General features: G+C 37.0%; 2 protein-coding genes across 2 annotated transcripts; both read right to left on the bottom strand.

Annotated features, from left to right (window-relative positions):
• Positions 1 to 33927: 33927 nt before the first annotated feature.
• LOC131036879 (protein MODIFYING WALL LIGNIN-2) lies at positions 33928 to 37152 on the bottom strand. Its single transcript, XM_057968885.2, has 3 exons — positions 36515 to 37152; positions 35456 to 35655; positions 33928 to 34518 (listed from the first exon to the last, which is right to left on the bottom strand). Exons 1-3 carry the CDS (start codon positions 36611 to 36613, stop codon positions 34167 to 34169), a joined length of 651 nt encoding a protein of 216 aa, XP_057824868.1. The 5' UTR covers positions 36614 to 37152; the 3' UTR covers positions 33928 to 34166.
• A 7687-nt stretch (positions 37153 to 44839) lies between these two features.
• Positions 44840 to 53976, bottom strand: LOC131036845 (transmembrane ascorbate ferrireductase 2). Its single transcript, XM_057968836.2, has 4 exons — positions 53496 to 53976; positions 46045 to 46093; positions 45627 to 45826; positions 44840 to 45217 (listed from the first exon to the last, which is right to left on the bottom strand). Exons 1-4 carry the CDS (start codon positions 53640 to 53642, stop codon positions 44915 to 44917), a joined length of 699 nt encoding a protein of 232 aa, XP_057824819.1. The 5' UTR covers positions 53643 to 53976; the 3' UTR covers positions 44840 to 44914.
• Between the last annotated feature and the right edge of the window lie 18113 nt (positions 53977 to 72089).

Here is a 72089-nt window from a genome sequence, read left to right as displayed (position 1 = left end):
GGATCTTGTAATTATGCTATAAGCATCATTTGTATCCTAGACTGTGATCCATCATGTGGCATGTGTAACTCTTCAAACTGTTTACCGGTTATGTGTTTTGTTATGTTACTAGTAGTTCTTTCTATTATTTATGGCATCTTGTTGCCAGCTACCAGTATATCTTGCATGGTTTATGTGTTAGGTTGCAAGGTCGGGCTCTCCTTCATTGGATCTCCCTGCCTTGACTGCATCAAATGGTATCAGAGTTGATTTGTGAACCTGTTGTTGGATAGAGTGTTGTTTGTGTACCGGTTGGTTGGAGAGAAAGTTGGGGCAACTTGTGGATTTGTTCAAACTGACAAACGTGAGGCAGACAAAGGTTTGCAGGTAGATCATCGATCCTGAGCTTGAGCTTGAGGTAGCTAGTGGGTGGAGACTTAAACAGATCACTGATTGAGGCAGGTTGTAATTTGGACCAATAGATCGTCGTGGAGAGGCATCTGGAAGCTGTATACAGATCATCAAACTAGATCAAGTGATAGGACTCACTTTTCAATTAACCCCAAGAGTCTAATGCAGGAGCACTGGTCTAGTTTTTACTAGTTGGGAAGCTGATGCAGGAACACCGGTCTAGTTCTTACTGGTTAAGCAATTTTCAGTAGAATTGCTTGAGAGCGTGGCATTTCTTCTAGTTTGAGTGTTTAGTGTTGTGGTTTTGGGTTTATTCACTTGTGTTTGTGATGTTTGTTGTGTTCAATTTTCATAGCATTTGGCTTTGTTTCCGGTGAGATGTGTATTTTGGTATTGACTCGGTTGATATGTTCTTACAGGCTAGCCTAATAGTGTGTTGAGCAAAGTGGGATCGGGTTGCGGTTGATCTCCGTGACTTGTGGATCATTGGAGATGTTGCTTTGGGCCTTGGCTAGTATTCCCAAAGGTTTGTGCATTGTTTTATGTTTTGTGTTTGTTCTTAGTGATTTGAGTCGACATGTTACCATTGCACGTTTCATGAACTAGTTGGTCTTTGGGCTGACTTGATTGAGTTGTAACTAATTATGGATGGTATATATGGAGGTTTGTGAATCGTTTGAGTAGATAGAAGTTAGAAGATAGAAGACAGAGTTTTCAGATCATTCGAAGATGTAGATCCGATAGGATTCAAATCCGGTTGGACTGAGACCAGAAGGTTGAGGTCCAGGTTAGGGTAGAACCGGCAGACTCTTCTCGAAAGCCGATTTGATATGAGGATGATCTGCGGATCTTGTAATTATGTTGTAAGCATCATTTGTATCCTGGACTATGATCCATCATTTGGCATGTGTAATTCTTCAAACTGATATAAGATCTATTCAAACTGTTTACGGGTTATGTGTTATGTTATGTTACCAGTTGTTCTTTTTGTTGTTTCTGGCATCTTGTTACCGATTACTAATATATCTTGCATGGTTTATGTGTTAGGATGCAAGGTTGGGCTCTCCTTCATTGGATCTCCCTGCCTTGACTGCGTCAAAAGTGGAGTTATCAGTTAGTTTGAGTATTTCATCTGTGTTTAACATTGCAGATCTTCATCAGTATCATGAACCAGAATTCAGTGAGGACAGTATTGCAGACTTGGAGAAACAGTTGCCCCAAAAGGAACTGGATCAGATTGAAGACATTTTGGACAGTAGGATTGGGCATAGTACCCAAAGTAGTCAGCATAAGGGGTATCTTGTGAAGTAGAAGGACAGACCAGTTGAAGATTCATCTTGGATTTCTCAAGCAGAGGTAGACTGCCTTGGTTTTCCTCTTGTTACCTTGTCATTCGTCCCTCATAACAAGAGTGAGTCGCCTTGCAAAAATTTTAGTTGAGTCATTTTCTCACTCTTTTTGCGGAATCTTGTTAAAAGTTCATTGGTTCAATCCCTAATCCTCTTGTAAATCATTTCTAAATCCTTAGCATTACGTTTCAATGGTCGGTTTGAACCTCATGAACCCCTCGAACCATCCTGAAAAGAGTTCATAGTGTTCATTTAGTTACCGCAGGTTCTAAGTTATGTCTAAGACATTTTCAGGCTAACATTCATATCAAGTGTTTTGCAGCAGCTCTATTTCACGGTCGCAGATGATGTTTCATATACTCTTTCTCCAGACTGTGAACCTTTTGAACCTAGTTCAAACAGTTCAGTGATGTTCAAAATGTTCGATGAAATTCAAAGGTTCAACGCGCAACCAAAATGGAAAGGCAAAGCAATCAATGAAGCATGTGGGTGCAGTTTGTGTTTTTGAACCTCGCAGGTTCAAGGTTCAAGGTTCAAGTTCAAAGTTCAAAGAGTTCAACTGTTCCCCAGGTATAGATGGTTCGACAGGGCCAAGTTCAAAAGTTGTCATGATAAGACAACTCAAATACTTCAAATGGATTTAAATCCCATATGAATTATCATTGTTCATCTTGGTTATATCGATAATTATCAAAATCTATAGAAGGTCAATTCTAATTTCAAATAAATCAGTGTGTTTGAGAGAAGAAGATGTGAAAATCACTGAGAACATTATTTTGACAAATTTGATTTTATGACAGTCATATAGACCCACACACAGTAGCACATATATTTTTACTCAGACATTTGTTTTGAAATCGCTCTGGTCAGAATGCATAAAAGTAGGTTTTGACCAACATATCCAAAATTGAGAAAGATCCAATGGTGAAAACAAAAGTTACGGCCCCTGCACCGAGACAGATTTTAACTGTCACAAATATTTTTAATCCGCCCAGCATAAAGAATATTTTCATTTTGGGATAAAATATTCAAGTGCCACATGTCTAGATATTATTATAAAATTTAGAGAATATTTCTAATGTTTATAAATATTTGATTCTATAAATAAGAGTAATGGGGAAAGTGAAAAGCATAAGTTAAAAGGTTTTTCAAGATTCAGTTATAAAACTGAATAAAGATCTCATGTAGCTATTTATTGTGAAACGATTGAAGGAGGCGGGGTTCTTCTTCTTTTCTATTCTTCCAGCAACCTGTGGGTAAGAGGGAATAGATTTTTATTTGTAAGGGAGGAGTTGAATCTTTTCTAAGCAATGTTTTGTATAGAAAATATCAATCTTTGAGTTGATTTTTAGACATGAATAGAATGCAGATGATATCTTCAATCTTTGTGTTGTTGATATTCTTCTCTTGACTGTAGCTGGACTTTGAGCTTTTGTAGTTGTTTATTAATGTCTTTTCTGCTATAATCGATTGTGTATGTGGATTTATTACAAGACTGTGTGCTTGAAAGTAAGTCATATTGGAGCAATAACATTCTCTGTTAGTTTTTAGTCCAAATGTTATCCATAAGTGCAGACAATTAAACTTTGATTTAATGGTCTTCATTTATATCTATTTTGTAAATCTTTGGCATTCATTTTCATGGCTATGGATGAATGTTATTTTCCTTTATTGCTTTATGGTTAAAAGCATATCAGCAATTTAATTCCTTGTAAATCTTCTAAGAGGGAGTTGTACCTCTCAATTCAGAGGAAGATTATCACTTCAATGATAATCTATCCAACTGTTAGTTCTTTTTGTCCTTCATTCTAGGCATTTTGAGTTTATTTGTATAGTTATTTTAGAAAAACAAATCTGTTCACTAACACCTCTAACCCCAGCAAAGTGAGAGACTCACTTTTTTTCAACAACCCTAGATGTCTGATGCAGGAGCATCCCCGATTCATAGCAATCTTGTATCAACCAAAAATATTTTCTTTATGTTTTCCTTTTTGTTTGCAGTTTCAACATTTCTTTCTATGTGTCATAGATTTGGCTCACCAGAACCTGTGGAGTTGGATTTTACTTGAAGACTTGATCATCTTCCTTATTCCTGAATCGTGGAGCATTTGGATCATTTTTCAACTAGTTATCGCTACCTATTTTCGAGACAATTTTTTGTTACCGTTTGCCTGGACCTATTTACATTGGTGATCTACCATATCCCCTTCTGTAGCTTGTGGAGCCTTGAGCGTTGATTCTGATGTTCCTTAGCGTGTGGTTGACCTTTCCCCATGATCTACACTTCATCCTTTGGATTTTTCGAAGGAATTTCTTTGGCAGAGGCCGACCTTGTTGGTTTACACGTTAGGTCTTGTTCTTTGGGTTTTTTATCGCTTTTTGAGTCGACCGGATTCTAATGGATCATATAAATTATTGTAATAGAGCATTAGAATGTAATCAAGAAGTTAGACTGAGCATAGAAGATAGATCTTAAGATTTGAGGTCCCGGTTGTGACTTGTTCTATATTTTGAGCATGTTTTAGCAGGTTTGTGAGCTGGTTTCTGTAACCCGGTTGTTACCGGTTGGTTCTAAATAGATTTCATGTTATAATTCAATTTGTTATGCATTGCCTCCATCATGTCCTTGTTTTTATGTTGTGTTTACTCTTGCTGACCAGTCTGAACTGATATTACTCTTTGAGGTCCCTCCTAGCTAGTGATTGCTTCAGGAACACCCACCTAGCTCCTCTCACATTCTTATCCACTAGTCTAAGTATTGATTCTCATGTCTTATTCTTATCAATTTGATTTAGCCCCTCTTCCATTACCTTCATCCAATATTCATCTTTGCTAGCTTCCACATAGGTCTTTGGCTCCACCTAAGATAAGAAACAATAATTTTCTTATTCATTGGTTTATGCAAGTCTTCTTGTCTAAACTCCTTTATTCTTGTCTCTAATGATCTAATCTTCTGAATAATTTTTCCGCACATACTTTGTTGGTGTCATAAGTGTTTGTTTAGGTTCTTTTTCTTCTACACTTGTCTCTTTTTTATCTTCCAAAGCAACCTTCTATTTTTGGAACAACGGGGATAACATCTATTTCAATTTCAAATTCTGACACGATCTGATTCCATTCTTCACTCACTTTCACATTTGCACTCACTGCAATCTTATTTAGCCTCTTGTTGTAGCACCAGTGTGCCTTACTCCTTATAGAGTACCCCAAAAATATCCCTTCATATGACCTTGCATCAAACATCCCTAGATCTTTCTCTTCTCTTCTTATGTAACACTTGCTTCCAAAGATTTTGAAGTACTTGACTATATGAGGTCTTTTATTCCATAGTTCATAAGGTGTCTTTGTGTGATTTACCATTAATTGTACCATGTTAAGAATGTAATAGCAATATGCACAACTTCTTTCCAATACACATTAGGTAGGTTTGCATCCTTCAACACAATTTTAACCATTTCAACAACAATCCTATTCTTTCTTGCAACAACTCCATTTTGTTGAGGAGTCTGATCATAACAATGTCTTCTAATACCATGTTTTTCATAGAATCTACCAAATTCATTTGATGTAAACTCTCCTCCTCTATCAAACCTTAAGCATTTGATCTTATCATCTACTTGATTGTCAACCATAGATTTGATTACTTCAAACTTTTCTAATGCCTTGGACTTTTCTCTTAAGAAAGTAACCCATGTCATCTAGAATAATCATCAATTAGCAACATAAAATATCTTTCACCACTCAGTCCTCTTATTCTTGTCGATCTGCATAAATCCATATGAATCAATTTCAAAAGGCTTTCAAGTTGAATACTCCTTGTTCTTGAATCTCCTCTTTATTGCTTTCCTAACTGGCATTCCTTGCACATAGTATTAGAAAGTTTGATAATCCTTAGCAAATCTCTCACAACATGAGTAAAACTAATCTTCACCATATTGTCAAAGTTGATATGTCTCATCCTTTTGTGTCACAACCAATATTCACTGCCATGTGCCAGAAAACAACTACTTCCACTATTATCCTTCACATATTAGACATTGTCATTAGTTCTTCTACCTTCTTCAACTAATCTCCCAAAACTTTTTTTTTCTTATTTCACATTTGGACCCATGAAATATGAGTTTATAACCCTTACTCCACATCAAATATTATGTCTCAAACCCTTAACATAATAAACATCACAAATATTATGTTTACCATCAATGAGAATAGTTCCTTTACCACAAATAGGTGCAGCTTCCTCACATGCAAACTTTACAAATCCACCATCATACTTCTCAAAATCAATGAACTTTCCTTTATCACTTGTCATGTGATTTGAAAATTTGAAATCAATTATCCACACTATAGGCTCTACTTTTGCATGCAATGTAGTTTTCACACTCATTAGTTTTTCATTGTTCTTCATATCTTTCGAATTGTTGAACCATTCATTATTAGCAAACTACTTAGCTTCTCCCAAAATTTTTTAGCAAACTTCAACACCATAACCTTAGGAAATATTGAATTACTTAAGCATTTGATAATTGCAACTCTGGCCTTTGCATTGTTCTCATGTGCCTTGATCACATCTAGAGTCTAAGGACCCTTTATCAGAGCAGTATAACCAGTCTTGATAATATCCCATATTCTAATCAACAAAGATTCCAAATGATATTCCATCATTTCCTTCCAATAGGAGTAATTTGTGCCATCAAACTTCGATCCTTTTTAATTAACTTCATGTGAAATTCTGAATATTCCTTAAGCGGTTAAGCTTCTCTAAAGGAACCTTGCCCTGATACCAATTGTTGAACGCACCACAAGACCAAGAGGGGGGTGAACCAAACCGGACCTCAAAATAATCTACTTCTGATCATTTAAACTTCAAATCATAATTTACTTATTACTGCAATTATGAAACATGAAAGCACAAAGCACAATAAATTCATGAACACCATATTTACGTGGAAATTTCTAAACAAGAAAAAACCACAGTGAGAATCACACTCACAATATAAATAATTGATTGCAATGTTTTAGTCTCAAGGGCAAGGAGATCATTGCACTTTATTGGACTTGCAAGACTAAGGCGCACAACCTTAGGGCAAGATACAAGGAACTTGCATTACTCAGACTCGCTATCCTAGGGCAAGATACAAGGGACTTGCATTACTAAGACTCACTATCTTAAGACTAGATACAAAGAGATGCACAAGTTGCCAAACAATACACTCACTATCTTTCGACAAGTATAGGGAATAGATGAATTGAAATGAACAAGATCTCCTGATCATGAAATTGTCTTTGAACCACTGTGTCAAGCGACCAATATTATGGCAAACACATCTAACATCAACCACTATCTCAAAACATTGTCATACAAAGTTATTCACAAACTAACTTTCGCACTTCTACTACACCAAATATTCTTGTGCATCATTCACATCCACTTCACATTAATTCATACCTCAACTCATACAAGCGCACATCTATATATACAAGATCATTCATTAAAACCCTCAACTAGGTCGGTCATAAACAAGGGTTTTGGACATGCAATTTTCTCAAGTTTCGCTACATATATTTTACAGATGACTGTGTATTAAATTATTAATCTTGTGTATCAAAAATATTTTTTACAGTAGACTAATAAACAATTAATTTTCTAAATCTTGGTCGAACATATATCTAACAATATTACATAAATTAGGCACTCGAACCAATAACACATTATGCAATTCACTCAAGGAGATAAAGAGGACCCAAACACAACACAACACATCCTTCTAAAATGATTCCAACGAACTGCACACACTAACACATCCTCCAAAGTCGGCATCAAACAAAACGTGTAAATAATCAAATAAAGTGCACTAACCAATCGACCCAAAAACATCCTCAACTGCAAAAAAACACAAGTGGATCTACACAAGCCACAATGAGACCCATACCAACATCCAAACTCAATCTCCAATGCATATCCGAACCAAAAGAGCATAATCCAAATAAGATAAACCAACTGGGTCGACCAGAAGCCAACACAATTGAGCATGTCGAACACATAGCAACATAACTTCACTTTCCAATCAAACTAGCACTATAAAACTAAACTGGAACACTACACAAACTAAAAGAACATTTACTCCAAGCCACAATACTTGAATATACATATCCGAAAATCATCAAGCGTTCTCCAGACTAGTTCTGACAACCAACCTTATTGTCAGAAACAACAACCAACTCTACCATCTGGGCAACAGAAGACATGAAAACTTGATAGTGGAATATACACAAATCATAAACATTATATCCAAAACCATAAACTATGATCTTCACAAACTGGAGGAATGCAAATCATTCTTCCACTAGGACATTAAATACTATTTCCTGCATATTGATACTTTCACTACACCAGCCTTATAAAAAATACCTCATACTTACTCAATATCACCACCAAAACACATAACAACATCTGACCATTCACTTCTCAACCATCTACAATATCTGCACCACACATAGTGACATCAATGACAATGCCAGACAAGTTGACATCAATCACAACACAACTCAACATAACTTAAGTTTCCAACAAGAATGCATGACAACCCATAAAAACATTCTTTCAATATAGATAAACAGTAAAGCTCTACTAATATTGATCCTCATAACATCATCTGGATTGCCAACTAAGAATTCATCCACTTGTATGGTGTTGGTAATTTTGGAGACATTATCATGCTTTTGTTGCACTATTTATGTAATAATTTCCCATATGTAATCAATTTGAGAATAGCAATGTTAATGAATGCAAAATACAAATTTTTGACAATTACAATGAAAATATCCATCATTATAAGCAAAATAAATAATCAAGATACCTTGAATGTAATAAATCTTTCTCCCTTACTACAATCAACCTCTTCTATTACTACTAATAGATTGTGATTTTCTTCTAAAATTGCAAGAACCAAACAAAAACTAATCTATTTATTGTGCTTCTCCTTCTACAAACAAAAATTGTTATATTCTCTTCCCCAAAATATAAATATTGTTTCTCGTAAATCAAATCGATGTTGTAATGAGATGACTGATAATCCCCCCAAAATAAATGTTTGTTAACTGTATATAGGCACATGTAAAGTGGATAGTTTTATTGGCTTTTAAAAGATGATAACTTGCCTAATGAGTACCTCCTATCCTCACACCTCCTCACACAATGCAGATATTTTAGTTTAAATCTGTTTTGTTTCTACTTTAGTTGCCACACCTATGCTAGATAATGTGCTTTTAGATTTTTTGAATAGCTTTAAAACAAGACAAAGAGGTGAATAAGATAGGCACACCTCATCTTATCTTTGCAAGTAAGATATCTCTTATGCTTTAAAAAAATGTCAACATTATTCGTGCTAAGATTATCACTTGCATTTTATTGTGTGTGTATATGTATATGCATATGCATATGTATATGTATTTATATATATGCATGTGTGTGTATGTAAATAATTACATATTTACAATTTTTCATGAAACTACATCAATAACATTTCATTTTTATGTTTATATGGGTGTCTATGTGTGTGCAAATAATTACATATTTACAAGTTATCAAAATGGTAACATGAAACTACATTGATAGCATTTCATGTATCAACTTATCAATACCTACACAAGCATTTAATGTTTAAGCATGATTATTAAATATATACTAACTTGATCTAACAAATATGTATGCTTGCATACGTTCAATGTACCTACTATGCACATATACATTAAATGTGTACACGTGCACATTAGCTACCTCATACCCATAAATGTTATATACTTATCATGTTGAGTTAGAATTAACAAGGTTATTAATCAAATGATCAATACAACGTGCATCTCAAGTAAATTCCCATACAACATAGAATACACTTTTAAATGCAACATCCACATTCAAAAATAATTATCAATTAGACTAGTATGCAACTATATGAGCTATGTGGTGTGTGTGCAGGATCCCCTCATACTACTTACAACCAAGAAGCTAGGTAGGCTCTAACTCAAATATGATCTTGCCTTCAACGGTACCTACACACACTTGGACTCACGAGTAGTAAGGAAGTTGTGTGGGAACTGGTCCATATTCAAAGGTTTCTTAATAGCACATGGATAATGAAATCACTTAAGTTATATTTCAAAAAGGGATTGCATGCAAGCTGAGGAGTGAGAGTTAGGCAAAATAAAATTAACATGACCAATTAAAACATAAAACATTAGGAAAAAGGGGTTGGTCATTACAATGATGGAACAGGCCTAAGTTGTAACTTAAGTAACCAATTGTGGGATATAACCAGTCAACAATGAATTATAACATAAGCACCATTTTGAAGCACAAGGGTTCAAGGCTTATGAAGACTAAACAAATTTTGACCCTAATAGATATGGAAACCCTAAAAAAATTGTAAAGGTATTAATAGAGTGTTGTCCTCAAATCTTTTATGTAGCCATTAAAGTGGTTCCTTATATTGTTTAACACGAGGGGGTAGTTATCTCCACTATGAGGCCAATAACTCAATTGGATGTTTTTTGAAGGTAGATGAATCCACTTCTCGTATGGGTCATTCCACGCTTGCATTTTAGTTGACAATGACATCTCCAAACCACTTTTTGGGGATGTAGTTTTGATGGTTGAGGAGCGGCCTTGATCTCGGCCATTAGACTACAAAGGGTTACCCTTTCGTTGCCATTGATTCAAGGCTAATCGCTTGGCTTTAGATTTCTTTCTCTCACATTGAAAAGGCACTACTACTTGGTGGAAGAAGGATAAGGAAGATCATTTGACCATTTAGATTCCTCCTTCCGAGGCTTGCTCTTCCTAGGATCCTAACAAGGGTCTCACTCCAGGCATGACTTTGTTGTGCCTGGAGACCCCTTATGAGCTCCCTCTTATTTTGTGCTCGAACCCCACAAAGATTCCTCCTACTTCGTGTCTGATTCAACTTGCTCCAGGTGCTTCTTAATAGCTTCTCTCTTCTCCGGAGATCATTAATTATCTTTTGCCATGTAACTCTAGTCCCCCTTTTGTTGTTGTTGTTGATCCTCCTATGGGGGGTCGCCTCTTGTTTCCCATTGTAATGGTGCCTTGGATGATAGTATTGCTTGGATTGTAGTTTGTAGGAGGAAGGGTTCCCCTTCATCCCTAACTCTGTCGGGGTTAGTCAAAGAGAATTCAAGGTCAGGTCCCTTGTAACCATCGGTTTCTTACTCCAATCAAAAGCCTTTTCTTTTTCAATCTCATGAGTAATCCCACTACTCATGAGATTCACTTATTTTCCCTTGATGGCTGCTCTATAATGGGTCTAGGCCCTTCCTATGCTTATCTAATCAAAAAAAGAACTACAAATAAGTTTTCATGCTAGGGCAAGTTGAGAATATCAAGGTGGGCTAAAATCGGCAATCTAAAAGTTAGTAAATACTGGAACTACATGTACATATTGTTGCAAATGTGAAGTTGATTGATGTATCAGTATGGTTGTCATTGATGTCAATGTATTGATTTTGTTTTCAACGTTTGGTTTCTATTCCGCATTTTTTGACTTGTTGCAGATATATTCATGATATATATTAGTATGTTGCTAGATATTACCTTGAGATTCTACTAGTGTTTTGGTGGTCCGGAAATTGTTCTCTGAAATTCTATGCAATGATGATGATGATTGTTTGGTAGAATTTGCAAAGCTCCGCATTGTTCCACATTTTCAATTCTCCTATTGTGTTTCTAGATTTATGATATTTACGTATGTCTTTGTTATTTTGATTTAGCATGTGTTGTGCTCCGGAATTGTATTTTTGCCCATATTCTTTCTTGGTATGGTTGACCTCGGATACTCTATCTTTTGGTCTGATGATTGCAACGTTTGGATGACATGTTGCATTGTGGTGTGGTCTACTTCTCGTTCCTTTCGACCACGGGAATGTTTAGTGAAACCTATTTTGAATTGTGTTTTATTATCTCCTTGGATGACTTGGAAAATCTATTTTGGGGATCAATATATATAAAGAACAATTGTAATGAAATAATATAAGAAGGTCGGGTAGAATGAAGTTGATTGTATTAATGAAAGAAGATTAAAAAGTATTTATGAAGGAAATGAAAGAGTCGAGCTATCTAAGATGCAGATTGCTTAAGGCACTTATGAAAATTTGAGAATGGAAGAAGGTGGAGTTGCAAGCTACTTTCATAAGGTCGACAGTGTTGTAAATGAGATCAGAGATCTTGGTGGTGTCTTGGATGAGAAGGATGTGATACAAAAAATCATGAGGACTTTACCAGAGAGTTACAGTGACAAGATTTCAGCCATTAAGGAAATGATGCAGGAGCATCCCCAGTTCACAGCAATCTTGCATCAACCAAAAAAATTTCCTTTTTGTTTTGTTTTCTATTTGCAGTTTCAGTTTTCCTTTGTGTGTCCCGGTTTTGGCTCACCGGATCCTGTGGAGTTGGATTCTACTTGAAGACTTGATCATCTTTCTTTCTTTCAAAGCGCGTCGCATTTGGATCACTTTTCGACAAGATATCGCTACTAGTTTCCATGACAGTTTCGGAACATTCAAAGGAGAAGAACAATCATCTATCGGATTGTTGGATTTGATTCACACAGACCTATGCGGTCCGACCAGAACAATGAGTTTACAAGGTGAGAAGTATTTCATGTTCTTAATCGATAAGCATTCTACAATGATGTGGGTTGCATTTCTAAGAGAGAAGTCAGAAGCATTAGGGAAATTCAAGATATTCAAAGCTAGAGTAGAGAATGAAGCAGATAGAAGAATTAAATGCTTGAGATCTGATAGAGGACAATTTATTTTTTATGAATTTGATACCATTTTGTGAGAAATGTGGAATTAGAAGACATTTGTCAATTCCTAAAATACCTCAATAGAATAGCTTAGTTGAAAGGATGAACAAGAATATTCAAGAGATGGTAAGAACTATGATCAAAGAAGCAAATCTATTGAAAGTTTACTAGAGAGAAGCTATACTCACCATTGTGTATACCATTAACAGAGTTCTATTTAAAAAGAAGTATCGGAAGACATCATATGAGTTATGGTATGGAAGAATCCTATCTGTAAAGTACTTTAAAGTTTTTGGAAGTAAATGCTATATCCGGAGAGATGAAGGAAATCTTGAAAAGCTTGATAGCAGAGCATATGAAGGTATGTTTCTTGGTTATTCTACTAAGAGCAAGGCTTACATATGTTATAACAAGAGGTTGAATAAAATCATTGAAAGTGCAAATTTGTAAAGGTTGATGAAAATATTTCAAAAGAAACTAGTATTCAAGCAAGATGTGAATTTGATGAAGAAGAATAAAAGAACAAAGATGAAGTCAAGCAGAAAGAAACTTAGATTGTTTCGGCAATTGTATCAAAAACCTCAAGGTATGTGCAGAAAAACCATTCTGAGAATCAAATTATAGGAGACAAAAATAGATAAGTTATTACAAGAAGCAAAGTTGTCGAAGAGCAAGTTTTTCTATGTTTACTTTCTGAGTCCAAACCTAAGACTGTTGAAGAAGCCTGCAAAGATCAAAACTGAATGAAAACAATGAAGGAAGAGCATATCAAATTGAGAAAAATCAGACTTGGGAACTGGTATCTAGACTGGCAGATAAGAATGATATTGGAACAAAGTGGGTGTTCCAGAATAAGTTGGATGAAGATAGTCAAGTTGTAAGAAACAAAGAAAGATTCGTATGCAAAGGTTACACACAAGTTGAAGGCGTTGATTTTGAGAAAACTTATGCTCTTGTTGCTAGAATGGAGGCTATTAGGATGTTTTTGGCTTTTGCAGCATATAAATATTTCAAAGTCTATCAAGTGGATGTGAAGTCAGTATTTTTGAATGGAGAGTTGAAAGCACTAAGGCTTCACTTAGTGAACCTAGGTTATAGAATGTGCATTCATGGCATACTAAAGAATCCCCCTATTTTAAAAAAATATTGTCCTAAACTCCTTTTTTGTCACCCCCTCCCAATACAGCCTGAATTAAAAGCCACCCTATTTTTGCCAAATATTGTATTTTTTCATAGCCCGAATTTTTTTTTTAAAAAACCCTATTTTTATCGATAGGCAATATATTGTACCCATTTTTTGGATATTAAACCCTCAAATATGAATGCACGTGATATAATATTGCCTAGCTAGTGAACACCTCGTGGTTGAAAGAAGTCTACATTTAACAACTGGAAGGATTCAAGTTACCAAATGATCTGAATGTTGTTTGCAAATTGAAGAAGGCGCTATATGGATTGAAGCAAGCTCCCAGAGCTTGGTATAAAAGGTTAGATAAGTATCTACTGAATCAAGGTTTTCAAAATCGATCTGTTGAGAGTAATATTTACTTCAAAGTTAAATCAAGTAAGATCTTAATTGTTGTTGTATGTGTGGATGATATAATTTTTGGAGGCAATGATGACATGTTCAAAAAATTCGCTAATGAAATGTAGAAGGAATTTGAAATGTCTTTGATTGGTGAGTTAAATTTATTTCTTGGATTGCAAGTGAATCAAAACAGTAAAGGTATTTTCATTTCTCAGTCAAAATATGTTAGAGAGCTATTGAAGAAGTTTGAATTGGAAAATTTCAAACCAGTATGTACTCCTATGACTATCGGATGCAAGTTGACTAATGATGATAAATCTTCTAAGACTGATGCAAGCAAGTACATATCAATGATTGGAGATTTGTTATATTTGACTGCTACAAAACCAGATATCATATATATTTTTTGTGTTTTTTGTCTTGCAGCCAGATTTTAGCATGAACCGAAAGAGTCACATGTTGCAATGAAGAGGATATTCAGGTATTTGAAAGGAACAGAACATTTTGGATTGTGGTATCCCAGAGGATTGGATTTTACTCTAAAAGCCTATACTGATGCGGATTGGGTGGGAAGTGTTGATGACGAGAAGAGAACAAGTGGTGGAGCATTCTTTCTTGGCTCCCGGTTAGTTGCATGGTTAAGTAAGAAGCGGGATTTTGTGTCTTTATCAACCACAGAAGCTAAGTACATTGCAGTTGATTCATGTTGTACTCAGGTGGCTTGGATGAAATAGACATTGATGGATATTGGCATGTTGTTTGATGAACTGATCTCAATCATGTGTGATAATACAAATGCAATCAATATATCTAAGAGCTCGATTTTGCATTTCAGAAGAAGTAAAACTTGAATATGTACCTGTATATGGTGAAAATGGATAGCAATAAACAACAATATTGAAAGACTAAAATGGATTCAACCACAAAACCCTAGCCTAACAATGAACAAAGATCCACCATAACATATGAAGATAACCTAAGACAATGCAAAATAACTCAAAAATCACAAAGATTATACCATCACATGTCCACTAGGGTTTTGATCTCCATTCTTCCTATCTCCATTGATCTTGTTTGATATGCTTGCTCTCAGATTTTTGTATGCACAAGAGCTCAACAAAGAACGGAATGTGGTTGCAAGTAGAATTGTAGTGTAGTCAATTGATCCAGTAGTTAGAGTTCCTCCTTAGAATGCTTGATTAGGGTTTAACAATGAAGAAAGCATCTCCTTAAATAGAAGACACAATAGAAAATGGAGGGTTAAGATTGAGAGGTGTAAAAAGAGAGGTCGGCTAGGATTAGAGGGTAGGTATAAGAAATACCAAAATAATGAAAGGGGTAGGTAGTGTAGGAAATAAGAGATGAATGACATGTGTCATGTGTAGAAAAAGGTTAATGAATTAATTAAATAAATAAAGATTTATTTAATTAATAGAAGAAGTAGGACAATTAAATAAATAAAATATTTATTTAATATAGGAAAGGGATAATTTAAATAAATAAATGTATTTATTTAAATGAGAAATAAGGCTAGAAGAGGATAAATGAATTAATTAAATAAATAAAGATTTATTTAATTAATAGAAGAATTAGGCTTAGATAATTAAATAAATAAAATATTTATTTAATTAGACATGACAATTTTGGGTGTCTACATTTTGCCCCTTTTTGAGACAATGCGGCTTGTCGCGTTGTTTCAAAGAAGATAAGATGAACTGATACAGAGTTGCCCCAAAATAAGGAATTATATGCCCCCTCGAGAGATTGGATGAAAAAGTCTGGAAAGAGCGCAGACAATCTCTCGATAAGAAAAATGGGATAGAAGGGGTTGAGCGGATAGAGTGACAGAGTCACGGGATAAAGAAGACGGACTCGGGAAAATGCAAGCGAGGGCTAGACTAGGCTATAAGAGAGACCACGGGGGAAAATACATCCTCATTGTCATCCACACCCATAGAAGATCACAGTGCAGAGCGAGAAAAGAGCAGCAGCAGTCAGCAGCGATGGCATTCGTTCATAGATTCGACCGTGTCCGCCGATTCCAGCGACCAGCCGATGCAGGAGAGCCGGTAAGTACCCGAAAACCTCCTCGTACTTTCACGCATTTCAAGTTTTGTCATTAATGCATGCTAGGTAGCAATAAATGCGCTAGAAATAGGGTAGTTAAAAAGTGCAAAAACGCGCAACCGCGTCTGTGTCAGCGCCAGGCGCGTCTGTGTCCAACAGGCGCGTCTGTGTCGGGTCCAGGCGCGTCTGTGCCTGGAATCGCGTTTGTGTTGAATGCGGACGCGTTTGTGAAATGTAGTAGCGTCTGTGCTTTTGAATAGCGTTTATGTCATGCAGGGACGTCTGTGTTCCCTGGTCGCGTTTGTGTCTGGCATAGGCACGTTTGTGTTCAGAAAGCGCGTCTGTGTTGCAGAGACGCGTTTATGCAGTCTATAAGCGCGTTTATGAGTTAAAAGCGCGTGTGTGTTGAAAAAGTGCGTTTATGTGTTTAAATGCATGGTTTTAGTCCTTTAGGTCAAATCGGCAGTTCTGTGATGAACATACGCTGTCGAGTGGATAAGCTGCTGAGAGGATACACTCAAGCAGGTCCTCTAGGAAGATTAGGATAGATCAAGGCACTTTGTGATGAACAGGGAGCACCAGGATATGCAGCACTTTGTGATGAACAGGGAGTGCGAATGTGAGTGACACTTTGTGATGAACAGGGAATGTCACACTCGTAGTACTTTGTGATGAACAGTGAGCACGACTAGGATAAATAGCAACACTTTGTGATGAACAGTGAGTGTCACTAAGGTAGATAGCCATATGCATTTAGGTAGCAAGTAGCATTTTGTGATAAACAGTGAATGCCACGATAACTGACAAGATTGATTTGCTTGACTGCAGGAGTATTTGCCTATGTTGGAGTCACGGGAGAGATTCCCATCGACTCAGAGACTGCGTCCAGAGTTGTCCATCCAGGACATGATTTCCATTGAGGAGATGGGTCTCACATATATGCTCTATGTGCCCGAGTTTCGGGCAAACATGGGGTTGCTGACTGCACTGGCCGAGAGATGGCACTCAGAGACATGCACGTTTCACCTGCCGATGGGTGAGATGACCGTGACACTAGAGGATGTATACAGGATATTACATCTTCCCATTGATGGAGAGTTGATCCCCTATGACCGTGACGGTGACAGGGAGGCCTTGAGACGGGTCTTTCAGGATCCTGAGTTGGAGATGCGAGCAGGCCATGTAGCCTGGGACACCATGACTGCCACAGGATTGGCATTGCCGGCAGTTATTGGGGGAGTTATCAGTGGATACTTGTGTCCAGACAGGGCCACACGAGGATTGGCAGTGGGCTGGGGAGGGGCCTTGGAGACGCTGATGGCAGAGCACACTAGGTATGCATGGGGGCCATGTGTCCTAGCACATTTGTACTATGAGCTGCATCAGTTTGTATACCATGGATCAGTGGGGCTGGGCTGCGGTGTGACTCTATTGCAGGTGTGGGCCTATGAGCACCTTCCTATCACACGGCCGATTCATTTCAGAGGCAGAGGACAGGGACAGAGTTTTGTTCATTTGTATGCCATGATCACATCCCAGCCTCGGATTGGGAGATTGGAGCACTGGAGGAGAGTCATTGATGACATTGATATGGTGATCTGGAGGCCGTACCTGGGGTGCGAGGAGTGGGGGGACGATGCACTGGAGCTGCCCTACACCTTCCGGAGCAGGTACCTGATTGGGCGGACGCCCTATATATTAGAGAGACAGCTGGTGGATAGGGTATGCAGGCAGTATGGCCGGATTCAGAGGATGCCCCGAGGCTCGGGTATGTATGCCCGTACTGTTAGAGATCAGGTGCAGTTTGGCCCACTGCTATCTTATGATCAGGCAGTGATGCAGCTAGCGGAGATGATGCCGATGCCATGGGACATGTGGCCAGAGGTAGATGATGCAGGGATGGACGCAGAGTACTCTGCGTACTGGGCAGAGCATCCATTTCCGAGGTTGACAGATCCGGCAGAGCCAGTGGATGGAGAGGGTGGAGGAGATGATGATGAGGGAGGAGGGGATGCAAGTAGGGGCCGGCGGAGGCGGAGGGGAGTGGTGGGAGAGAGACGGGTAGCACCTCGGAGGGAGGGAGGTCAGGAGAGAGCAGCTCCAGTGGTGAGAGGACGGGGTGGACTGCCCCTACAGGTGCCAGCAGCACAGGGTCCCAGAGAGGGACAGAGACAGGTGCAGCCAGAGGGACAGAGACAGGTACAGCCACAGGTACCTATACAGGCACAGGGACAGGTGCAGGCAGAGGCACAGGGACAGGCACCTGTAGAGGAGGAGCCACAGGCAGGGGCGGAGAGCAGAGACTTCGAGGAGGATGAGGTGGTGAGGCTGCGGGAGATCTGCCAGGGCCAGGCAGATGAGATTGAGGATTTGGTTCGAGAGAGGAACCACCTCAGGATCAGGGTCCGAGATACAGAGCGGGAGAGGGATCAGGCCATCCAGAGATATACCGAGGCCGAGACAGCTCTGAGGGCAGGTAGGCGGGCAGCAGAGGATGCAGGGGCAGGCTACGCCTATGTTTTGCGAGCGGGAGAGGAGATCGCCTACTGGAGGGATCTATATTATGCAGCCGTGCCAGCAGAGCAGCGGGCTAGGAGCTTCCAGAGGTCATCGCGCACAGCGACGGCTACGGGAGGGAGCCGCAGGAGACAGGCATCCAGCGGTGGGGTTATGGGGCCTCCACCACCACCAGAGGGACAGGGGGATCCAGGGGCAGGGCCATCTACAGCTCAGACTCCGTCGAGGCGAGGTGGCTCCGAGGGAGGGAGTTCCTCATAGCTATAGTGGGCTCCCGTTGTATCAGTAGATGTATCATTGTTGTATTGTAGACACCTGCGGGTGATTCTTTTGTAGCCATATGATTCTTTTGACATCATTGTATTATGACACATTTGATTGATTATATATATGAGATGATTCATCTTTTGCGGCAGCTATATGCATGTGTACCTTATGTGATGCATTTGTTCTTATGAGATGCATGTTTTATGATATGGATGCTTATATGATGCAATGCCATATATTTTTGTTCTTTTATGTTGTATATGTGATGCATGATGCAAATGAAAATGTATGTGATACAAGTGAATATAATAATGCAAATGATTATTTACATAATGAAAATGTGAGATGTGCTAACATGTGTTGTATGCAGGATGTGATGCAATTATAATATCTATATGTATGAAATGCTTATATGTGGTGATGCAGGTGCAACTATATGAAATGCAAATGTTTTTGGTGTGTCATTATACTCAGTCATGTGATAGCGGACTCGAGAAGGATAATGAAAGTCAATCAAGAAAGGGGGGATGGAAGACAGAAGATATGAACGTGAAAGAGCTTCTTGTGCGTTATCATCATTGAGCTTTATTATGGCAGAATAGGTTATGACAATCGAGGCATATGTTCGGCCCAGAAAGTCATTGTACCTGTTTGCATGGAGAGAAGACAGTCATAAACAAGGAATGCCCCAGTTCACACTAGACTCACAGTGTCCTCATATCCTTGGACAAGTCATAGCATTACTAAAAGACAATCCACAGACAGCAAATGCAAATAAGTGACGATACCCCATCCTCGCCTTTCTAGTCAAAGACATCCTGGAGATAGAATCTCTAGTCAAAGACATCCCGGAAAAGCTAAAAGACATGTCACCAAAAAGATAAAACCAAAAGAAAACCAAGACTCGACACCCACATCCACTGTAGTCCTCAAGTTTGTGTCTCTTGTCACTTGTTTAAGTCAAATTTTGATTGTGGTCACAATGTTCACTTTCACAAAAAGGATAGATAGCACTGAACCATATGTTGTCTGAGTCTGTTAAAAGATTTGATTTTGTTGAAGCCCATTGTTGCTGCTGTGTCTCCTTGGAAACTGACTGAATCCATGAAACTGATACCTTATCGTGGAGAAGATGAAACTGTATTGCGGATCTGTGATGCAAAATGTTGCTTTATTGTGAATTGCACGTGGGTCGACTGAAGAGAGCTGAAAGAAACTGTACTCCTCGAAACATGTGATGTTCTCAGTTCCACACCCATTACTAGACGTAGGAATTGGCCGTAGTCACAGATAGGATCTGATTTATTATGGATGGAAAGAGAGTGAAAAGGGAGGGTTTATTATGAATGGCTAACCAATCGTGGGTAGATCAATAACAAGCCATGATGGGAATGGGTAAGTTTATTGTGAGTGAATTGGTCGTGAGTGTGTGCGAAGTGAAAGAATGAAAGGGAATCCTGAAGGAGGGAGGAGCAAAGTCCCTACGCATGGCGCTGGTGACCCAGTTTTCACCATGGTACTTGCCCAGGGCGCCACCGAAGTGGTTTTCACCGTTGGACGAAATTATTTCTCTTTACTTTTTTGGATTTTGCAATTTTTTTGTTGTCACAAGGCGCCTGTTTGCCAGGTTTTCACCAAGTAACAATTTTTTTGTTTTAAAATTTTTTTTTGTGTTTTTGAATTTTTTTGATTTTTTTTTTTTTGTATTTTTGCATTAGGATACTCAAAAAGAGCTTATGTGTAGAACCTGCGAAGGTGCATGCTGTTGATAGGATCCTCCAAAGATTCCCCTTCTGTAGTTGAGAGTTGATATGCCCCAGATCCATATACTGCTGTGATGATGTAAGGACCAAGCCAGTTGGGTTCAAATTTGCCCTTCTTTTCTCTATCTTGCTGATTCTTGGGGTTCTCTCTGAGGACTAAGTCACCTACCTCAAATGTGCGAGGCTTGACCTTGTGATTGTAACTGCGACTCATTCGTTGTTGGTAAGCCTTGAGATGATTAAAAGCAGTGTGTCGTCGTTCCTCCAGCAGTTCTAGTTCTTGTAGGCGAGAGACCCTGTAGTCTTCATCGTTGATTATGTTTCTCAAGGAGACCCGTAAAGAAGGTAACTCGACCTCAATAGGCAAGATGGCTTCAGCACCATAGACAAGTGAGTAAGGTGTAGCTCCTGTAGGTGTGCGGACACTGGTACGATAGGCCCAAAATGCGGGATTGAGTTGGACATGCCAGTTACGGCCAGCGTCGTCGACTGTCTTTTTAAGTATTTTGAGAATTGTTTTGTTAGACGCCTCAGCTTGGCCATTACCTTGGGGGTAATATGGTGTGGAGAAACGATGAGAGATATGGAATCGCTCACAGAGTTCACGAACATCCTGATTCTTGAAAGGACGCCCGTTGTCAGTGATAATGGAAGTAGGAATCCCGTATCGGCAAATGATGTAGTTCAGGATGAAAGTAGCGATTTGTTTCCCAGTAACTTGCGTGAGAGGCACGGCTTCAATCCACTTTGTGAAATACTCTGTGGCTGTGATAATGAATTTATGTCCGTTGGAAGAAGGAGGGTGAATCTTGCCTATGAGATCGAGTCCCCACTGACAAAAGGGCCAAGGAGATGCAAGGGGCTGTAGTTCTTGTGCTGGTGCGTGTATGAGGTCTCCATGAATTTGACACTGCTTACACTTCTTGACAAACTGATATGCATCTTTTTCCATAGTAGGCCAGTAGTATCCAGTCCTGATGAGTTTCTTGGCCAAGGTAGGACCACTAGTATGCGGACCACATATCCCTTCGTGCACTTCTCGTAACGCAATCTGAGCTTCGTCACTCTCTAAACATCTAAGGAGGGTGCCATCTAGACCTCGTCGGTATAGGATATCAGCTAGGATAACGTATCGGGAGGATTGGCGGATGAAAGTGCGGCGTTGGTTGTTCGATAAATCGGGAGGTAAGATGTTGTCGCGAAGGTATGTGAATATGGAACCATATAACTGGGATTCAGGACCAACAACACATATCATTTCCGTGAGAGTGATCTCATATGACGGAATCAGCAGGTTGTCAACCAGGAACTCATAACAGGTCTCATTTTGTGGTAGGTCAATGAGTGAAGCAATTGTAGCCATGGCATCAGCAGCGCGATTCTGTTCTCTTGGTATCTGCTCAAACTCTATCTTTGCAAAGTGTTGTTTCAGATCATCCACCAGTTGTTTGTAAGGCATTAGCTTTTCATCTTTTGTTTGATAATCATTAGTTGCTTGACGGATGACAAGTTGAGAATCGCCAAAAACACGAAGTTCTTGGATCTTCCACTGAACTGCAATTCTTAACCCAGTTGTTAATGCCTCGTATTCTGCTATATTGTTGGTGCAAGGAAATGATAAGCGGTATGACTTTGGTATAGAATCGCCTTGGGGAGTTATAAAGAGTATACCCGCTCCTGCCCCGTGCTGTGTGTATGAGCCATCAAAGTATAGTTGCCATGGCTTTGCAGGTGATATTGTTAGAATGGACTCATCTGGAAATTCTGACTGTAGAGGAACATCATCTATCATGGGAGCATCTGCCAGTTGATCTGCGATGGCTTGTCCTTTGATTGCTTTTCTGTCCACGTATTCAATGTCGAATTCACTCAAAATCATTACCCACTTGGCCAGTCGCCCAGTAAGTGTAGCTTTGTTGAGCAGATATTTTAGTGGATCAATTCTGGCAATCAACTTGGTCTTGTGAGTGAGCATATAATGTCGTAATTTCTGTGAAGCGAAGACCACAGCGAGACATGCATGCTCAATTGGTGTGTAGTTGAGCTCATATCCCACCAATGTGCGACTGATATAGTAGACTGCTTTTTCCTTGCCGTCAGGTATTTGCTATGCTAGTAGTGCCCCCAGTGCTGTTGGAGTAGCTGATATGTAAAGTAGCAATGGTTGATTCAGAATTGGTGGCATCAAAACTGGCGGGTTCAAAAGATAGTCTTTAAGTGCCTGAAAAGCCTGTTGACAGTTCTCGTCCCATTTGAACTTAATGTTTTTGTGTAGCAGGTGCTGGAAAGGATTACACTTATCTGCAAGTTGTGCTATGAATCTTCGTATGGACTGGAGTCTCCCTTGTAAAGACCGAAGTTGACTGATATTCTTGGGTGGCGGCATGTCCAAGATAGCCTTGACTTTTGCTGGATCCGCTTCTATTCCTCTTTTAGACACAATGAATCCTAGGAGCTTCCCGGAGGTTACTCCAAAGACACATTTCTTTGGATTTAATCTTACCTTGTATTTTTCCAGCCTATCAAAAGCAACTGAAAGTATGTCCAAGTGTGTATTTCTGTCTATTGATTTAACCAAAAGGTCGTCGACATAATCTTCCACCTTTACATGCATGAGATCATGGAAGATAGTAGTCATGGCTCGTTGATACGTGGCACCTGCATTTTTCAGCCCAAAGGGCATGACATTCCAGCAGAAGGTTCCCCATGGACAAGTGAATGATGTTTTATGTTGATCTTCAGGTGCAATCCTGATCTGATTATATCCAGAGAATCCGTCCATTAAAGATAACATCTCATGGCCTGCTGTGAGATCAACAATTAAATCAATGTTTGGTAATGGGAAATCGTCCTTCGGACAAGCCTTGTTGATATCCCTGAAGTCTGTACATATTCGGATGCTGCGATCTGGTTTGCTGACAGGTACTAAGTTGGAGATCCATTCAGGATAATCAATTGGGCGTATGAATCCGACATCTAGTAATTTCTCCAGCTCTGCCTTGACTAATAATGCCACCTGTGGATGCATTTTTCTCAATTTCTGTTTTACTGGTTTTGCCCCCGGTTTGACTGTTAAATGATGCATTACTAAGTCGGGGTCTAGTCCAGGCATATCAGCATAAGACCATGCGAAGTTGACTTGTCGTTCCTTAAAGAAGCTTATGAACCTTGCTTTCTCGGCCTCTGTCAATGATTGAGCCAAAAATATGTTGTGTGGAACCTCGGCTGTACCAATGTTTGTCTTTATAGTCTCCTCTACCAACATGGATGATTTTTCCTCGTATGATGCTGGGAGAATGTCAAGCCTTCCATCTTCGGGCGCCTCAGAGAGGTTTTCACCCTCAGATACGTCCTTTCTTTTTACTTTTTTAGAGTCAGAGAGCGCCACAGTGTGGTTTTCGCCATAAGACCCTTGTTTTGTCTTTATTTTCACATTTTTGCGACTAGAAGGCCCGACACCCTCACCAAAGTATGCCATGTTATTTAGCTCTATGGCATATCCTGCTTTATGGTCTCCAAGAGGAAGATCATCGCGAATGCCAAGATAATCAACAATAGCTTCGTCATTTTGAAATGTATCAATCTGTGGTGGTCCATCCTGATCCCAGTCAATGAGTTGGGGGTGAACGAGGGGAAGGTCTTTAGTGTTTTTAGAATCCGCAAGGCTAATAGTGAAGATGTGGTTATATTCAGGTATGTCAAGATAGTCATCGAGGTCGTCAATGGCACTCTCCTCATCAGTGTCGATCGTGAGTGAGTCCAAATTATCATCACTAGTAGCACCCTCAGGGACAGGTGTCCTCATCCTATGTGATCCTGACCTAGGGCCCTGAAACGAAGCTTGTGCGGGATCCTTATGGGTCGGTTCTTGACCAACTCTGAATTTCTTGTAAAACTCCTCCTCCTCTGTAGGTTCATCTGGCTCTCTAAATGTCTCATTGAGTTCATAATCGCTGGAGGATTTGTCTGAACCCCATTCCCACTCATTGGAGTCTGTGGAATAATTATCCTCTTGTTGAACTTCAGCCACTTTGACTCGCCATATCTGTTTTGTTCTCTTGTTTTGAATCTTGGGGTTTAGAAAACCAAGCCCCTTAGAGCGTTCCCTTCTTGTAGTTAGCTCAGGTTGCAGAGGCTCCATGACACCTTCTTTGCGTAGTCCGAGAGGACTTTTTCCATCATACCCGAATCTCTGCAGAATTTTGAAACCTTTACCATAGTTTTCACAGGGTATTATAATTTGATCATGTGTATCATCTTCAGCGTCCTTATATAGCATTTTATATAAACTTTCTTCCTCTAGTTCGCCCCATTTTTGAAAGACGGTAGGATCCCATTTGAGGAGCATGATGGAGATTTGCTTATTTGGATGTGGTCTCCCATATTCCTTGGGGGAGTTCATGACTTGTCGTAAGAACATTGTTTGATTCAGAGTGTATTCTCCCATGCCTTTGTCTTGAAACTTGGCTCTAAGTTCACCTTGTTTGGATGTCGAGGGCTTTAATGACTCAGGATCAATATATGCTGAAGAAGGAGTAGCCTCACGATTGCTGGGAATGATAATCTCAGTATGTGATCTCAAGTTATTGCAATATATGAATGGATTTGGATCACCATTGACCGTTACCTCGACTCCATTATGAGGAAATTTTATGCACTGATGGTATGTTGATGGGACCGCTCTCATTTCATGTATCCATGGACGTCCTAGCAATATGTTATACGTGAGGTCTAGATCCAGGACTTGACAAATCACGTCCTTTGTTACTGGCCCTATTCTGAGTGGTAAGATGACCGTGCCCTTGGACGAGCGCTCTTCATCATCATAAGCCTTAATAGTGATTTGGTTTGTAGCATTCACAGCTTTGTCAGAATATCCCAATTGTCTGATGGTGCTCAATGTACAAATATTAAGACCTGCTCCTCCATCTATCAGGACTCGTTTTATTCGGTGTTTATGTATGAAGGCTTCAATATGTAGAGGTGCATTGTGAGGCTGACTTATGGAGGCGTCATCGGCTTCTGTAAATGTGAGGGAGTGTGGAACGGATAGGTATCCCACCATGGCTTGAAACTGATCCACGTTTAGATCCGTAGGGACAGCAGTATCTCTCAAGGTTTTGTCAAGGACAGCTTTATGTGCAGGAGATATACGTAAGAGCTCAAGAATAGAGATGAGTGCGGGTGTTTTCCCTAATTGCTCTACAAGATCGTACTCAGGCTTAGTTGACGGAAGATTGGTATTCTTAGAAGAGGTTCCTGGCAATGTGATCTTACCTCGACGAGTTGTAACATGACATTCAGAGGTAGCTTCGGATGAAGATCCCACACCTTTTAGGACAATTTTAGGTCGCTGAGGAGGATTCTCAGGATTTTTATTTTTGATAGTAATGGTAGAAATATGATTGTCCATTGAGATGTGATTAATAGTGGAATCATAATTGTAAGATGTTCTGGTGTAATTGGCTTGATCATCTGTGACTTTGCCTTTTCCCTTGTCATGTTTTGGGAATGGTTCCTTAAACACCTCATGCTCTTGGTTAGATGAATGTCCCTCAATCTCAATATCTCCTCTGTCAATGAGATCTTGTACAATGTTTTTCAATCGATGGCAATTACTTGTCTTGTGACCCTTGCTCTTATGAAATTCGCAATATTCATCATCATTCCACCAATTCGGTTTTACCTTTGGTTCATATGGAGGAAAATCTGGGACCGTGATCACTTTGTTTGCTACAAGCTTTTTGAATACTGATTCAAGTGGTTCTCCCAATGGAGTGTACTTCCTTCGTGGTCTAGCAGCCGTTTGATTATTCACTTGATTGTTGGTAGAATTTGATCCAGAAAAGATGAACTTTGGTCTCACTGTGTTAGCATCGACAACACCATCATTAACTGTGTTCTTGTTCTTGTTCCAAAACTTTGGTTTGTCCTTTCCCTTAAAGTCCTCTTTGTTTTCTTTGAATAGTTTGATAACTCCTTGTTCAATTAAGACTCTTTCTGTTGCTAGGCCCTTTTCAATGACATCCTTGAATGTAGACAAACAAGCTTTTCTGAGATCATAACCAATAGCCTTGTTAACATTTTGTGTGAACATTTCCACCATTTGTTTTTGCGGGATTTCACAAGAGCATCTGCTAGCTAAGTTTCTCCATCTTTGTAAAAATGACGCAAAAGATTCTCCTTCTTTTTGTTTCGTATTGCACAAGGTAGTAACTGAGACATCTGTTTCAATGTTGTAAGAGAAATGTTGAATGAATGCCTCTGCCAAGTCGCCCCATGACTTAATACCAGGAGGTAATTGAGAAAACCATTCCATCGCTTGATCTCCTAAGCTCTGTGGGAACAACCTCATTAAGTATGTTTCTTCTGCCGCTACCTCAATGCAAGTTGTGAAGAATTGTCTTATGTGTGCCTTGGGATCTCCTCTCCCTCTATATTTGTCAAATTTCGGTGTTGCAAAGTGCGGAGGAAACGGAGGCATTGGAATGCTCTTATCAAAGGGATAAGGGCATATATCTCTCATAGTATATGTGGGTTTTGATGTGCCCATGTCTTCCACTTTCTTTTGTAGATCTCTAATTTGTTGCTCCAAATTATTTTTGGGAGGAGATGGATTTCTTGTAGCATATCCCATGTTTGAAACACCCATTTGAGGAGGAGCTTGTTGCATGTATGGATGATACTGATCGTAGACATGTCCATATGGAGGTCTATATTGTTGCGACATGTATGGAGCACTTGGCATAACTTCTTGTTGAGGAACCCCATATCTGTTTTGTGTATATAAACCATATTCAATGGGCCTTTCATTTTCCATTGTGTTGCCCCCAATTTTGGCATGAGGTCTCCTTGTGTCAAAATTTTGAGGAAGTCCTTGAGTATCCATTTGTCTTGGTTGACCCATATCTTGAGCATGTGTTTGAACATAAGGCCTCCATGATGGTCTTTGAGTGTAAGTATCATGCATTTGAGCTTGTGTATGTGGGATTGCTGGTTTCTGAAGCAAAACTGATGGTGACTCCGGCATCATATTATTGGGTCCTCCACTATTTGGTTGAGTTTGTTGTGAAGGTCTACTTTCCATAAGTTGAGATAAGTCAAAATCATGTGGTATCTTAGCTCCACTTTGTGCCATCATGTTTAGAAAGTATTGACGATCTCTCCTCATTATCTCTTCAACCAATCTATTGAATTGAGGATCCATTATAGATTCTTGTATGTCTGCTGATAGTATTGAAGAATTGTCCACATTATCATTGTGTGTAGCGTTGTGTATAGCGTTTGCGCTTTCCATATTTGGATTGTGTCTATAAACATTCATGTCTGGTAATGTAGTGTGCTCAGGATTGTAGAAGACATCATTGTCATACTCATAAGAACTCATGTTTACGGGCCCTTGAGCTTCTTTAGCTTTTCTCCTAGATTTTTGAAGACGGGTTTCAACCATGAACTAGGTGTTAGACCAATGTGTGAGAGACTTAGACGAAAATGACAAGGGTATGTAAGACCAAGAGTTGTATGGAGTGTAAATGAATCTGAAGTTTACTTGCAATGTCCAAAGTGTAAGACCAAGTATTTATGTTGTAGAGTAGGTGTGACTTCCAAAGAGAAGATAGTTTCTCTTGATGAGGTAAGCTGACCTTGACTCTAGGTAAGACCAAATGAGACCCAAAGGTAAGAAACCTTGATGAGGGATCACTTAGCAAAGTGTTGTAGTATGTAGTGTGTTGACAAAGTATAGTGAGGACAAGCAAGTGACCTTTTTGACTCAAGTTTAGACAAGCATGACTGTAAAATGAGGTATGAAGCAATGATGGACTGTGTAAGACCTTAGAACAGGCTGAATGCTAGATGAACCTGAAGAGATAACCTAGGAAGCTCAAGTGTGCCGAAACTGATTTCTTTGTTTGCTTGACTGTTAAACTTTTTTCAAATCCTGACACAGACGCCTCTGTATACTTCACAGACGCGGTTTTAAGACACAGACGCTATTCTGTTTGACACAAACGTGATTCTGAGATTTCCTGTTGATGTTTGCTAAGACTGACAGATTTTTGCAATTGTGGACACAGACGCGCCTGTATACTTCACAGACGCTATTTCCAGACACAGACGTGTCTCTGTTCGACACAGACGCTGATAAAAACACAGACGCTATTCTGTACTTCACAGACGCGTTTATCAGACACAGACGCGGTTTTAACAGACACAGACGCGTTTCTGTAACCTTAGTGCAATCTTTCCTATCTGTGAATTTGTTTTGCTGTGACCAAATCTGATTTTTCGACTGTTTTTCGTGATAAGAGGACACAGTGTTGATGACCCAATGTTTGCAGACTGTTTAGACTCCAAAAAGTGTGTTGTTTGATGTAAAAAGTTTTTGCATACACTTGAAGACACAAAAGACACAATGTTTTGCTGTTTTGTCTTGATTGTTTGAGTGTTTATCATAAGTCAAGCACAATTCTTATGGCTGGCCAGGACAATAATTGTTGATCCCACATGGGGTTTTACCCCCGAGGCTACGCTATTCAGAGCGGATACTTAGATGCTTGACCTCACTGGCTCCACCCTCGGCACTCACTTCTCGGGTCAGCCAAGCATCAGTCCCCATGAAAACTCCCCATGGCGAACTTTGTATCTCTACTAAGAACCGTATGTGTGTGGGCCGCTACCAGAGGTCCGACCTCCTGCCTCAACAACTAGAAGGATTTGGGCATCTAAAACAATGAGGTACTAGTAAGGGCATCCGCTCGTGTAGCCATACATGCGGCACTTTCAGCTCTGTAAATACAGAAGGCTCCCAGCCGGTAGGGGTTACGCCCTACAAATGATCAAATAAATTTGATCAAACGGGTTTATGGGGAGACATAGTGTCGGTATGAACTAATCAGCACACGTTATTCATAGTTTTCACCATGAATACATTTGATTATAGTGGCTTGGAAGAAGATGGCTTTTCTTTTGCTACCACTTGGGTCGTTCTCTTCTCACTAGTAGTCCTAATGACCACACGGGAAGACAGGCCCTCTAAAGAATAAACAAAAAGAGCCTATTGCTCAAGACACAAAAGACAATGGTTCAATTTTAGTGCACCAATTGAAGTGTTTGCTAAGCTATGAAGACAAGGCACACAAATAAAATTACAAAAACCCTAGCTAAGGCCCTGCAACAAAATTGTTAGTAGTTTGGGTTGTTTCAAATGATAACCACTTCCTGCAAGCACACAAGTTAGGTAAATTTTAAGAAAACCCAAAAAGACTTTGTGAAAAGGGGCCTTCAACAAAAACGTATTTGTCTCCAAAGCAAGCTGCACAAACCAGGTTAGCTAGATCTGCAAAGGTTAGCCAAAAATAAGCCAGATCTGAAACCCTAAGTACAAAATCCGAAAACCCGAATCGAAAAACTTGAAAAAAAATTTTGCAAAATAGAATGCACAGACGCTGTTATACCAGACACAGACGCGTCTGTCCGACACAGACGCGGCTCTGTGATTCGCAGACGTGATTTCAGAACACAGACGCCTTTTTATTCTGCAGACGCGATCAGAGGGTTCACAGACGCGATTCGGGATCACAGACGCGACTTTCGGAAACCTGCAAAAAATAGAAAATGACAGAAACACAGACGCGATCCAAGATATCACAGACGCCTCTGAAATACAAAAACGCGATCCGAACACTCGCAGACGCGAAAAAAAAACCTAAAATGTCGTCGAAATCGTCCGATCTGCAACTTCAAAAATGCAAAATCTGCAACAAAATGTTAAATGCAAAGGGACAAGAGTCCCACCGGGCGTGCCAAAATGTATATGGTGAAAATGGATAGCAATAAACAACAATATTGAAAGACTAAAATGGATTCAACCACAAAACCCTAGCCTAACAATGAACAAAGATCCACCATAACATATGAAGATAACCTAAGACAATGCAAAATAACTCAAAAATCACAAAGATTATACCATCACATGTCCACTAGGGTTTTGATCTCCATTCTTCCTATCTCCATTGATCTTGTTTGATATGCTTGCTCTCAGATTTTTGTATGCACAAGAGCTCAACAAAGAACGGAATGTGGTTGCAAGTAGAATTGTAGTGTAGTCAATTGATCCAGTAGTTAGAGTTCCTCCTTAGAATGCTTGATTAGGGTTTAACAATGAAGAAAGCATCTCCTTAAATAGAAGACACAATAGAAAATGGAGGGTTAAGATTGAGAGGTGTAAAAAGAGAGGTCGGCTAGGATTAGAGGGTAGGTATAAGAAATACCAAAATAATGAAAGGGGTAGGTAGTGTAGGAAATAAGAGATGAATGACATGTGTCATGTGTAGAAAAAGGTTAATGAATTAATTAAATAAATAAAGATTTATTTAATTAATAGAAGAAGTAGGACAATTAAATAAATAAAATATTTATTTAATATAGGAAAGGGATAATTTAAATAAATAAATGTATTTATTTAAATGAGAAATAAGGCTAGAAGAGGATAAATGAATTAATTAAATAAATAAAGATTTATTTAATTAATAGAAGAATTAGGCTTAGATAATTAAATAAATAAAATATTTATTTAATTAGACATGACAATTTTGGGTGTCTACAGTACCTACCAAAGAGTAAGTTGCAGACATCTTTACAAAGGCATTGTGCAAAGATACTTTTGAGTATCTCCAACAGATGTTGGGGGTCATACCCCTTCCTAGTTTGAATCAAGTGCATTTGGCATTGCATTAGTCCAAAATATTTCATGCATATTTTTATTTGGGCTAATGTTTGGGGCTTCCTCTTAGGGGGAGCTACGTGATTTCTAAATTGAGTTGATGTTCACCTTTGTCCTTGATGTCAAAGGGGGAGAAGTGAGAGAAGTTTGAGGAGTTTGGAAAGATATAGTAATTGAGAAGAAGAGCTTTTATTGTTGAGCAAGTTGTTGGAGAAATTGTCTGTCATTGATGAATGTTGTCATCAATGACAAAGGGGGAGATTGTTGCAAATGTGAAGTTGATTGATGTATCAGTATGGTTGTCATTGATGTCAACGTACTTATTCTATTTTCAGTGTTTGGTTTTTGTTCTGGATTTTATGACTTGTTGCAGATATATTCATGATGTATTAGTATGTTGTTGGATATTGCTTTGAGATCTTACTCTTGTGTTCTGGTAGTCTGAAACTTGTACTCCAGAAGTCTATGCAATTATGATGATGATTGTCTGACAGAGTTTGCAGATATCTGCATTGCTCTGCATTTTCAATTCTCATGTTGCAATTCTGGATTTATGATATGCATGCTTGTATCTTTGTTATTTTGATTCGGCACATTTTATTGTGCTCCAGAATTGTACTTTGCCCATGTTTTTTCCTAGTCCGGTTGACCCCAAATACTCCTTTTGGTCTAGTGATTGGGGTGTTTGGATAATGTGTTGTTGCATTGTGGTGCGGTCCACTTCTCATTCCTTTCCACCGCGAGAATGCTTAGTGAAGACCTATTTTGAATTGTATTTTATTATCTCCTTGACTGACTTAGATAATCTATTTTGGAGATCAATATATATAAAGAACGATTGTAATGAAATAATATAAGAAGGGCAGATAGAAGGAAGCTGATTGTAAAAAGGAAGATCTATCTTTGTTGATGCAAAGTGGTTGATCAGTAAGGTTTGTTGATGTTGTTTGGTTCCAATGGCAATGAGCCTAAAGTTTATTTCGGCATTGCAACTATGTGGCAATTGTGCCTTTGTGGTGGACTCTTTCTTTCTTCCTCCAGGCAGTGAGTCTTTTTTTTGGCAGTTTTAGCCGAGCAGTGAGCCCACCTGCAGTGAGCAATTTTGGCAGTGAACCCACTTGCAGTAAAAATCACCTTAACCAGTGTCACCCTAACAAGTGTTTTCATATTGAGAACTAACATTCTTTGTGGTTTTTCCCTTCCCGAGTTTTCCATGTCATATCTAGTGTTTCATGTGTATGTTATTTCATGTTCTTATCTATTCATGTTTAAATATTTTGAGTTTTAAGTTGTCGGATCTATTTCTGTGTGAAAAGTAATATTTTTAATATATAACTGATTCACCCCTCCTCTCAGTTGTCCGGAATATTCAACACATATTAGATCTACCTCTGTATAACCATTAGCTACATAGATCTAACCATTTTCATGGTTGCACGATAAACCTTATAGCTACAAACTTAGCCTTTACTATCTAAAATTCAAATTCAAATTTTGGTCGACTAGCCTTATTTAATTGCTCACACTAATTCAATTAAGAACAAAGTTAGTAAAATTTGGTGCTACATGTTAGTATTGAAAGGCATTCAATGCATTCATTCTTTCAATCAAAGCATCACTTAGAATCATCTCATTTTTACGATGTTAAAGGAGCAATCAATAGTGATACATTTAGGTTTGGTGATCTAAAAGAAGTAACCCTAGCCTAATGCCTGCAAACTCTTATACATATTTTTAAGGGTTGACTTAGAAGAACTTGTTTCCTTGTGACATAGGATAGACCTTTTTACGTATTTTCAAATACCATCAACTCCCAAATATCAAGAAGTGCAACTAGCAAAAGAGCAAAATTGTAGACAATACTAGGTTGAATCCAAATATAGAAAATAAATTCACAAATTGTGCACTCAATCCACACCTACAAACTTGGTCTTTGATAGAATCCAAATCCAATAAAAGTTCCAAGGTATCATTAATAGAGAGCATTCTTTTCTAAATAAGCACTGCTTAATTCCATAATCTTCATCAATGACCCATTATTTGGTCATAGAGCTACATAGTTGTCTCCTTTTCACTTACTCTCCAAAAATAGTTGTTACAAATTATCAAATTATCAATCATAACTATCATGATTTATTAATTTAGACTGTTTTATGCTCAATTATGAAAATTTACTTAATTAGCCTATATCACAATTAAAGAAAGATCATTTTCCTTTATATTTTTTTATTTTATTTTATTTTTATTGTTTAATTTAATATATGAATGACCACCAAAACAAGAACAACTCCACAATATTTTATATTAAACTTGTATGATTTAATTTAATAAGAAGCTTCCGGTTAAAAACTCCATTCTCTAAATACACATAGCAATCATTGTTCTAAGAAAGAATTCCATTCACTTTCTTTATCATCAAAGGATTGAGTTCAATCCCCAGCCCTGCTGCCAAGGGAAGATCTCTTTATCCAGCCTTACATATGTTTATTTATTCTAATAATAAATATAATGACAAACTTTCAAATTGAAAAAACTGTACTTCAACAAGGGTAATTACAGGAGAATTTATTTCTGGTTTATTTTGTGTGGCCTGACAAGAGCATTGAGTTTGATTCCAAATTGCATGCGGCAGGGGAAGAAGGTTATGTAACATTTTTTAACAGATCATCTTCATAGAATCTTACATTTATTATTTGTAATGAATATAATAACAAGTTTTCAATAAAAAAAATTGTCGTTTCAAATGGGTAGCTGCTGTTTCAGATTACTTTGTATGTTGTCAGAAGGGTTGAGTTCAATTCCCAACCCTGAGCGAGCAGTTGATGAAGAATTGTCTGAATTGAAGATGGGGAGGAGCTTGGGCGTGGCTATGGGCATTACCGATGAAAGCAACCCTAAATCCTCTGCTTCATGGCCGCTCATCAGTGCATAATAGCTCATAGCAAATACTGTAGTGGCAAAGGACAGGGCACCAGCTCCTCCAAAAATACCAGGCTTTACCACATAGCAATCACTGTTCAGCCATCGCCGTTGATGCTGGTTTAGTGCACATCCCGCCATTAATAAAATTATTGCAAACACAAAACTGATCCTGCAAGGCCTGATATCTCAGAATCTAATACATTGACAGTTTAAAAATGATATTTTTGTGAAACAGTTGTGTGCTAAAATGCACTCTGGAAACATGAAATCTTTCAATGAACTTTTAATGAAAGATTTAATGTTTCTACATTCCATAAAAATAATGTTTTTGAGAAGCATCTATAAGATGCTGAATGAGAGATTTAATGTTTCAACAGTTCATAATAATAATGATATTTCTAAAAAAGACATGTGCATAACCTTACTGACCACTTAAATGGCCCATCGGATCTACATCTAACCTCATGATGTGCCGGTCAGATGATCAGAAAGTTGATGTTACAACATTTTCACAAAAACATTTTACTTAAAAACCATTCCTCATAATTATAGACTGTGGAAACATTAAATCTATTATTGAAATGCTTTTTTTTTATTTTTAAATCATTACTGCACTGTTTGTGCACAGCATGCATAACTTGTGACACGAATTTCTGAATTCAATTGTGTTATAACTTTCTTTTCAAGATTTTGGGCTGACTAATGAATTCGTCATCAGGGAAAAAGTTTCTTAAAAGCCTTACTGGATTCAACCGTGTTGTAATTTTCTTTCCAACATTTTAGCCCGACATATGGATTCAATGGGGAAAAAATATAATTTTTCTTCCTTTAGGAGCCTTATTAATGGGCTCCACCATGAGGAAGATTTTCCTTCAAAATTCAAAACTCGTTATTGGGCTCATCATAAGGACAGAATTTTCTTTTAAGTTTGGCGTCTCCTTAAAGCATTCGTTTTGGTGATAAGCCTATCATGTAAAAGTTGGAAAAGAAAATTATTAAACAATTTGAATCCAGATATTCGTTTCACAAGATTTGCACTGATTTGGACAACTTAGTTAAGAAAAGATTGCTACTGATTTGGATGTATGAAGAGTGTTGAATGTTACCATGAAAGGGTGAGACAAACGATGGGGACTGATTTGTATGGAGTAGTGAACTGATTTCTAGTGCAGCAGCATATACAGCCTCCCATTATGTTTGCAGATAATTGAGCAATGCAGAGCGATATGGCCGCTATGATTCCCAGGGGCAAAGCAGGGCTTCCTGGGAGGCTGCATCCTCTGTAATCATATTTTACTTCTTCTTTCTGCGAGTAAAAAATAAACTAATTAATGTTCAGAAAAAATTTGCCCAATTATGTTTATTTGAGTTTAAGCATATAAGAGAAATCTGATTCATATTCTGCAAAATGGCACCTATTTTCTATCATTCTTTTAAATAAATAATATGGTCTGCCTCTGTAAGGAAGCCATACTCTATGCCCACTGTGATTCTAAGTATCTACGATTTTAAAATATAAACCACAGTAACCTTTCTGTGTGAATGGGATAAACTCAAATCATAAATCATCAGACTTTAAGTGAAGACCAGTATTTAAATCCCTAAGGAACAAGTTATACATTCATATATACAAACAGTGTTATTCGATCCTGTAAAACCCACATCTAAATAAGGAAATTAAAAAACAGAGCACTCTTGCAGAAAAAATTGTCCAAGGAAATTTAAGGACAAAAAACATATCTCTTTCAGAAAAATCAACCCACAAAAATTCAATCAACACGGAGCGCAATTGACCTTATTGGCTAACAGAATTTACTCCAAGAAATCAGAAAATCTTATGCCAGAAAAATTAGCCCACAAGGATAAAGCACAATTTGTCTCCGATCAATTAAATTGATGGGGGTTAGAAAACGAGAGAAAAATTGAACCCAAATAAAAGAATTTCACAAACTTGTCTTAATTACGCATTAATTCAAATAGATGGGTTCTTAGAAAACTCGCAGACAATAAATAAGCGCAAATTAAAAAACTGTTCCCACTTATATCATACTTATGAATAAATGCTACTAGCAACAGAAGCAAGTCCAACATAGAAGATTCATCCAAAAAAAAAGGAAATTTTGAAAATGTGGATGTAAATTATAAACAGAATTGAAAGGATTTACCTTAGTTCGCAAGAATTCAGCAAGAATGCTCGTTCCGACAGCAACTATGCCCAAAAACCCTATCAATTGGCGAGTCTTCCGTCGCCTGAACTTCTCCATCGCTTTAACTCAAAGATCTAAGTCTTCCAGGGTCCATAATATTAGAAATACATTTATGGAAAATCTTGTGCTTGAACCGATGTTTCGGATCCATCATCAGAATATATATATAATTAGGTCATATCAGATCTACCCAAAGTGCCCTAATTCCCCATCTGTCATGCCTCTTGGCAATTGCACAACTAGGGCAGGCACAGCTCCAAGCACAAGAAGATTCCATGGTTGACAATCCTTATCACTGCACCCAATTTCGTGCCCTCTTCCACACAAAGTCCAGGTCAACTTTCATTTCTGTGTAGATTAATAATGAGATCTGGAAATCATATTTACTTTGTTCCTGGAACAAGTCCGTTTACAATGGCACTCTTCACTTTCTATGCATCTTCTATATTCCCATCAGTCAATACCTCATTCTAGAAGCCCGAATGGAATTTCATGAAACTATAAGACTGATTGCCATGTGAACCTGCATTAAAAATAAAATAAAAAAGTGAAGATATATTGTGTATAACTTAAAAAAAATGTTCTTTGGCCATTGATTATGAGACCAAAGTAAGATTATATATCCTTATTAAAATTGTCCCACCATACCTACTCTGAGAACTTAAGACTAATTCAAACTAGCATGTTCTGCAATTAATTCATAAGTAGAAAGTGATGAGCCTCCACCAAGACAACCGCATTTGCTAATGCAGGATCCCCATTAAGAAGAACACTATCATCATGGAATTGTCGAATTGTTTTTAATAAGTAGGCAAATTATATTTTTTTTAAACTAGTGGGCTTCAATGGCAGAGCTAATTTGGTGTGGTCATATGGTTCTCATATAAATTCAAATCCATCTTTTATATCTTATCAATCCGTAGGGCAAGGAATCCATCTTTTATATCTTATCAATCCCTGGGGTAAGGGTAGGTGGTAAATGTGAATTTAAATATTAGGAAAAGAGAATACTAATGATTGTTTTTGTTAAAGTGATTCGATGAGCTTGTTATAATACTGATTTCGAGAGGAAAGCTTTGGAGAGTCCATGTTGCAACTATAGGCTCTCTCTTCAAAATTAGACCTTTCTAAACAACCAAATTGACTAGGGATGATTATAAACAAAAGCATATCTAAATTGAGCAAAATTGAAGGGGGTAAGTGAGACAAACTTGCATTTTGGAAGTACTTTACGCATATCAATAAAATGGTGAATTTGCCACTTCAAAATCATGACTTTCAATAGTTATGAATTCGCCATGAAAAAAATTAATTGTTGTGGTCTTCAATAGTTATGAAGACCTTGGTGATCGAAAATCTTGACTCAGAGGAGGACCCCATTGGGGACAAGGAGGGAGAGGACCCTAATACCACTATGGCAGCCCCTGATGGGTATGTTGTGGATGTGGATATGACTAGGGACCCCATGGGTCCCACCACTGTTGGTGTCGCTGACACGGGTAATTTTGAAATGCAAACCCAGGACCCTATTGATGTTAAGGATACGACCCCTATGAACATGGGCACTGAGGGTGTCATGGGTGAGGAAATTTCTAATAACAAAGCCTTGGACTCTAGTAACTTGGACCCGGATTTAAAAATGGTTGAACAAGTGATGCAATCTCTCCAACTGATGGGCTTGGGTAATGACATTGATAACTCCCCTACTGGAGATGTGCCCAAAGAGATTGAAGAGACTACAGATAACATGGTTGTTGTGAACCCCCAAGGTATCCCTACTCTACAGCAAATGGAAAAGTTGAGCACGGATATGTTGGACATCACGTAGAGGATTGAGAACCTCGGCCTCGTGCTTGAATTGCAGGCTATCAAGGACAATCTCAACTGGCGCAAGAGCAAGATGGAGGCTTGGGATGCCCAAATGGCGGGCCTTAACAAATTTCATTTGCAGGTGTTACACAGCTCGGCACTCACCCTCTCTCTGCTGAGGGAACATACTACGAACACGGAGGAGGACAAAAAGGAGGCTAGGGACCTTTACAAGTTCATGTCCAATGAATGGAATAGTGCCATGGATGCCACTAGGGTGCGCAAGGCACCCCTGTAATTTGTTTTTATGTTTTCTGTTGTTGTTTCTGATTTCTAAAGACTTGGTCCCTTTTTGCTAATAGTTGTTGTTAATGATGTTATAGTGTTGTTTCTGCACTATGATTTTTAATAGTTATGCTATGTAAAGGGTCAGTGCCCTTGTTCTCACTGCTTTATTAATCAAAAACAAATGAACATGAGAAATTCAAGGGAAATCATAATAAGATTGCAACAAACATAAGATTAAATTGTAGCAATCAAACAAACACAACAATAAAAGCCACAAATCCATTGTGAATTCATTGTTAACAAAACGTACAATGTTTTTATGCAAAATGAATATAAAAATAGGTATACTAGACAACAAATGGACAACAAAGGAATTGACTAAGTGGTTCTAAAGGATCAATAAGTGATGCAACCTTGTATGGAGGATCCAATGAAAAACAATTTGACCATATAGCATTATCCCTATCACTCACAACCATCCACATTCAAATATCAACACTATCATATGAAATTAACTAGAATCAATATGTATACTCAACAATTTAAAATGCATTAATTGCTTATACATTTAGGTTGTACAATTAGAATGGACTCTAGTCTTATATATTAGAATACAAATCAAGCACTAAACATGAGTGCAACTCTAAATGCTAACTTCATTAAGATGATAATTCTAATATAGCTTTATTCTACTTTGCTAGGTCCCCAAACCTCTTACTGGCCTCTAATATCCTTCCTTGAATGAATTATACATCATTTTATAGAGAATAGTTGATGTAGAGTGTTTAACTCAACCAAGAAAAAGAGAGAGATTTTAAATTCCAAATTTAATGTATCTCTAAACATGACCCACCATGGGACCAATAAGACCTCTCATATCATTATCCTTTAGCACAAGGCAATAAATTGTGGCATGCATCTCATAGACCTCTTAAAATGATCTAATAAGTCATCCTAGAGAATAAGCATGAAATACTAAATGAACACATGGACATTATCCTAATTTTCTCTAGTGATTGTTGTAAAATAATGCAAACTATTACAAATGAAATCTAGTTAACAAAGTATGTAAATATGAAATATACTCATTATGACATCATTTGACTAACCATAAAACAAATGTGTGGAAGTATAATTCAAAAAATAAGAAACCAACAAACCATAAAATTTAAACACGTGACATCAAATGTACATGGAAAAATCCTTTCAAGGAAAGCTTCACCATCAAAGAGACACAAGTCTATAGTAACCTTTTAAAGCAAGGGTACATAATTAAAAAGTTTTTTCGTTCAGTATGATAGCATTATGATAACACCTATATACTTATAAATAAACCATGAAACCCCTATCCAATGCATACAATACATAGAGAAAGTTAAAAGGAAACCACGAATAAATTCTTGGAACCAAAACACCACTGAAAATCATGGTATGAGAAAAAACATAACACTCCCATGTTACAAATCAATGCATCCACGAGTAGAAAATGTAACTTAACATTTTCTCTTCTAAAAGTGGAAGGCAATGCACATTCTTACTTTAAGTTGTTATATGGAATGAGGTAGCATGGAGGTTTAGATTAGTTATCTACCTTTAGATATATCTTCATATTATGACCTAGGAATGAGGTTTAATTAGTCGGAGCTTGGCTTGTGGTGGCATGATAATCTAAATGATAATGAATTATTGTAGTGGCATTAGAAGCACACTGCATTGAACATATTTATGTTTCAAAACAATACTTTTTGTAACCTATTTTAGATTTGGGGATTAAAGGCTTTGCATAACTCATATTGACCTGTTAAATTTAGAAGAACCCCAATATTGAATATATCATGTGAATTGAGGGAAGGATACTATAGTTGTTTCAAATTATGACTGATTGCATACTAAATGGAAGGAAGATATTATTTACTTTGGCGATGTTGTTAAGATAGAGTTTAAGGTAAACCATCTATAATCTTATAATATAGTGTCTCCTAATATCTTATTGGTGACCATCAAGATCATATTTAGTTATAAGTGGAAAGTGTGAATATTATATGCAATCAATAAGCTAGATTATGATAAGAATATTAAACTGCACTTTTACATAAACCAAAGGTTGAGATTAGTATTAATACTATTATTATTTAGTATATGGTGATCTAATTGATAAGGTGTTGCTAACTATCTTGATAATGTCTTAGGTATTAATCATGCTTAAAGAAAGATTATAGTAATTGTTGCAAGCCTTGCAAAGTTTCAAATAGTTTTCATGTGTCCTTGTAGATGTATGTGGTGTTTTGTCAAGAAGAATGTCATAATACATAGGATTACAATACTCGGTATGATTGAATCATATCATAATAGGGCCCACATGGATTCATACCAAGGCCTTTTCATAAGTGTTAACACTTTGGTATTAGTTTAATTTGAGTTCTTGGTGTCCTTTGAATTCCTTAGTACATGTTTACTAGAGGGTGAACATAATTGGGATTCCTTGCCAACTATTAAGTATCACTAATTAATGGGACCTAGATTAAAGGAACTGTGCTAGAATATGACATAATAATCGATGAAAACCTATGAGCTATGGCTTTGTTTTAAAATAGGTATTTGTAAATGGTGGTATGTTGCCCTATTTTCTTTTAGTCCTTTCCATGGTTCGCCTTCTATATTGTTGCTTCTATTTCACTCCCATTAATAATGTTACTTGGGGTGGGTAGGAAACCTTGGGTATGAGAAACTATGAGATATTTTGTGAGAACTAAATGCGACTTTGATCCCATTTAGAAGTGGATATGTAGGCAATCCTTAAGTGAAAGACTACCTTGTGACCCAATTTTGTAGGGAGGGTTAGGAGATAACTCTAAGATTTTGGTTTGTTCCTAAACTTGAATAATTCACTCTCTTCAATATATTTCCACTTGAGACTAAAATCTACACTAGATGGAACTCGCACTTCCAATTCATATGTTCCCACTATATAGTTTGAGCCAATGAAAGGAAACTTGTCATCATCAAGCTCACCTATTATGATATTTGTGATGTTTGGTTTTCCAAAATCTACTCCAATCTTAGACGAAGTTTTAAAGTCACTATTATCATGGTCTTTCTTAATATCAATGTGTGAGAATGCCTCTAATATTATATAGACTAAATAATTAAACATTAAACACTATGACCTTATGTCTTGATCATTAACCAATAGGAGGGTACAAGCTAGCCTCGAGACATAGTGATACATCTATCCTCATAAGAAAAATGGGCATGAAAAACTCAATTGTGACATGATTATGGATTAGTTGTAAAGACCTACATTACGAATGGGTTATGCAAACCTACATTATGAAATAGTTATGGAGAGCTACTCATGTGTATTTAATGAAGATGTTAAGATAAGGCTAGATATGCTTAAGAGGTAGGATAAATTGTCTAATATTATAAATGTAAGTTAATTTTTGTTTAATAAATAATGTGTTCTCAAATAATAATTGAATGACATGAATTACTATTTGAGATTGTATTAGTTTATTATTTGCGTGTTTGAATAGAGGCCACACATGCAAGCTCAATGTGTTATTGTTGTGTCAATAATTTAATCTCAAAACCTATTGGACTCAATGTAGGTTTATAGATCATTTCATTGCGATATGTAATTGATCAACTTGACTAACATTTCTAAACCCTTGTTACGTGTGGATTATGTGTACCTAACTACAAGATGACCCACCATGTTAGAACTAAGTTTGATACAAATTCAAATAGCCAATTATCACTATTATCATGAAAGTGACAATTTTAAGTGTTATCCATTATATCCTATGAATTAGTTGTTTTTCACTAATAGCGTAGAGGTACAAGATGTTAGGGCCTATCGATGATATGATGTAGACATAGTTTAGATTACTATCACCACTACCATGTAGATGACAAATGTCAAGAGCTAGTTGTCGTATCTTAGAGTCTAGTTGGACATTGTCAATAACATGAAAGTGATGAATGTGAAGATCTACTCTTGGTATAATGATACTTAGTCCACTTTCACTATTAGCATACAAGTGATAGATGCTAGAACATACCCTATACCAAGCTAGACCAACTTTTGTCAATGGTGTAGAGGTAATAGATGTTAGGATCCACTAACTTGAAATGTTGAGCAAGTTGTGAAAATATTATTGATGGCCTTATGTGATTTGTCTTGTTACACACTATAATGTCCCATTTTACGATAACTTGGAATTATGGGACAATTAACTTGAATTCCTTATAACTTTATGAATTTCACTATCTGAATTTTCTATGATCTTATATAATTGATAATATGAAGACAAATATATATTAAATGACAATATTCAATGCCACTTGCTATCTCTGATCTATATAATTAGGTATATGCTAAGTGAACAATAAAATTTCCTTTCACCTATATTGATGAGGGATAAAGATCGGATGACAAGATAGAGTTGTATCTAATATGGTCTTGTGAATTATGCCAATTTATGGTACTTCAATCTTCAATGTGCTCTTCTTGATATATCGATGTGACATGCAATAAAATGTACAATAATAATACAGTCTAATATCTTTTATATCATGCAATGTCTGATATACAGTATCTCTTATAGCAATAGAGTTGTTGTGTCAAATATGGATGTATAACCTTGCAACAATAATATGATATTGTGTCTAATATTTACAAACTTTCCTTGCAATCAATGGTGTTGTGTCTAATGGGTGCCAAAGGCAATGCTCGATAGCAAACGACTTAAATCACACACACTAAGCCTACATTTCTAGACTTAAAAGTGTTAAATATTTAGAGTCGACTGATAATCTCTAAACTTAATCTGGTGCTTAGTGTGTGTGGTTTAAGGCTGACCACTTGATGGATACAAGAATAAACAAGATATAAAAACCTATGCCTTCCAGATAGAAATGGATCTTCAATATATATCTTGCAACATAAAAGGGTGCATCTCTTGAATGACCAAGGGACAAGATGCTTCTCGATCGTATCTCTCCAAAACATAAATGGATCAGTTTATATGCAAACCGTGATTTGTTATTATTTATTGTCTAAACACTCCTTGATCGCCCATGCTCTGAAGGCTTGTTATCATAATCACCTTCTTAACGACTCCTTGCATAATAATCAATATCAATATCACAACTAATCGTGAGATTGGTTAATATCGCTTTACCATTAATCGATCTCTAACAAGCAGATTGCATGGAGGTTAAGTGCTTAGGAAAATATATTTGGTTGTGTCAACTATATGGAATGACGGACATATCATTGTAATTGATTAAAGAAATATATATTACCTCGCTCTATTGTAGGTTTTGCCAATAGTATTGCCCCTTCTTATTCATTGTCTTTCGGAATAGCCAAGATATAAAAGCTAACTCTCATATGTACTTGTGAGGCATTTAAGACTTAATCACCTATTTGTGTGCAACACAAGTGAAGGCTAGCCATGTTATGTAAGAAGATGTATGCTTAAACCAATCATTATGTGAATATAAGATATAATGATATGGTCCCTATGTGTTTTGTGTGCGTGTTTGTACACTAATTTTGGCGTAGAACCAACATTTGTTTGGAATGTGTTTGATATCACTTTATTGTAATTGAATTAAATTAAAAGAAAAAGCTTAATGAATAGGCGTGATTTAAAAGCGGGAATAAAAAGGTTTCATACAAGAAAGGAGGATGAATTATGGAGACTCTAATTCCCAAAAGGAATACGTAGGCATGGCCATTACTAATGAACCTTCAAGGTTTAGGAGGTATGGGTCTAGGCATGACCTTGACATTGAAAGCTTACTATTTTGGTGGTGTAGAGTCATCGTCAAGATTATGGTGGCATTTGTAATATAGTTGGAAGAAGATTCATGATCAATTAAGTTAGAACAGATTGTAAAAAATAAAAAATAGTAGTTGAGGGACGGTTATCACATTAAATTTTGTCATAAGTTCTTGAAATTCAGTTTTAAGTGCATAAATCAGCAATATTAAGATTTTTTTTTTTTTTCTCTCAAATGATCACTCCATGGAAACTTGTCTCGATCATCACTTTTTACGGACTGCCTTGAGATTCTTCCACAAAGGGGTGAGAATTGAACTGATTTGTTTTAGATATAATAGTAGCTAGTTCTAAAGGGTATGCACCAAAATGATATAATAGCAAACGCTGTATGGAAGACATGAATTAGATCAGATGCCAATTGAACTGATTGAAAATATGGATTGTTTCAAATCTTTCTGAGGAAACACTATTGCAATGCTCGGTATACATCATCTTTACTCATCCTCGGAGTGATGGCACATAAAATAACACATCCACTGAGCAGGGCCAGCACAAGTCCTAAACAGTTAACCACTAAAGCTTCAAGTGAGTCTCTGGATATTGTTCTACTTGCTTGTAAGAAAGTCAATCTCTCTAGAAACCCAGTCTCTGCAGCTGCCACGGCCAATCCATAAATGTAAAGCCCCAAAAACGAATGCCATGGTAATACAGTATGTTTATTAATTCTTCCACTCCTTGTGTTCCAAAATGAAGCAAACCCAGCAAGCCACTGCAAAAGTTAGAGAAGTAGATTTAAGTGAGATTTTAACTATTAAGCCAAAAAGATCCTCTGAAAACGCAGAACCATCAAACTCTTTTGTTATTGAAAACAGGGTCCAGGGAGCATGATTTCACATTAATGCGAGGACTAGTACGCATAAGTGTCCTCTGCAATTGGTGCCGCTATTAAGGCTATCTTTGGCATTTTAAGAACAGGACATGGGAAAGAAAAACAGATACAGAAAAGATGGTAGAGTGGAGGACACTGAGAAACCATATTGATGAAAGCAGAAAGGATTTCTTTCAGATTGATTCATAATTTATGATGGTCTTCAACGAAACCAATTTTCAGTAGCATTGCTACAAGAAATAAAAAGCAAAAGTCAGAAAAGAGTTATGAGATTAGAAATGCCGACAACCTGAATACCAAATAACAAAATGCAGGCAAGGCCCAACCATGAATGTAGACTGTAAAAGCCACCAATACCCTTGTCATTGTGAAACTTGTAAGCAGCCCAAATGCCAGTTACTCCTAGGGCAAGTGCAAAAGCTTGCAGGACAAGATGCAAAACCTTCTTGTAGTTTTTTGTTCCAAGCGCTGTCTTGTATATTAACATAGCTATATAATACAATAACAATAACAAAAAGTGATTTAGATCATAAGGCATATTTGTAAATTGTTCCCTTCTAGTATATAACATATTATTGCTATCCTGTTCTGTTCTAATAAGCATGTGCTAATGATAGCTAAAATATAGCCTATAATAATTCATGGTTATTTAAGGAAGAGTTTCCTTAAATTTGCTCTTGCAAAATAACTTTCCTGAAGCCACCTACCTTCTCCATTGAGCAATATTAAGCCGACAAGCATCAATACTGGATGCACCTGCAGAAAAATCAATAGATTGTAACTTTGTAAGTCTTTTTATCTAACTCAAATGTAAGAAGTCAATTTCTACTCTAAAGCTATTGCTTCTCCAAATACTTGCAAAAGAAACAAGCTCGCAAATTAATTTCTTGCAATGCAATGAGAAATAAATAGCACAACAATAAATTGATCGATAGATCTTATGGGAAGCAGCTAAAAATTATTTCAATACAATTTGAAACTACCATTATCTTTCCCTTTCTCAAGATCTCAAAGGGTGAAATGACATACTTCTAAACTGCTCTAACTTTGGAACAATAGTGTGTCCTCAATCATTATTAATATGTAATGAGACAGATTTCTAAGACTATCCAGATTACATACCGTACAGAATGTTCCCATTTTAGCCATTCCTAACAACGAATCTTGTTATATACAATGATTAATTATGTTTCATGAAAAGACCTGCCAAAACATATCATGAATGAATCTGCTTCGATACAATCTCAGTTTGTCAGTCCACTAATCTAGAACTGGGAAAAAAGTTCAAGTGATGCTTCGGTGGGCTATGTTTAATGGTATTGGACCAGAAAACTGCAACAAATCAAAGCTTTGTAATATAAACCTGCTTGTGTTGCTAACGTTACACAATAAAGACAATTAGATCTTACAAGTTTCCAGGTCAACGCCTGATATGTATTCAAGTACAGAGTCTAGGCTCACTAGTAATGCAATCCAAAAGCTCCGTAAGCTTACATTTGAATTTTGAATTTTAGATTTCTACTTCTGAAGTCCAAAATTAAATAGAGATTACTTGAAGAAGGAAGAAAATAAATTAAGGAATTCAATTCTCACTTGCCACAACTAGGTTTGGGTTAAGCGTCTTATTGGTTGGTCATTCAATTTTGAATATACTTAGTTGATGAATAACTCAATCGAATGAGTTCTTTGTGTCCCCAGGGCCATTAAAGTATTGAAGAATAATTTCTCCAACATTTGCAAACAAAATTAAAGCTCAATGTTTTGGACAACTTTCTGGTCCATTATCAGGATCAACCATTTATACCATATTTCTGTACATTTGTCAATGTAGTCCTTTATTTAAAACAGTGATGCTACAAAAAAATGTTCATCCCATCCTAACATCCAACAGTTGGAGTTTTGCAAGGTTTGCCACACTCTTGACTCTTGAGTAAATAATGGGCTACATAACTTGAGCCAAAGTCAAATATATCTCAGGGCATACCGAATGCATTTTAGCTGGTCGCAATACCTTGTCTTCACTCACTCTGAACTCTTACACAAATTCCTGCTGCAATACCTTGTTCCTCATCAACAAGAAGAATTTGCAAGTGCACACAGCATTCTCTGGGGTGCCCTTCACTGATGCAAATCAACCTCTGCTCCGGCAAATTTGCCTCAGGAAAACATATACTCTTCTGCAAGTTAAGCTCAAAACACCATACTCTAACCCTGCAAATAAGCTCCAACAGATTACCCTGTTCCTACAATTCATGTTCAAAACTGAAAAAAGTACCAAAAAATGCAGGAAATAAAATGAGGAAGAATTATGCCCAGATTATACCAGAAGAAAATACGACAGTGTTTCCTTCATTCATTATCAAAACAGATACCAGAATAGTGAGCACCCAATACAAAAATCTTTTTTTTTCAGTCCCCAAAGATCAGTCCACACCACCACCAAAAATCTACCTCATATATGTCTGTCTTAAGGATTGCTCTTCTCCACAAATAAAAGTCTATCCAAAATAAACCCACAACAAGGCCACTACATGGCTGCTACAAAACAAAAAATCACACGATAAACATAAGGTACTAACAGGAGAGTGGAGGATCCTGCCATAAAGAGGGCGGTTACATCATTCTCCCCATGTTTTAGAAAAGTCTGAACCCCCTGGTTTAGAAGAACTGGGCTACATTGCCACCAGTAAGAGGGCACAGACCTTCAAGTAATCTTGTCTTCAAAGTATTCAATTGAGATCCCTTGTCACAATTTAAGCCACCAGTAAAGTTTCCACCCCATGTTCTTCCAGCGTCAAAAGTCCAGCACTGATTCCACCATTCAGTTGGACTGGTAAAGATAGGCAAAGTCCCTAATGCAGAACCTACAGAAAAATCACTGCTACAATCACCAATAGACTCAATATTCTTCTCCTTGTTCTGATAATACTTTGCATCACTGATTACATCATGATTAAGGCAGTCACTTTGAGCAATTTTTCTATCATATTCATGTCAGATCTTCTATGATCATGCTCATATATCCACAATTCGCTATCCCCTTCAATCCCATGAGAGTGAAGAATACAATCAACTGAAACTTTAACATCTATCTCTTAAGGTTCACCTATAATATTGTTAGTTGAACTTGAACCTCATTGTAGCTCCACATCAAATTTTGGTTGTACCTCACTCTTCAAATCATTTCTCTTTTGCTCCCAAATTTGCTTCCAGCTCACTTCTTGGCTGATCCAAAATTTTGGTTTTCTGTACAAGCTCAAATCTAGCTTCTGCTAGAAGAGACAAAGCTACCACTTCAAATGCTCATTCCTCTTTCCATGGTTTCAACTTACTTCAAGAGTATTTTCCTTCCTGCATGTTGAACCTCATAAGTATTCTCTATACCTTGATGGATTATGTTCTAGTCATACTGCAAAGGCTTGCCCAACAGCAAATGACATGCATCCATTGGCACCACATCACAGAGGACTTTATCTACATAAAGACCGATTTTGAATGCCATAAGACAATATTTATCCACAAGCACACTATGATTCTTTAACCAAGAAATCTTGTAGGGGTTAGATTTTGGGATGCAAGCAAGTTGTAAATTGTCAACCATGTCTATGCACATTAGATTGTGTATAGATCCACCATCTATGATTACTTACACACCTTGTCTTTACATTTGCATTTCACTCAAAAGACATTTCCTCCAATCAGTTTCGAGGTTTCTTTGTCCCTAGATATTAAGGTTCTTTTTTCAACATCTGGTTCTCTACCAACTTTTCTTCAACTTCTTCTATCTAGGCTTATTCTTGGGCCACCATCACCCTTTTGGGGTTTTGAGGGCAGTCCATGACCTTATGGTTTTCATTACAAATAAAGCATCTCAAAGGCTTTCAATCTCCAAAAGATTGTCATCCTTATCCCCTACTTCCGAAGCCTCCCCTTCCTCAAAAGTTGGCCTTCACAATCTTGCCTCCCTCTGGCTCTTCACTCATACTAGGTTCTAAAAAAACCTCTTTTCTCTTTATTTTGATTCATCATTTTGTTTTTCCAATTCAGTTTCTCCTATGCCTCAAGGTATAAGCATAAACCTTGACCAAAGTAGGTATTTTCACCAATGCAACATCATCTTGAAGTTGAAACTTTAGTCCATTCATGTAACAGGTTACTGTCTGCTCTTCACTCTCCTGTACATCCGTTTGCCTTTGAAGCTTCATAAGCTGTTCAAAATAAACCTGCTCTGATTGATCACTTTGTTTTAAATTCTGAAATTCCTTAAACAATTTTCGTTAGTAATCAAAAGGGAAAATCGAGTTCTCAGATGTTGCAGCATCTTAGGCTAGAGTCTATAGTTTCCTTTTCCTGAACTTTGCATGTTCTCCCACCATAGCACTGCATGTGACTTCAATTTGGATGCAGCAATTTTCACTCTTTCTGGATCATCCTTGTCAATGTCTTCCATCTCAAAGTACTTCTCCAATTCCTGGACCAATTCTAGAAATACATCAAGGTTGAGCATTCTTTTAAAATCAGATATATCAACCTCTACCTTGGAACTTTGGCTTGTCAAGGCTTCAACTAACCTTTCTAAAGGATCTAAGACCCTAGCAGCAATTTGTCAAGGGCCTTCAGACCTCCTGCCCTTCCTTCCCCAGTTCATGCAGACTCCATTCTGGACCATCACAAACTTCTCTGATACCAAAACTGATGCAAATCAAGGCCCTTCTGCCCTTCCTTCCCCAGTTCATACAGACTCCACTCTGGGCCATCACAGACTGCTCTGATACCAAAACTGATACAAATCAACCTCTAGTCCGGCAAATTTGCCTCATGGAAACATATACTCTCCTGCAAGTTAATCTCAAAAAACTATAATCCTGCAATTAAACTCCACTAGAATACCCTGTTCCTGCAATTCATGGCACATGCTCAAGCCTGAAAGCAGTACCAAAAAAATGCAGAAAAAAAAATTGAGGAAGAATAATGCTGAGGTTATACCAGAAGAAAATATGATAGGATTTCCTTTATTCATTATCAAAATTGAAAATAGATACCAAACTAATGAGCACTCAATACAGATACCTTTTTTTGAACAGTACCCAAAGAACAATCCGTAACACCACTAAAAATCTACTTCCTATACATCTATCCTCACAGATCGCTCCTCTCCACAAATAAAAGTCTTACTCAAAATAAACCCACAACAAGGCCACTACATGGCCATTACAAAACAAAATTTCACTCAATTAACATATGGGACTAACAGGAGAGTGGAGGAACCCACCATAAAGAGGGTGGTTACATCATGACCCCCAATATCCTTCCATCCTAGAGGTAAACTCCGAGATTTCAATACAAACCATTGAATCTGGAGTTTCAATTATACTCAGATGTGTATTTTTAATAACCAGGCAAGGATTTTTGCTGAACCTTTGGATTATTTGCTTGATGACCAACTGAACAGGAACTCATCATGCACGATAACCTGAGTTGAGGCTACATTCTTGTAACATGTCTCGCTGTGTCACAAAATATCAATTTGGGGCCCAGAAGGAAACCTGATGAACAATTCACTCAATGAAAATATGTGCATCTGCCGAAGCTTTGTGAGAAGGCTGGTGCAGAGAGAAAGAGAGAGAGAGAGAACTGAAATAGTAAATGTGTTTTGTTTAACTGTTCGTCCCATAAATGACATACTCCTGAGAAAGATTCATGCCTATCTTCTAATTTGATTGCCATCTACCTTGCAAAACACAAACCTTAGGGGTGCCGGTCAAGTCACTATGGTAATGAGCAATGTGAAGTAGCCTTTGCAGTTTGGCTCAAAGGTGTGTCGGACTCTGCTGAAGCCATGGTAGAACTAGATACCATAAATGTTTGGTGGAAGCATGGATACCACCGAGTCCAATCTTGAATCACTGCTGGAGTGTGTGCAGCATCTATGGAAGACAAATGGATGATCATGGTATTACCACGAGCATCTAGAAGTGCTCTAGCGTATACAAATCATGGAAGTGTTACCACAGTTATCACAAGCCATGAGAATGATCTTGGCATTATCACAGGAACAATGTGGATAATGTTATATATGGGGCTGTTCAGTTTTAGTGATCTTTGTTGGCTTAACTCCTCGTTAAGTCTAGACTGATCTTTGTTTTTTTTAAAGGGTTCCAGGTCCCTTCAAAACCTGTTTATGCCTTAATCAAAAACAATTGTTGGTAGATCCTGCTAAATCAAAATCTATCAGAAATTTTTTTGCAAGCCTGGTTCTTATTTTGGAAATGAATGCTGCCAGAGCGTTAAGGAATTAGACATAATGGCAGATTATTCCTTTTTCCTACTTTTCATTTATGATGCAATGAATATTATTGTATTACTCAATATAAGGTCTTTGTTTGATGCCTCTCTTATTATAATACACCTTTAAAGTTTAAAGGATTAGTAATTGGTATTTTTGGTAGATTATTACAAGTGCTCCACACTTATGTTTAGGAAGCTTCTCGAAACAATACCTTTAGGCCTTGAACTGGATACATGCACTATGTATGATAGTTACTTGGGGACCTAGGGGTACAGGTAAACAGTACAAGGACGGTGATGCCATACAAATCAGGGTGTGTATGTGCAAATGTATACAGGTGCGGTTATATTATGTGTAAGTGTCGTTTCTAGGAAATGCGAGTAGGGGACTTTCATGCAAACTATGCTGTTTACATATAATTTTGGTGGGGAAGATGACTATGGGATCAAACTCTAGTTGGCAGTTAAAACACTTTACTGAACATAGCAGTGGCATGTTAGAAGAAAAAAAAGTCACACAATGAACAATAAAGAAGTTGGTAGCTCGAGTGGCAAAGCATCTCAGTATACCAAGATAGTCATGGGGAAGTCCTAAGTCAACTTAAAATCCTACCATTTTAAGGAAAATAGCACGGTATCAGAGCTGGACCAGGATCCTTGCTAAAACAAAAACAAGCCACACTCAAAAGCATAGTCATAGGAAGGTTCTAGGTTGAAGACTTAGCAAGACATTTATGCGGTTGAACTTAAGGCCAAGGAGGTTGATCCGAGACTGATTTTGGAAGAAAACAATCTATAATCAAAAGCATAGTGATGGGAGGAACCTAGGCTTAAGTCCTAGTTGGTCATTTATGCCCTCATCCTTTAGGCCAAGAATGAGGGTACATATGGACTCTGCTGCTTAACCAAGAATCCATGTTGAAAGATAACAAGCAGAAGAAGACTTAGCAGAGTCATGGGAAGGCTCTACGATCAAGTCCTAGCTGATCATTTATGAACTCGCCCTAAATGCCCTCAACCTTTAGGTTGAACAGGATGATTTATTTTCATGCAAATGTACTGCTGTAACTAAACCCAACTTGGAAATTGAACATTCTTGCAAGATCATTCCTGGAGCACATTTAGGTCTAAGTTCAAGGACAAGGGCGTCCATTTATACACTCTCCAGCTCGACCAAGAACATGTTTTAGCAGAAAACAAATCATGTTTGAAAGCATGGCCATGTGAAGGTCCTAGTCAGTCATTTGTGTTCTCGGTCTAAATGGCCTGTGTGTTTAGGCCGAGGAGCGAGGAAATCGTTGTTCGTGCAAATGTACTGCTGTTTAGGCCTATGTTTACGTACCCGAATACTTATCCATTATTTTGATGATTCAGGGTGCAATGTGCATTACAGGTATTTATGGTTCTAAATAGTCGTAAGAAGTTTCAGGGCACCAGTTGAGCTGAAGCGAATCTGATTCACTTCAATTGAAAAATGCGTGGGCTTTGTGGGTGTTAGTGGTTCTGAACAGTAGTCGACAAGTTTTTGGGCACTGTAGTTTCTCACGAGCATTGAATGACACTGTATGCACTCTCCTACCACCCACATTGTGACTGATCTGCCCATTTCATGGTTTAGGCCAACACAGAAAAGCCCTCTTTCCACTCGAAAACTAAACTAAAATAAAAAATTTCTAAAACTCAAGCATGGAGAGATATCGAATGCATTCCCAATCCCCTGCCAACCAAATTTTGAGATATTTTGCCGATTTCATGTTTAAAGACGGGAGGAAAGTCCATTTCCCATTCAAAAAATTAAATCTATCTGAGCCTATTGAATTCGAAGAACAAGAACATTTAGTAAAACTTCATTATAGGGGGAACGAATTACATTGCGAATGAGACCTTGGTCCTCTGAAATGAGAGTCATTCCTCCTCGAAAGTGGACGACCCAGACAACAACCAGCATTGCTGCCATCATTCCTGTAATCCGCATTAACAGCAACAGAGAAAAAGGTATTGCTGATGCTACCGCCATTGCTTCCACCCACTTACTTTTACTCACTTCACAAGTTCACAGGGCCCTCCTTACTCCTACACCCACATATCAAAGCTTTTACTTTTCTTCTTTTAATCATTATGTACAGTATCAGAGTCAGCCTTTTTGTACAGATGGATATGAGTTTCTTTCATAGATACCCCTTTGTCTGTGAGCTTATTTTAGAACTGCAATTGCTTAGAGAGGCTCAAATTTTCCACTTCAGGCATGTTGTCCTATTACTTGACCTCCTTTCTTTTGATATGTTGTGACTGTACCTATAGATGCCCCTTCCAGTGTCCATGAATCGATGTCATGAAGCAACTGTCACGTGTTTGTTATCTGTGTACGTGCTCAAAAAACAGAGTGCACATACACTGTCCGTACAGACAGCAATCATTTGAGTCTCTTTAGGGAATTGTGTAGCAATCGAAGTTTAGTTTCTTAAATCAAATTTCATTTATTTCATTAACCTTGATTACAGAGTGTGATTTGAACAATTACTTAATGAAAAAATTGGACCTTTTTTTCCAGGTTCCGGGAATGTTTTTTAATAGTTTAAATAATTATTAATCAGTGAACAAAAATTATTTGAAAAACAATTTATTGATTCAAAAAAAAGTACTTGCTAATAATATTTAACCTGCACGTAAATTTTGACAACAAGTTTGTTCTTGATCATGCTACTGTATTTAATGACAGTTTCAAAAAAAAGTACTTGCTAAATGTTGACAACAACTCTGTTTTCCATCTATATTTAATGATAGTTTCAAAAAAAAGTACTTGCTAATAATATTAAACCTGCATGGAAATGTTGACAATAAGTTTGTTCTCGATCATGCTACTGTATTTAATGACAGTTTCAAAAAAAAGTACTTGCTAATAATATTAAACATGCACGGAAATGTTGACAACAAGTTTGTTCTCGATCATGCTATTGTATTTAATGATAGTTACAGCTTTATGCGAGTTCAGATTAAAGCACATTTATGCCAAAATAGAAGAATTTAGTGCCTTATCAGATTCATTTACAACTTAATTAGGGGAAATGACCAATAGTTGTGCACCCTAATTTTGCGCTTCTCAAAATCTTACGTGGAAATTTCAAATCACTCTGATTTCCATGCTTATAACTAAGGTTTAAGGGCCACATCATCAAATATGATGCCACATCAACATGCTTTTTGTCAAGGTGTCCAAAACAGCACAAAAAAAAAGTGAGATTCGATTATTGGTACTTATCATACAACTATTGGTGCAATGTTGTACAAAAGTTGGACATTAAATCACCAAGTATGGGGGTATTAAATCAACAACTTCTATCACAAGAATTGGAACGCACTCAAACTACCGATTCCTTTCCCCTATATTAAGATATTTGCTTGGAGTGAATTCCATGCGTACAAAATCATTATTTACCTTTGCCAATCATTTTCAACTTTGGATTGGCAATGACGTACCATATCAAGAATAAAAATTTGAAACAAGAAATAAAGAAAGAACAAAAATCTACATGTCTGACTTGGCCTTTATTGATTGGTCCATTTAATCTTGTTAATTTAAAAAAGTCATAGTAAGTAAAATTAATCCCACATTATTGATTGAGTAATAAGCAAAATTAATCCCACAATATTGATTAAGTAGTAAGATTAAGTTAATAATAATTATCATATAATGATGATAGCAAAAGAAAAAAAATCCTCTTGTAAAAATATTCCTCCACCACCCCCCACATAAATATCCTATGTAAACTTATTAAACATTTAGCTTTATGTAACAGTTCTATAAGATTTTGAATAGTAATGTCTTTCAAAAAAAATTTAATTATTTTGTTTAATATGATTCAATTTATATTTTTTTTTATATCATTAAATATTTTATTAAAGAAATATATTTATTTATTTATTTAAATCTTAAAGTGTATAATAAATAAATAATAATTTTTTTAAACAAAATTTACAGTTCTGCTTTGAAGTGGCACAACTTAGGACTGGTTACTTTTGAACACATCCTGAAAGATGGTACTCTGATCTCTTGGGATACCCTTAGCTCTGAATTCAACCTCCCCTTCTCCCAAGCCAGAACCTACAATAGCCTCAAGTCTGCACTTGATCCCATCCTCTCCTCACCTGCCCCTTCTTCACTCTCCCCAATCTCCTCCCTCTGTTGGAGAGATGGCTTCCCCCTTCCTCTAATAAAGGCCAAACTGATCTACTCTACCCTTGCTAATTCTAAAGATATTCTAACCCATCTCAACAATATATGGAACCTCACCTGGGATTCTAAAAAATGGCACACTAGTCTCTTGAGATTCTCATCTAATCCGACTGAACCAAAAAAGAAATTCTTTGCCTGGAAACTTTTGCTTCACAAGCTCCTGCTTAAAGATAATAATGGCAACCCCCTACTATGTAAATTGTGTCGTCTCCCTGAGTTTGTGCTTCATATTTTCTTTGAATGTCATTTTGCTAAAGAGGTATGGAAATTGTTTGGCATCTCAGTTGATAATAAATGTCTTTCTATTGAAGAGGTGGTACTTGGTTATGTTAAAGGTGGCAAGAAATGTGCTAATCTTTTTTGGTCAGTTCTCTCCTTGGAAATTCTTTGGATCATTTGGAAATCTAGGAATGATGATGTGTTTATTGGAAAGGGTAGATACCTCACTGAGTCTCTTAGGAGGCTCATTTGTTACCTTGTTGCTATGCAGGTCATTGTGGTTCTACGGCTGGACGAGGACAAATTTGACAGATGGTTGAATGATGGAACAACTCTTGTCTTCATTCGAGAATTGTCTCATGGCTTCACTTGGTACCGTATGGGAAGCAATAAGACACACTTTGAGCAGGCGCTAATGAGATTTATGCAGGAGATGGAGGCAAGACAACAAAGAGAGGATTTTATTGAGCTAGAACTGGAAGGTCTGCCTTCCCACCCCTTAAGAGACCAGTTCGTCGAAGGAAATGTACTGGTATGGTGTGAGGGTGAGCTAGGATGGACTACGTGGCTCCCCCCCCTGTGGGAGACAATATTGATCCTGACTCCTCCTTCCTATTTAGTTAGTTGACAATCCTTTATGAAATATTTTGTTTATGGGACATCCAACTGTAATTTTGTATTTCAGTCGCATCTTGTGTATATGGCCTCATAATATGGCCCGTTGACCATCCTGAGTGTTCTCCAGCCAAGACTTTTGAATTTTGTAATGATATTTTATGATACTTAATACAAAAAAAACAAAATTTATAGATGTCAATTAAATTTAGATATAATAAAAAAAATCAAATTTGAAATAACAATACATTAATTGATAATTAAATAATATAAAATATTTTATATATAAAAAACAACTAAAACAAATGATTAAAATCGAGAGGTATCTATAGTAACATTAAGGGGTTAAAGTTTGTCAAAATTTTAATATTTAATAATAAACATATTATTTCTAAAATAAGTCATATATAAAATTTATGTTTCAAATTGTGTAATGAAATAAATAAATAAAATAAAATAAAATAATTAACAAATAAAACATATTAACTTTTATGTAAATAAAATAGCTCCAAATTGATATCTCCATATATTTTTAAATATTTATACTAATATATAATATCATTATTAAAATTGAATTTAAAAAATATAAAATATACAATATTATTTTTTAATTTGATTTTGGTTTAATGACCATAAAAATATGACAATATAATATAAACATGTATTGTAGCAAAATAGTAATATAATAGACTTAAGAGCTATTATAGTATGACGTTACAAAATAGTCAAAACACAATAAATGAATAGTAACATAATGATAGCTATTTCCATCTTCAATATGAAATAAGTACAACTTAATTTTATCTTAACATAAGAACAATTAAAGATTTTTTTTCACAATCTTTTAGCAATTGTACTACTAATGTTTCATGATCAAAAGATACATCATATCAAATGCTTTTCTATTTTCTACTTTCTACTCTCTCTATTTGTCTATAAATTGTATCTCTCTATTTTTGTCTCTCTGTATACTATTCCTCTCCCTCCTTATATTAGCTATGCCTCCATTTTCACTTTGAAAAACTAAATATTTTAAATGTATAAATAAATAAATATTTATATTTTAGAATATATCTACTATAATCATGCTTCAATGCTATGTCTTTTTTATCAAATCGAGCAAAGGAAAAAAATACATTATGGAAGGCAACCAAACAACTACTAATATGCATGAATAAAACAACAACCTTAACATCCCATAAGATTAACAAATTGTAGTTCATATAAAAATTTGTTTACCAAATGAACTTCCTTGCTTCCTCCACACTATATTGTTAAAATAAAAGAAAGTAACATATATACTTATCTCTACCTCTCTATCCCTCTATGAGTGCCACATGTATCTCTATTTATCCTTCTATGTCTCCTCCCCCATCTCTCCCCCCCCCCCCCTCTCTCTCTCTCCCCTTATCCCTATATACTTATCTCTCTTTATCTCTCTCTACCTTTATCTCTCCCTCTACCTCTTTCTCTTTATCTATCAATCTTCTTATTTGTATCTCTCTATTTTTATCTTTAACTCTCCCTCTACCTCTCTCTATCTCTCTATCTATTTCTAACACTCTTCCTCTCCCCCTCTATCTTCATCTCAAATTTTATCTACTCTAAACTAATGGCAAGAACATGATGATTTGTGTCTCTTGTTTTTAAATTAAATACTATTTTAAACATAGAATTTGTAGATGACACTAAACCTTTAGAATAGGGGTCAATTAATATTTGATTTAATTTTTTAAATATTCAGAGAGGTAAAATTTTTATTGTCAATTATAATTGATTGGAAAGTTTTTGGTAGAAAATTGTAAGTTAGTTTTTTCAAAATATTTATGAGATGATTCTCATAAAAGGATTGAGATATGTTATATGAGATAGTAAATGAATATAAGGTAAATTGAAATGTGAGGGCTAGGGTTTGTGTACAAGTTGGATGTGAACTTAATTGGTTATGCATTGTGGTAGAAGGTTAGTTTCTAGAATTTGAGACCATATTAAGATCTAAAGGTTGAGATGATAGAACTTTGAGTGATTGAGTACCTAGAACGAAATTGTGCCTATGAGGATGGCCTTCTAAAATTGTAACTTATTCTGAAACTTGTGATCTTGTCCTAAAATCTTGCAATCCTATCTAGACAACCATATATACACAAGAAATTCAAATTGTGGCACCCATAATGATAGGTAATAGTCAAATCTTAGGATTGTTGGCCTTGGAATGTAAAAATTTAGATTCAACAATAACAAGATGTAACCTCAAGTAATGATCATGTTCATAGATTATAATATTAAAAATTCAACACCCTTGTAATCTTCATGTTATTTTTTAGGTTGGTTTTTGTTGGCAAGTTAAGAGAAGCCAAACAAACAAAACTAAAGAACATGTTGCATCTTACCACATCAAACATGTGGAACTTATTGATTGAAACACAGAATGTAGACTAAGGATACTCAATATGGGTCACGCCCCATCTTGTAGATACAAATTTGTTTCAATGTGAAATATTGAAGAAAGATTAAAGAAAGAAAATGAAAATTTAATGTGTGAAAAAGATATTTTAGAGAAAAAATGATGAAAGTTAAACAAGATAATTCAAAATTAAAGGAAAAGATAAAGGGGTTAGAGAACAAGATAAATGAATATTTATGTGAATATGATAATGATAGGGAGGCTACCTAGTTTGCCATCAATTAGATTTCTTGACGGTTTGCTTCTATCCCTTCCTCGGTTCCAAGTCTACCACTATAGACTTCTAAGTGGTTCCCTACCAGTATTTGCTTACCACACTCGATACAAGCTCATAAAGAAGCTTGTTCTCTGTGCTCCTAAATTCTGTCAATATGAGTTGCAGAAGTGTAGGACTACCCTTGCTTAATCGCAGTCTGTAAAATCATCATCCTATCTAATTTTGCAATCAAACTTCTACACCAATCCTCCCCTGCACTTACTCCTTTACGATCACTGAAACCTAGTCGGACTTCTTCCAAGCTCACCTAGGCTCAGTATGCAGAAATGGTGATTGCCATTTCCTGGTTTCCTCCTACTACTACTCTACTCTTACTGTACGTTTTCGACTCTTTCTGAAGAACTCCAATGGTCATGTGGATCCCACGATGGAGGTTCAAGACAGAGCCATATTTACATTGTGAATCAAAACGAAGAAACGAACAACAAAAAGGAAACTTTAATTGTAATGAAAAACTTAACAAAAACAAGACAATACAACACTCAAACGATGGAAAACCAAAAAACAGACTTGTATGTATTTCTCTTGTGTTTTTTTTGTAATATCCAACCAATCCAACACCTTACAATTAGACTTTTATAGCTCATCCATCCGTCGTGAAACACAGACGGTTACAAACTGGAGAAAACGGTTTCATAACGGGTCATCAGCGTAGCCTCAAAACTTGGCTTTTGATGCCCGTTGGTGACTTACAAAGTTTGCACTTTTCCATCGGGCATTTCCATCAGGTCATTGGGAAGACAACCAAACAGCTATCTCGATCGTCCAATCTTGCTCGATCTCTCTTTTTGCGCTCCACCACGTGGCACCCCCTGATTGGCTATGGGGTCCCTATCCTGCCATCTTAGCACGACCTCACTAACCACCCGGAATGAAACTCTTCTTTGTCCCTGGGTCCCACCTTGGTCGCAAAGTTGTGAGGATTATTTGGAGATCATCTTCCCATCGCGGTATAGCGACAGTCGTAGGATCATCCGCGATCATCGTCCGAGTATAGGTCAAGTTAATCATCGAGGAAACTTGAAACTACTCCTTCCGATACTCTAAACACTGATGACTTATCGAGTCATCGAAGTAAGTGTGAACCACTCCAAACTTTGGCGAACTCATCGAGGTAAGACTTGTTGATCAGGGTAGGTCTTGCCGATAAGAGACATTTTTTAAACTGCAACTAAACAACCATACAAATGGACTAGAGCCAATCCTTATGTATTTACATGACCACTAGAAGGTCTCACAAGCCAAAATTGGTTAAGGGAATTTCAACCCTTAGGTGTTCCTGCACCATACTCCCCCCAAATAAAGAAGTCAAGTGACTACACTCGGCAGCAAGGAAAGATCAATTCTCGATTTAACAAAGTCTAGTTCAGGGACCCAGGTCGCTTCAGAATCAGGTTTATGCATCCACTTAACCAAATGTTCCATGTAGACCTGTTGTCTAATCTTCTTGAGAACACGGGAATCCAACACTTTCTCAGCCTGAGGCATGGAAGGAGAAAGTAATGGCAGGTCGGCAAGTGACTATTGAACATTTGAAACTCGCGCATCCTCCTTGGGAAGTTGTCTATTGTAGACAACCAAATCTGCGAAATTGAAAATGGGAGACAAAGCAATATCAGATGGCAAATCAATCTTATAGGCATTAGAACCATACTTGGCTAAAAATTTACATGGGCCTATTCTCCTCATTTGTAGCTTATTGGGAACCCCTTTTTGAAGTCGAGCCTTGTTCAAATATACCATCACCAAATCTCCAACTGAAAATTGCACATCTCTCTGCGTGGTATCAACGCGAGCATTAACTTTTTGTGAAGAATCTTGGAGAGCTTGCCTGACTTGGTCATGAACCTCCTTCATAGATTGAGCAACATCATCAGCTTGACCACTTCTGTGTGATATATTACCAAGATCTTGTAATTCCATAACACCTTGTGGGTGCATACTATACACTATCTCAAAAGGGCTCCTCCCAGTAGACCTGTTGACACTATCATTGTATGCAAACTCTGCCTAGTGAAGAACCTAATCCCAACTCTGTCCATACTCTTTTGTCAAACACCTTAAAAGGTTTCCAAGTGTCCTATTGACCACCTCTATTTGACCATCTATTTGGAGATGATAGGTTGAACCAAAAGACAAGTTAGTTCCCAGTTTTCTCCAAAGAGTTTTCCAAAAATGTCCAAGGAATTTGACATCTCTATCTGAAACAATACTAACCGAAAAACCATGGATTCTTATAACCTCTTTGAAAAACAAGTGTACAATGTGACTATCATCATGGGTAGTTTTACAAGGAACAAAATGTATCATCTTACTAAATCTGTCAACAACAACAAAAATGCTATCACAGCCAAGCTTTGTTTTGGGTAATCCAACCACAAAATCCATACTAAGACATTCCCATGACCTTGTAGGAATAGGTAATGGTTGATAAAGACCAGCATTAGTAGTTGTACCTTTAGCTTTCTGACAAACCATACACTGCTCAACATACCTTCTGATATCCCTCTGCATTCTGGGCCAATAGTAGAACCTTTGAACAAGTTCCAATGTCTTATTAAGGCCAAAATGACCACGCAAACATCCATTGTGCTTTTCTTGGATCATATTTTCCCTCATCAATCCTTTGGGAACATACAGTTGTCCACCTTTAAACAACAAACCATTCTGCAAAGTAAAGTTAGCATTTTCACTATGAAAGTGATTCTGAAATTCTTGACAAACCTTGTAAATGGCTGCAAAATCTTCATCATTGGGGTACAAATCCTTGAAGTAATCAACTCTAATACGTCAAATCTGCACTTCTTGCACTATTAGTAGCCTTCTAATCAAAGCATCTGCTACTTTATTACACTATCCTTTCTTATGCTTAATAGAAAAAGTATATGACTACAAATACTCAACCCATTTAACATGTCTATGACTCAACTTATCTTGTGAATTCAGAAAACTTAAAGCTTGATTATCTATGTAAACAACAAACTCCTTAGGTAACAATTAATTCCTCCACTTCCTAAGATCTTGGACAAGGGCATACAACTCGAGATCATAGGATGAATACTTCTTCTTGGCATCATTGAGCTTCTCACTAGAAAAAGCTACAGGTCTATTCTCTTGACTCAAAACAACACCAATTGCTATATTACTTGCATCACATTCAATTGTGAACAAATTTTCAAAACTAGGAAGAATGAGTATTGGTTGTGTAGCTACCTTTTGTTTCAAAAGTTCAAACCCTTTGTTAGCTGCATTGGTCCATTGAAACTTAGTCTTAACTGCTTCTTTGATGGTATCCAGCATGGGTGCACAAATCTCACTGAACCCTCTAATAAACTTCCTGTAGAACTGTGCCAAACCATGAAAACTTCTTACTTCACTTGTTGTCTTTGGTGTTGGCCAATTTGTGATGGCTTCCACCTTTGATGTGTCCATCTTCAAATCTCCTCCTAAAACTACAAATCCAAGATAGACAAGTTCCTGCTTCATAAACTCACACTTCTCCAAGTTTATTGTTAGTTGCTCATCATACAATTTTTGCAATATAATACTAAGATGCTCTAGATGTTCCTCTTTAATTCTACTGAAAATCAAGATATCATCGAGGTATACAACAACAAATTTACCAATAAAATCTTTCAGCACTTCATTCATGAGTCTCATGAATGTACTGGGAGCATTACTAAGACCGAATGGCATAACAAGCCATTCATAAAGTCCTTCATTGGTTTTGAAGGTTGTTTTCCATTCATCGCCTTCTTTTATCCTAATCTAGTGGTATCCACTCTTGAGATCAATCTTAGTGAAGTACTTTACCAATAACACATTTGGGCCTTTAGTTTTGCTGCTCTCTCCTTCATCACTTAAGGATTGAATATGGTATGTAACTCCATCCTTTTGAAAAGAATAAGAGTTCTTCTCTCCATTGTGAATGGCTTTTCTGTCAAACTGCCATGGTCTACCAAGAAGTAGATGGCAAGCATCCATAGGCAGGATGTCACACAAGACTTTATCCTTATAACTACCTATGTTTAACTCAACCCATGTTTGTTCATTCACTACCACATGTTGCTCCTTATTGAGCCAAGTGACCCTATATGGATTACTATGTGGAATTCTTTTCAACTTCAGTTTACTTATTACTTCCTCTGACATAATGTTGTCGGTAGACCCTGAGTCTATCACCACTCTACAAACCTTACCAAGGACCTTGCATTTGACTCTAAACAAAGCTCTTCTTTGAGTTGGTTCTTCTTTGATTGGTTCATTAATTAAGGCTCTTCTCATCATTAAATTTTCTCCATCTTCAGGAGCTAAGCTCACACCTTGTGTCTTGTTACTTTCTGCTTCTTCTTGTGCATATGTCACTCTTCTTTCACTTCCCTGAGATGAAGAGGATTTCTCTGGACATCTATAGGTAGGGTGACCCAACTTTTGGAAATTGTAACATTTCATGGTGGAGAAGTAGGACCCTCTTCCTAGTCCACTAGATCTACCTCTTCCTAGGTTGCTAGATGATCCCCTTCCTCTATAGTTGCTCTTGCTATGTGAATCCTCACTTTTCTCTTTAAGTTTGGACTCTCCTTGGGCCCTTTGATCTATTCCTCTTCCACCAAAACTACCTCTTTGGCCTCTACCATCTTTTCTTCTGCCTCTTCCTTTGTTGCTTTGTTCTTGCTTCTTTTTACTCTTTTCCTCCACCTTCAGTGCCAATTGATAGCACTTATGCATAGTGTTAGGACATAACAAACTCAACTCCTCTTTAATATTTCATCTCAAGCCATTCAAGTATCTAGCTACCTTGATGCTCTCATCCTCTACCACCTTGGATCTCAAACACAACTTCTGAAATTCCTCAGTGTAGCTGCTCACATCCAAGTCTCTTTGTCTCAGGTTTTGTCTCCTTTTGTACAGTTGGATCTCATAATCTTCAGGGAAATAGGCTTCCCTCACCTTGGCTACCATTCCATTCCAACTAGCTATTTGGTTCTTACCCTCTTTTTGCCTTTCTTCTTGGATAAATTTCCACCAAGTCAAGGGTGCTCCTCTCAATCTAGACTTAGCTACCTTCACGTTTTGGGCTTCAATAATTCCATCACACTCAAAGTGATTCTCCAATCCTTCAATCCATTCCATAACTACTTCAGGATCCATTTTCCCATAAAAAAGTGGCACTCCTAGGGATTTTCCTCCTAAGGCTTTAATTGCTTTAAGGAAAGGTTCTTCAGGTAGGACAGGGTTTGGGGCAAGTATCCTATCCTCTTCTACAACTTCTTTTCCTTTCCCCTCATTGACCTTGATTGTCACTTTCTCATTTTTGTCTTCAACTACGTCAAATTTGCTCTCCAATTGTAGCAACCTTTCTTTCAGGAGTCTATTCTCTTCCTCCTGATCTTCTACCTTCTTGGCTAACTCTGCATTGGTCACCATTCTGAGACTATTTTCTCCTACTGATTCGGTGCCTGACATCAACTACTTTCTTCCCAAGCCTAACCTTGCTCTGATACCAATATGATAGGGAGGCTACCTAGTTTTCCATCAATTAGATTTCTTGACGGTTTGCTTCTATCCCTTCCCGGGTTCCAAGTCTACCACTCTAGACTTCTAAGTGCTTCCCTACCAGTATTTGCTTACCACACTCGATACAAGCTCATAAAGAAGCTTGTTCTCCATGCTCCTAAATTTTGTCACTAACTTTCAGAGGTGTAGGACTACCCTTGCTTACTCGTAGTTTGTAAAGTCATCATCCTGTCCGATTTTGCAATCAGACTTCTACACCAGGCCTCCCCTGCACTTACTCCTTTATGGTCACTGAAACCTAGTCGGACTTCTTCCAAGCTCACCTAGGCTCAATATGCAGAAATGGTGATTGCCATTTCCTGGTTTCCTCTTACTGCTACTCTACTCTTACTGTACATTTTTGGCTCTTCTTGAAGAACTCCAATGGTCGTGTGAGTCCCACAGTGGAGGTTCAAGACAGAGCCATATTTACATTGTGAATCAAAATGAAGAAACGAACAACAAAAAGGAAACTTTAATTACAAAACTATAATGAAAAACTTAACAAAAACAAGACAGTACAATACTCAGTGATAGAAAACCAGAAAATAGACTTGTATGTATTTCTCTTGTGTTTTTTTTATAATATCCAACCAATCCAACACCTTACAATTAGGCTTTTATAGCTCATCCATCCGTCGTAAAACATAGACGGTTACAAACTGGAGAAAATGGTTTCATAACGGGTCATCGACGTAGCCTCAAAACCTGGCTTTTGATGCCCATTGGTGACTTGCAAAGCTCGCACTTTTCTATCGGGTGTTTCCATCGGGTCATCGAGAAGACAACCAAACAACTATCTTGATCGTCCAATCTTGCTCGATCTCTCTTTTTGCGCTCTGCCACATGGCACCCCCTAATTGGCTCAGGGGACCTGCCCTGCCACCTTAGCATGGCCTAACTAACTGCCCGGAATGAAACTCTTCTTTGTTGCTAGGTCCCACCTTGGTCACCAAGTCATGAGGGTTATCTGGTGATCATCTTCCCATCGCAGTATAGCGACAGTCGTAGGATCATTAGTGATCACCGTCCGAGTATAGGTCAAGTTATTCATCGGGGAAACTTGAAACTACTCCTTCCGATACTCTGAGCACTGACGACTTATCAGGTCATCAGGGTAAGTGTGAATCACTCCAAACTCTGGCGAACTCATCGGGGTAAGACTTGTCGATCGGGGTAGGTCTTGCCGATAAGAGACATTTTAAAAACTGCAACTAAACAACCATACAAATGGACTAGAGCCGGTCCTTATGTATTTACAGGACCACTAGAAGCTCTCACAAGCCAAAATTGGTTAAGGGCATTTCAACCCTTAGGTGCTCCTGCACCAGATAATCTTTAAATAGAAATGGAAAAAGTTAAAAATAAATGAAGAACTAGAAGAAAATATGAAGATGGAAAAGAAAATTAGTTTACAAAAAGTTCAAATATCCAATTCGAATGAACAAAAACATAAGTTAGATTGAGATTTTTTGCATCATACCAGAAGGAAACTAAGTGTGCAAATTGTAAGGATTTGTCATATGATACTTTTTGCGATACAAATTATTCAACTTATGTAGTTGTTAAATTTGATATAACTAGTTTCTTTTACTAAAAAGTGTAATGTTGGAGATAATGATGATTTTGAATCTATAAGTATTGATAGTCTAGATGATAATAACAAAAGATGTTCTCCAAATTATGTTGGTTTTAATAGGATGGGAAGAATAGGATATATAAGAATAGCTTATAAAGAGCCTACTAAACTAAGTGTGAGGACAAATAATGAAGTAACTAGAAATGGAAAAGAAGATTATGCTACAAGTAAAATAAACTGTATACACATAAACATGGCTCTGAGCAATTAAATAAATATTTTATATTTATTTAATAATTATTCTTCATCTTTGGACATGTAGTGTCATGGTTAAAACACTTCGTTGGTGAAGCGGCCACCAAGGTTCAGATCCCTGGTGCGCCACTGTGCTCGCAAGGCCTTGTGCCTTCGTTGGGTCGTTGTGCTCGCAGATTTGAACAAGTGAAGTGTGAGGATGAGGTCCCCGTTTGTGGCCTCACTGGTTCATAGCTCCAGGTCAAAAGCGTTCACGTGGAGCCGGAGGGTGTGTCGTGTCAACGTCACCGGTCACGTTAAAAAGTTTACCAGGCATAGTTTTTAAATTAAAAAAAAAAATCTTCTATTAAATAGTTAATTTGAAAAGATTAATTTATTTAATTCATTTTGTGTCTTTTTATTAATTAATTCATCTATTATATTCCTCTAAAATAATTAAATATCTAATATTTAATTATTTCTCTAACCAAATTAATTAAAGATCTAATATTTAATTATCTCCTTTAATCAATTAAATATCTAATATTTAATAGTTATTCTCCTATCCTATAGTTTCAAATATTAAATAATTTCTTAAATTATTTAATCTTTCTTATCCAACTCACCTTCCATCTCCACTTCATCTTCCCTTTGCCAACTCATCCATCATGTGGCTAAGGAAATTAATATTTCTTAAATATTAATTCATCATTTATCTTCAACCTCCAAACTTAATGAATATTGTGTGCATACACATATTTCATAACCATCTTCTATATTCTCTCCAACACCCTCTACATCTTAGGAAGGACTTGAGTCCACTTGTCCTATCATGCCTAAATCTTCTCCAACCATCCCTAGATTCCCTCAGTTAGCAACCCAGTCAAGGTGAGATGAGTGACACTTGTCTTCTCCTTCCCCCTTTCTCTCAACCTTCACCTTTGCTCACAGCCATCCAAATCTACATATTTGATCATGACTGTTGATCTAAGCCACATCATCTCATCCTCTCAAGGTCTATAAAATCAAGAGCTTCAGTTGAGAGAGAGTTAAAGACTTCAAGTGCATTTTCAAGCAAATCATTTGTAAAAATTATGCATTCGTGAGTTTTAATCTTGAAGCAAATAACAATTATCATATAGCATAATAATTTTACCATAATTGTGTAGTATTGCATATCATAACATTTGTTAACTATCAGTTATCAGTCCATTCTTCATATGCCATCTTGGAAGCTACCAGTGCATTGTCTGAGAGCACACCATCTACAACTTGGAACAGTGGAGTTAGGACACAATGAGGCATAAACCATGAAGGTAATATTAGTATTTTTATTTTATATGTATTTCATGCAGTTTCATTGGTTGAGTTTGGATTTCCTGTAGCATTTCCATTGGTATTTTGCGAAACTAACTTGTTGCAGGTAGCATTTTGAGGATGAAATTCAAGTCGACACACAAACACTAACAAATCCATTAAGAAATGCAATGTTCCAATTCTCATAAGAAATGACATAGAAAATAAATGTGTGGGGATCTTCATCCTTGTAGTGTTTATGGACTAAAGGATCATTTTGAAAAAATGTGTTGGAATAAAAAGTGGAAGAAACAATGTATAAAAATAAATTGTGGATGGATTGATGGATCAATTTGGAAAAAGATCACATATGTGTTTAAAAGTTTGTACAAGCATAAATATTCATATGTAAAAAATGATAGCAATCAAGAAAAATTTAAATATTTGAGTAGAGATAGAGGATGCCAAAGTGGGTGTTGCTAAGTATACCAAGGGATTTGTTGTTGAAAAGAAGTAAATAATAAGGGTAAGACTACAATGGAAACATGTCACCAAAAAGAGTTGCTACTAAGGAAGAACCATGGAAAGAAAGGTATTCATGAAGGATACAAGGTGTTCCACTAAGTTGTCCTGAGGACAAGACAATGTTTTAGGCCTATGAAGAATGTTGGCAAGATGCAGCATGTTCCCCAAAAGTCTATATGACTTCTCTTTCCGAGCCAACGGTTTTAGTGTTCATAACCCCTAGTATATTCTTAGGCTCATTTGGCCTTGCCTTAGCATTTTTCCACCTTTGGTGCTAGGTTGTGCCAATATTTTTCAAGTATTTTTTCTTTTCTGTGTTAATCAATGTAACTTTGCATTTTTGTTATGTTGTGCTAATATTTCAAGTTTTCATATGACTTGTAATACTTGGACATCAATTTTATACACTAACATCTTGATTGTACAACAAATATTTTTTTTGTCTTTTCATCTTTATTCTATTGAGTATACTTTATAACCACCCTAGAATAAACCCTAATGACTAGTTTGATTTGTATGCATCTTCATATTTCATTATAGCTCTAATCTTGTCACTCAATCCTTAATCTCTCAAGAAATATTCTAGCATTCTACAACCATTTATAATATTCTTGAACACTCTTATTAGTGCAGCATTATCTTTGTGAGTTTCTTTCATTATTGAAGAAAACTATTGTGATTCACAAGTGATATTTTTTAAGTTTCCATTTTATTTGTGTTCATTGACTGATGGTGTTTTTGTTGAAAGATTTATCTATTGTAGACAAATTTATTGGCACATTGGGAGATTTATCTCTATTTCCTTTTGAAAATCTTACACTAACTAGAGTATATCACTTCTTATAGACCCATGAGTGGTATTTGTAGATTTTACTTTGTGTTCTTATCCTAAATCACACCTAGGCTAGGTGTACATACATTTTTATTTCATCTACCTCATTGATTGCCCATGGAAATTAAAAGGCTAAAATAGAGGATTGACCATTTTTTGCAAGCTCCTAACTAATCCAAACTTTCACTTTTGTTCAAGATGAAATTTTACAGGCTATACAAATACATGAAGATTCGCTTGTAATCCTCCTTTTATCATTCAATTTGTCATTTGATATGATTTTTCTAGCTTAGTTTCACTCCCTCTTGGATATGTTATCTAGTATCCTTCTTGTTGGTGTAATTTATGTCTCATAATTACACTTTATTCAAGTTGACTTAGGATAATGCATTCATTGTAGTTTTTATATGGGACACTTGGGGAATTGTGCATCTAGGGAAGATGGTTGTAGGAGAAATTTTACCTTTTGTGGTGTTATCTTGTTACCACATTCCACCTTTGGTGGGTGATCCACCTTTAGTGGAATTATCTATTATTCTTCTAACCTACCCCTACCTACCCTTGTATCTTATTGAGCCACATGTCATGATTGTGTGCTCTCATAGCCTTGCCTTGATAAGCAGGTTCATTTACATTGTAATCCTATTGATTAATCCATCTTGTTACATCATTGATGAGAATACAATTTGTTCTTGTCACATATCATTTCTCTCTTATTCTTGTGCTTTTCATTGGCCTCTAGATCTTGGTTGCTATAGGAAAATTCTCACACTTCTCATAATTGTTGTGTTTCTCTTTTATCTCCTATTATGTGAGGAAGTTAAATTCTACACAAATAGTTGATTTTTGTAACTTGTTGGGATGACAACGTGTAAAAAAGACATGAGTTATATAATAGAACATTACATGGATTTCCACACAAGTGTCTCCTCCTAGATAAAAAGATTCATATTCCATCTCCAAGTTTTTCATTTCCTATTGTTTTTATTTCTAAATGGGTTTTTAATGTTAGTATTTATATTTTTATAACTAACAAAAAATTTACCCCAACTCAATATTTTTAACTTGGTAAAATGCATTATTTTGTGAGTTAAAATATTTTAGAATATTTTTTGTTAAATTTACTCTTCATATCATAGAATATCATTAACTCTTTATCTAAAACAAAGTCATATTCTAATTTAAAAATAATTGAGACATAAAAATATATTCGTAAAAGCCTTATACCATAATTTTATATTTTGGTGATCTTGTCACACTAGCATATTTTGATTTTATGTTTTGTAACATTCCTTGCTTTCACATTAAAAGTTTCATAGCCTAGTCCCTTTATTTTAATAACATTGTTCATAGGAGTTATTGAAACTACTCTAAGATGTCTTCTTCACGACACACTACCACAACACCTACCCAAACCACTCTTGAATTTTCACATGTCTATTTTGATCTAACTACTACAACCCCCCTAGCTTTACCTACATTTAGCCTTCTACTAGATATATTGCATGATATAGAGGTTGGATTTGTCCATAAGGATAACTTATGTATTATTGGTGTGAACAAGGCTATTCATTAAGTAATTTCTTTTTTGGGTCTTAATCATGCCTAGTTAGTTAAGTTTACTTAGATCACATGTAGATTATTTGTTTTGTGTCTCATGCCATATGATTATGACACTTGTCATAATCCTATGTTGTCCTATTGCTCACCTTAGCTATATAAGCAAGCTTGAACCTCTTGTAAATTATGTATGTTATTGTATCTCATTGTATTTTATATGTTAGTGAATGAGTTTATTTCCTATCTAGTTATTACTGGGAACCTATTCACATGTTAAGTTTACTTAGGATCATGTTAGTTATTATTATATCTTAGGTGTAATTTCTAGAAGTTCCTTATAATGGGGGAATGTATCACATTATTTAGTTTTAGCCACTTAGGCATTTAAATATTTGCATCATGCATTTAATATATGTATCAAGGATAGTTTCTCATTACATAGGATTAAGACACAGGTCAACATCTTGTGCAATCCTACCTCATCGCACCTTGCATGTATATATTCAAGGTGTCCTAAGCTCCAATGTTCTGGACATCTTCTCATATCTAGGAGAGTGATCATATGGCTTTGTAGTGTCATAAAATTGTGGCCCTAGAAATTTTAACCACATTTGAGGTCCTCACCTTGGCGACAACATCTTCCTTCCCAACTGAGACTTCTCTCTGCATTTTCACCTCGAACCTCTCCTTGTTTAAGCCCTGAGATGGCCTTAGGACCCTGTTTGGACCCTAAGATAGGGCAAGAGAGGGGTACGGTGCACCTATCCCCCTCTCTTATAGTGGCCCCAAGATAGGTCCCTCCGGTCCTATCTACATTTTGAGATTCCAAATCTCCCCAATGTAAGCCTTTGGTGAGATGAATTAATACTCTGCGACATGTATAAAAGGGAGTTGTTCTTCTCATTTGCAGGGGAGAAGATATACATGAAATACATGATAGGCGAAGTTCAAGCATTCAAGTCTTCAAGCATCCATCAAGTCTTCTTCTTCACATGTCTTCTTCATTCATCCATTGGAGCAACATTTATAACATTCATTTGCAAGCATATGTGTGTTAGGGTTTTGTCATGTCA

The sequence above is a fragment of the Cryptomeria japonica genome, chromosome 2 (genome assembly GCF_030272615.1).
Source record: "Cryptomeria japonica chromosome 2, Sugi_1.0, whole genome shotgun sequence".
NCBI classification, from domain to species: Eukaryota; Viridiplantae; Streptophyta; class Pinopsida; order Cupressales; family Cupressaceae; genus Cryptomeria; species Cryptomeria japonica.
Note: the sequence above shows the minus strand (reverse complement) of the source record. Positions and strands in the feature narration are given on the sequence as shown.

Bases quoted from the DNA above. Each gene is read 5' to 3' on its own strand.
- LOC131036879 (XM_057968885.2), bottom strand. From the start codon at position 36,613: ATGGAGAAGTTCAGGCGACGGAAGACTCGCCAATTGATAGGGTTTTTG. The intron at 35,656-36,514 runs GTAAATCCTTTC...TTTTACTCGCAG, and splicing joins CTGAATTCTTGCGAACTAAG to AAAGAAGAAGTAAAATATGA. The intron at 34,519-35,455 runs GTAACATTCAAC...CAGGCCTTGCAG, and splicing joins GTTTGTCTCACCCTTTCATG to GATCAGTTTTGTGTTTGCAA.
- LOC131036845 (XM_057968836.2), bottom strand. From the start codon at position 53,642: ATGGCGGTAGCATCAGCAATACCTTTTTCTCTGTTGCTGTTAATGCGG. The intron at 46,094-53,495 runs GTAATTCGTTCC...ATTTTTCTGCAG, and splicing joins ACCAAGGTCTCATTCGCAAT to GTGCATCCAGTATTGATGCT. The intron at 45,827-46,044 runs GTAGGTGGCTTC...TGTATTATATAG, and splicing joins AATATTGCTCAATGGAGAAG to CTATGTTAATATACAAGACA.